Below are 72089 nucleotides of genomic sequence, written 5' to 3'. Positions count from 1 at the left end.
AGTGCATTCACGGGATGTTGAGTGTAGGCAACGTTTAACCTTTTCGTGAGGATGTGACGTTCTGTGTGCCGTTGCTGCGACGTGGGTTTTCTGTCCTTATGAATCGAATGTTTATAGCCTTCATTTATTCGTCGCGTCCTGTCCGACCTATACAGCACGTCAGCGATGGAAAGATTCAGTTCAACAATGCAGGGCAAGGCACCATACACTGGCAGCCAATGCAGTGATCCCAACGCCTAGACTGCGGCCCATTATTGCCTTAAGTAAGACACTGGCAAGTAGCTGTAGGCAGTGGGCTGGTTTTAAAATAACTTTGATACTAGTATAGGATGATACGAATAAATAAGTAGTCGATAGCGAATATTCTGGATCATTATTTATAGCAAAGACGAGAAAGAACTAAACGAGGAGAAGAGATGGAAAAAGACACTGTCCAGAGCTAACGACAACTCTGTACAAAATTCCTACAGTTCCAGTCATTACGCAGGGACCAAACATCTGAATTTCATTCGACGAACTGAAGAGAAAGTCCCACTCACCCCCAACCAAAGTTCGGCTGATTTATTACAACCGGCCGTGAGGCTCAGATGTATGTATTATAACTGTCTGTTAACATCGTGCCTCAGTCTCAGCCGATGATGAAGCCAAAGCAGAATCATCTGTTGCTAGCGAAAATGACGAGAAAGGCCAGCAGTCAGAAGAGAAAAGTACATTTATCCTGGGGATCTCCACCAAAAAATGAACACCTAAACCCTGAAGCGAAGGCCACAACAATGGCAGTCCGGAGTCAGGATCATCACCCAATACTAACAAGAAGTTAGTGAACATCACCCCTAACCAGCCTGCTTGAGGCAGCAGAGCAGCTGGCTGAACTGTTTGGTTATATACAGACAAGAAGAGGTTCGCTCTAAAAATAAGAAAAACTATCCCTTTTAGGGCTCAAACCAAATTCCTATTAACACAGGGATTCCATTTTGGCTTGGAAACCCGTTTCGATTAATTCTAGAAACTAAATTTGATCCTTTCGTCACCATTCGGCAATGAAAATTTTGTTTTCTAACATGGCTGATCAAAATGTATCACAAGGGTAGTGTCCAATCACACCCGACGTCTGATATTGCAAGAAAATACAGAGCTGCAACGATTGTGTGCTGGTACGATTCCCACTCGTAACCAGTAAGAATACATATGCAGTTTCGTGTGTGGATATTATGATTACCTTGACGATTTTAAATAAATTACTGTGTAGACTTGTAACACGTCTTCAGTTGGGGAGCTGATGATTATTGTATAGCGGTACGTATCACTTGAACCTGCGCTATTGCGTTATTGCATTTTTTAAAAACATTTTTAATATCTCAAATAGTTAATGTAACCTATCGTATTAGAAGTTTAATTACAAGGCCTAGATACTAGTTTACAGTATTACTTAAACTAGTATTTTATTTGTGTGAAATGTAGCAGCAGAGAGACTGGGCCCACCAACTTTTTCGTCCAACAGGACCATCTATAAAAACTCTTCTGATAGAAGTTCTTATTTCACAAAATAAACCCTTCTAGCCAGAAACTATGATGACTAAATCCTCTTTTCTGGCCAACGGGGTTATTTCGACAGCGATAACCAGCCGCTATCGATAATAGTTTCTTCACCGGGGGGGGGGGGCACGACGACGACGTTGGTGGCGTAGTCTCTCTGCTGCTAATTATTTTAGGATTTGGAAACGCTAGCGTTTCTAGTTAAAAACTGTATCTAACCCAACTCGGTATCGTGTCCGAGGATCATGTAAATTTATCGTCACAAACCCGTGTGGTTTTCGTTGAGCATGACTAAAGAAATTTTTTAATTTATTGAGGTCCATGTCTCCGCTGCACCAAGTCTGATGAATATTTCTCAGCGTGTGTGCGTCAACTCCGTTAAACACTGCAAGAACGTTACAATTATCTCTGATCACTTTTGGAATTTGTGTATACCGTTGAGTCACATAAATGACATCAGTGTTTTTGTGTCGACCACGGGAGAATATTCTGGCTGGATTTTTTTGTTTATCCAGCATCACATCGTCGTACACAACTAGGTTGTTAATTGATCCATCAATGTCGTCGACGGATGGAGCTTCTTCGATGTCAGTTATAAAATCAATAACATCTTCGTGAAAATCACTTTGATTTTCCATTATCGATTTTGCACTTTCGTTAAAATCTTTTAGCACTTGATAACACCGCTGATCGTCCACAGACGGGGCAATCAAATATAATTTATCCCACTTCATCCACTTCATTATCAAATTCATCAACAACTGTGTCTTACCCGACCCAGATGGACCTATGATAATCATTCGAACAGAATTTGGTAGCACTGAGTTATGCTTGATTGGCTCTCGTCGCTTTGTCGCGGAAAAGTCAGTGATTTCCATTAGATATATCATAGAATAATATGGATTTATATTGTGTGAAATGCCGAGCACGTACCCCAACTACGGATACAACAACAATTACAACAAAAAATAATCGACAAGCGCTCACGGGTAAGTGTAAACGATGTGGCACAAAAAAATTTAGATTTATTAAAAAAAAAGCGGAGGTGATATCGCAGCCAAGTTAACAGCGCTGCCAGGAGCTCCGTGGGCTAAATATCCAGGAGAAAAACATCTTCCAGGATATAATTACTGTGGTCCAGGAACCCGACTTGATATCAGACTTGATGCTCAGGATCAACCAAAACCCGGTGAGTACCCGATAAACGCTATCGATGCAGCGTGCCATGCTCATGATGTAGCTTACCGAAGCAAGGATTTGCAACAGCGCCATCTCGCGGACGTGAAATTAATTCACGCGTTAAATGCCATCCCTGATAAATCTTTCAAAGAAAGGTTAGCGTCCTGGTTGATAAAAACTGCAATGAAGGGTAAATTAGCGTTAGGTACTGGTATATAATGGAGTCGATTTATTATTCCCCAAGCGGATACTGGAGAGGTAACGCGGCAATTGATAAACTTGCCAGCGCGGCATCAGTAACACGCGCGGTTGCCAAAAATTGGTTATCCCGACAGGCAATATGGCAAATTTATCTACCGCGCCCTAAACAAATTCACTTCGCGCATTTTGATGTTAGTGTACCAAATGAGGTTCATCAAGCTGATATATTATTTCTGCCACATGATACTATCCGAAGACGCACATACAAGTACGCGTTAACCATAGTTGATGTTGCCAGTAGATACAAAGATGCGGAACCGTTAACAACTAAAACAGCATCTGAGGTTGCTTCTGCGTTTGAAAGAATTTATCGGCGAGGACCTCTACGATGGCCAAAATTATTACAAGTTGATCCTGGCAAAGAATTTCAAGGTGCGGTATCATCGTTGATGAAACAACATAACGTCACCATACGACGAGGACACACTGAAATTCACCGTGATCAGGCAATTGTTGAGCGATTCAATCGAACACTTGCTGAGCGGTTATTTGGATATCAATACGCGAAGAAATTCATTCAGGATACGAGATCGCGCGAATGGGTTGCAAGATTACCAAGCGTGATAACTGCACTAAATAATGAAATAACTCGAACCACCAACATGAAACCTGCCATCGCGATCACAAAAAAATATATACAAATACAATGAAATAATATTTCAACACAGCCAGTGTTGGGTAATGTCACAGTTAGATATTTATACGAACCAGGCGAACTTGAAGGTGGTAAACGAAGAGCGACTGATCCCATCTGGAGTGTTACCACACATAGCATATCCACCGTGACAAGATCCACTGGCAGACCAGCAATCTACAGGTTGGATTCAACTGCTCCTCACCGCGGATTCACCCGTGAGCAACTTCAGGTAATTCCCGAGGACACACAATTGCCGCCAAAATCACTGAAGTGACTTAACTAGCGCTGGCACCCCGACGTCGATTACACTCAAGACAGGTCAACATGACATTATCACGTGTATGACCGCGACTGTTATCTTTTCTATCTACGGTAAATTGTCTTGAATTTTTATTCGAATACTGCCATAGCATTATACAATTACAGCTCGCGCAATGATTATTCTGTTGTTGTTTCAGCGCAACAACGAAGTCAACATCAAGATCAAAATCGCGATTATTTTTTTTTGTCACTCTGTTTGTAACCGGCGAGTTTTTTTCTTATTACATCACCATCGGTGATACTGTTGTTTTCATTGTTTGATTTAAAATCCGAAGGATTTTCCAAGACAATTCTTAACAGTTGAGATATTCTTCTGACTCTGGACACCGCCAAGTAGACTAAGTTGGACCATTCGATTCGATCATCAATGATCCAGAGAGTTGTATCAGAGATAGTCAGTCCTTGAGAACAATGAATTGTCATTGCGTATCCTAGTGTCCACGGGGATTTATTCATCGCTAGTGCATCCTCAACAGCATCGATGTCAACTAACACAATATCATTCAATACTAAATTCTGTTTCTCTGTCTTTCCTGGAATATCAACATCTATATTTTGTAGCCGTGTATCAGTTGGTCTATAACATAACGGTGTTGGCAGCATTGGAAACTTTTTTTTTTTTGTAACTGAAATAGCTGTTGTTGAAGTGTGTCTCTGACTATCTTTCTACTCGCCACTATCAAATCGTCTGGTTTCCACACTCGTAAAAAGTCACTCATCGAAGTTTCAGGAATCATCTCGCGCATGATTTCACATTGAATTTTATTCGGTTGTAGCCTGATTAGTGTTTTAAATTCTTTCAGCGTTGCATCAAGTGCTCGTTAATCATCAGTTACTTCTTCGTGATAATCAACAAAATTTCTCAGCCAATCATGCGGAGATGCGTCGACAAACGGAGGTGGTTGACCGTGATCGCCGCACATAATCACTGCGGTATTTTTCGTTAGCAGCCAATCAAGAAATGTTTTTAACGTTTCCAGCGGCACCGTACATATCTCATCCCAAATTATTATATCATTGATATATTTTGTACCCATTCGATCTGGCGTCCACGTACCGCCGCTGTATTTGAAAAAGCTGTGATAAGTACAAGAATTGACTCCTCGCTGTTTCATCTCTCTGGCAAGTCTGTGTGTAGGTGTTAGCACAATCATATCCGAATTTCGAAATAATTCAATCGCTCGAGTTGTTTTACCAGACCCTCCCGACCCGTTCAAATAAACAGTTTTATGTCTGGTGATTGGATCATCCACAGACGGTGCGGAAGATATTTCTGGCATTGTTGATTTATAATAATTATCCTTTGTTGCAACATCAGCGAATTCACAATACTCGTGTAACATCTCGGCTTTTATTCTCCACGAACCCCATTCATCTCCGTCGCAGAATTTCATTATATCGGTCAGTGATTCTGAATATTTCTTGTCGATGTAAAATGAATCCGTGGCAACTCTGACTGCGGTGTCAGGAAATCGATTTACCATCGATAACAAATGTATAGAAACATAAGCCAGCATTGAAGATCTCAAATGTGTGTATTGAGGCGATTCTCCGTCGATATAACTTACAATTGTGCCCAACTTTTTCCCGTCCGACAGGAACACATCCTCCCTGTTACAAAATATGTCTCTGGCAACCGCGTCGGCGATTATAAAATCCAATTCAGCTTCATCGATAATCAACCGCGAGTGATGCATTTTATGATCAAATGCTGCACCCTGAGTAAATTTACCGATTATTCTTCGTCCAAGATCTTTCGCTGTGATTTCACTGTTTTTGAGTTTGATCTTGATAATTTTAGGAGCCTCACTGACAATGACATCCATTGGGGTATTTGGACACTCTCGTGCATACTCGCCGATAACTTCTTCGAGAGTTACACGTTCTGGTGTTGGTAACCAAACTGATGTCTGCGGTCGATAACATATGATTGCTTCGCTGACAGTCAACGATACCAGTATGCCGCTGTCAAGCATGTATCGCAATAACACTATTGGTACCCAGCGCTTTTCGACGAAGTGTCTGCCAAACCAAACATAACAGCACGGATGAAGTCCCGCAGCAAATTCAAACGAAGTCACACGAGCAAATCCTGTCAGGTCAGCGTCGGGTAAACTGCCGTTTACGGCGACTCGTGTCATCGAGTTCGTGGGATGTCCAAACCGCGTAAAGTATTCGCGGCACTCGCCGTTCCCGAGAAAGCTTCCTGGGTAGCAGGCAATCATATCCACGGAAATCATATCCCGGTAGTCATACCGGGTATTCCACAACCCGCCATGACCAAACACGACACAACTTAATTGTATATCCGAAAGAAACTGACTTCGGGTTGGTCTCCACGAATTTCTTTCTCTGGCGGCGTGAGCGGCAACACTTGGAACTGTAAAACAATTAACCAATAATTGCTCATCGCTAGCATCTCTCATATACATTTTTGCGAGTTTTTTCATTTGTTGGTGCAACGATTCTGTTCTGTATAATTCTCCGTTGGGTCTCACAAATTGATCATACTCGGAATCTTCGGAGCTCCTAAATAACCACACCGACACAGGGTCGGTTTTACTCAGCGCTTAAATAACCTCGTATATGTTTCCACGATAAAACTTGACAACACGGTCTCGTGGAAATATTGTAACCGCATCAGTCCACGCGTGCGAATTATGATCAATAATTTCAATCGGTGTTCCTGACTTTTTATAATGCTTCGAACTGTATAATATTTCCCCGGTTAGTGTTTTTACTGTTATTGAGTATTTTAATTTACTTGATAGCGCAGCAACATCATTTATTGTTGCCCCGGTATTCTTAACCGATTCACCCCATGATGTTATTTTTTCACGTCGCAGGTCGGTTAAACCGTTTCCTCGTTTTGTGTTTTTAAAATGTTCCATTACTCGCTCGGCTACACAATTCAACGCGAATGACGTAGTCATTGATGACGTAGTCGTCGATCAATCCCGGTCAGCATTCCTGGTTTACAATTGCTGCTTAACAGAGCGGTCTTTCCGTTAGCAAGAACAGGGTCGAGTTTGTCACGGATAATCCACGTATCGTCTTCAACGTTGACAATAAATTTTATTCTGAAAAAATATTTCTTGTGGCGTTGATGAAAATTAATATAATCAATAATTGTTTTTGCTCGGGCATCAGTCATTGTAGCATCGATGATGTCCTTGACTTCGTCAGCGTCGCGGATAATTTTAAATGTCGACCATACATGAAATGCGCCGTCGTCGCGGAATTCTTTCTTACCCTCGTTGATAATATCGAACAGATCAGTTAGATGCCGTCGTCGTGGATCCGGGTTTAGCCTGTCAAGATCGAATCTCCCGCCGCCAACTGCGGATAACCTCGAAAACTCCTCCATTGTTATATTTAAGACAAATATTTAAATAAGAAAATATTATATATATACAATGAACAACTGCAGATGGTTAAAAGTTGGATATGTAACAGTCTGTGGTAAGCCCTGTAGGAGGGAATTCTGCGGTGAACATATACAGAGCATCAAACGAGGAAGCACAGGACCTATTCGTTGCCTGCGATGTGGCATTGGTGTCAGGGGTAAAACACAATTATGTGCGGGGTGCGGGGGGAATTGATACCGTGAACTCAAGCGATATTACAATAAAAAAAATAACGGAGACGCGCTAAAATCCGAAAGTGATTATATAACTAGGTTTTCAGACAAATTATAAATTAGGCAAATATATTATAGTATAAATGAGCCAAGAATTTGTCCCACATCCCACAATCAAGAATTACGAAGCATCACGACAGGGAATAGTGAGACACTGTAGATTGAAAAAAACCAGTTGGTGTTGTTAATAATGCTGGTTATCTCCAATTTGTTGCTGGAAGGAAACATTATTATAATCACAGGGTCGTGTTCGAGTGTTTCCGCGGAGAGATCAAAAAAGGTCTTGTAATTGATCATATTGATAGACAGAAACTTAATAATAATTTATCCAATTTGAGAGCTGTGACGCAGAGCGAAAATTGCAGGGCTGGTAATACTGGGGGGAAAAGAGAGTCTAGGGCAGTTGTTTCAATAAATTTAAATACAAATGAAGAAATAATATTTTGCTCAATGACCTCAGCTGGCAAGTATTTCGGTATTTGTGTGGCTTCAGTAGGAAAAGTTGCAGAAAATATTACCAAATCCGCGTTGGCAAAAAAGTATAAAAATCAGAAAATTATATTTCGTTATCACGAGAATTTTCCAAACGGAGATAACTCTGCAGTGACTGCGTGAAAATCCGAAGGATTTTTCAAGTCAATGATACAATTATTTCCCCCTTGACAAGTCAAGGTCACAGGTACAAGCAGACGATTTTCTGCACAAGGAAGTAAATAACTACCTCTATAAATTTCACAGGTAGATCAGTATATGATCATTTTTAAACCCTGTATTATCAGAGTGGAAAGTGGCACAATGGTAACGCGTTTGACTTTCGTCCCGGCGCTATCAAACGCCATTGTTCGAATCCTCGTTACGGACATATTGTTCGACGGGCCCGATTTATAGGGTTTTTATAATAGTTGGGGGCTCCAGCAGGGGCCTTGTGTGCATTATCCTCCTCCACGTCGAATCGTGGGGGGTACGTTTTACCCCTGGGATTTGATTTGGGGGGGGGGTATATGCACAATGGAGCTCCCAAAAATAAACAGCAGTCATTGGATGTATAAGCTCTACGGTCAAAAACAAAATGGCTAAAAGAACCGATCACGAGGATGCCGAGAAGCTATAAGAAAAGCTCTGTAAGACTGAGACAAAAAAAAATCTGAAAAAAAATCACCTAAAACACAAAGTGTTTCAAAACACAAAGTGACAAAATCTAGTCTGAAAGGACCTCGTGGAGACCCATAAGCCAGTATAAGACTAACCGCTCATCAATGACTGCTGTTTATTTTTTTTATTTTAAATATTTAAAAATATATATAAATATGAATCAAGAAAATATCAATAATGTGATTGATGCTATTCAAAAATTAGAAAAACAAGGATTTAAAATATTACTAAATGTTGAAACTATTCTGTCAGATTTTGAATCATTATACGAAGCTAAACGCGCAGGGCGTTATATTCGTCCTGCTCAATATCGATTCATAAAGATGATCCAAAATAATTTGTATAAATCGCTAGCCAGCGTAGCGGACACACAAATAAATGAATTTGTTCCACTGTCTCGTGCAGTCGAAAAGATCAGGCTGGCACTGGCAGCCGAGTATGAAACTAAAAAAATAATTAACAATCGGGTCCGGAAATTAAAGCATTGTATGTCCGTTGACGAGGTCAAGGATGAAGTCAATGATAGCTTTGTCACCGATGACGAAGTCATTCACGTTGACGAAGTCAACGGGAAGTAAAAATACCTCACCTTGATTGCATTTTACCTGGAAGTGAAATCGGGTACCTAGAAGTGAAATCGAAAGTAAAAAAAAAGTAATATTTTTTTTACTGTGTAAATTATGCAACTGTCCGATTTCGTTGGTTTTCATAGCAAAACCTCTATCAAATCGAGGAAAATGGACAATTTCTTTGATTTTTACTAGCAAATACCGTTATGAATCTGTGACTTTGGACTGTTTCTCTGGTTTTTACTAGCAATTACCCCATCAAATCCACGACGCTGGTCTGTTTTGTTAATTTTTACTAGCAAATACCCCCATGAATCCGTGACTTTGGTCTGTTGCAGAAAAATACTATAATAAAAATTAAAATCCCGCAGGAAAAATAATTATTATAGTATTTTTTTTGCAACTGTCTGATGTCACTGATTTTTACTAGCAAATACCCTATCAAATCGAGGAAAATGGACAATTTCGCTGGTTTTTACTAGCAAATACCGTTATGAATCCGTGACTTTGGACGATTTCTCTGATTTTTACTAGCAAATACCCCATCAAATCCACGACGCTGGTCTGTTTGTTAATTTTTACTAGCAAATACCGTTATGAAACCAGTGAAATGGACGATTTCGTTGATTTTCATAGCAAAATACCGTTATGAAATCGGGAAAATGGTCAGTGGTAAAAAAATATATATAAAGTAAAATATTTTTAAAGAATTTTCACTGAAGTATCTTATCGAGATGATCCCGTGAAATGCACGAGTGAGCAACATTGAGGATTTGGTCTGCATCACAAGTAATCATCGTGATATTGTTTTCGCGGAGTTGCTTCAGCTGAAAATCTGTCAGTAAAAAGTCATCATTGCCGTGTTTATCGATGATTATTTTAACAACGCCCGGGGAATGATTTCCGGTAAATATTTTTCGGATGAATTCTTCGAGCGCACGCTTGTCAACGATGGAACATTTCACGTGTTGATACATTTGCTATGTTATTCGCGTTCATTTAATATAATTTATTGTGACAGTGCTGTCATTGATGATGATGCCGTTGGAAACGCTAGCGTTTCCCACAGTGCTATCATCGTCATCGTCGTCGTTGTCAGCGAAATCACTGTCAGTGGAAACACTTTGTGTTTCATCATCTTCATCACTGACAACAAAATCACTGTCAGAGACATCCTCGTCATCATCATACTGTTGGTAATTCGAAGATTTTTTGGACATTATTATGATATGATATTATTAATTGAAAGTCCTTGAAAAATACTTTGTATTTTTAAGATGGAAATCGTTTCACGATGAAAGTCTTAAAATGGAAGTCGTTTCACGATGAAAGTCCTTAGGACGAAAATCGTTTCACGATGAAAATCTTAAGATTTTACCAGCAGATTAATACTAACAGTCTCCCCACGCAGGTCCAACAGTCTATGCTGTTGGTCAGTGACTTTAAAATTCATCCTTGTCAGCGTCGGATTATGACACCGAAGAAATACTGGATTGATTGGCTCCTGCACAATCAAAAATCCAGGCGGTTGTGTAGGAGTAAACGAATACAGTATAAACCCTTGCTGGGCTTGATTTGATATTGTTGTGTCTATGTTGTAACTGCCATCGATGACATCACATACAAGATTGACCGCGACGACATCAGTGATTGCTACGATGCCCGGAGAAATATGCCGGCCATCACCGCTGGTGGAATTGTCAACGCTGAGGATACTAGGTTCCGGGAATGATTGCTTGTGCGCTGTCATGATATCCTCGAAGGATTGATCCAACAACGTGGATAACGACGTTAACTTCTCAGGGATAACATAACCGGGAAATCTAAAAAATTTTAATTCAGCTTCGGTTATTTTATAAAACTCCAGAAAATTTTTCTTCTCGGAAGCATCAATTACCATCTGAACCAGTCGCCGGTTATAATATTTCATGTCGTCGATTATTTGATTTATTATCTCAATATATTTAATGATTTTGTTACGTGGACTGTATAAATCAGAAATATGTTCCTGAAGGGATTGTTGTAGAATTTTAAGTTGTGTTTTAAATAACTGGTTAAATTGATTAAAATCCTCTTCGATATCCTGAGGAGTGATGTTCTTCGCGTTGGTAAATACCCAAGGGACGAATTCCCAACCTGGCACCGTTTTCCCGCGACTTTCTAAACGATCGATATAAGTTTCTCTATGTAATGGGTTCCTCATAATTGTTAACAAACTCGCGTAACGCGGTAGAATTTCATGATATGATATGGTATCTGTGTAATAATCGGATTTTACAGGTTCTGGTAGACGCGGTTTTACATCAGGTTTTTCCGTTGGCCACCCTAGCACGGTTTTGATTGAACTGTTATAAATGTCTACGTGGTAACCCGGTGTTGAGATTTCGATGACCGTTGACAGCGTTGGCTCGTGTGCTGTTATGCTGATCTTTGCTTCCTTTCCGGTGATACGTTTTATTTGACGCTGTATTTCTTTGTTGATTTCCTCTATCTGATAACTCCCAGTGGGTAACGCAATAACGTTCCAATCTGGGGTTCCATCAGCGTTATTCTGATATGAAAATACAAATGAGTTATTCGGCGATTGTCCGTGAAATGATGTCGACCTGATATTGGGCCAACTGTGATATACTCGTAATTGTGCCAACGCGATTTCGGTAACTGGAATTGCAGTTGGAAAATTAATGCTGAACTCTGGTTGCGTCGAGGACACTGATATCATTGTGGTCCTTGTCGGAGTTGTATTCGCGGCTATGTCGAGCAACGCTTGGCGCTGAATTATTTCCATCGTTATTGTTATTGTTGGTTTTCAAATGAAAACCGACTCCGCGTTCGTAGTCGTTATATATACCGGATATCAGCGTGAATTCAGAATCTGATATGTTGTTGTCGTCTACGCTGGATGATATCAACGAGGACAATTTCGAGTAGGCGCTGTTGGCCGCGTTGGCTAGTTGCTGATACTCGTGTAATTTTGTTATCGCACATGAGGATATTTTTTTTGCGATGATGTTGGCGACTCCTGCAATCGTCGTTGAGGCAGAAATCGCGATGGGGATAGCGATTTCAGCAGTTACTGGTGTCAGCGCAGACAATAGCACACCAGTGGATGCAACTTCCGCGGATACCGAGTACACTGTTATGTCCAGCACGGTCACGCGGCGTTTGTATTTTTTTATTTTTGTTGCGCATCTGTCAATGGTGTTTTTCAACGTTGATTGCCATTCGCGTACCTGATCATACCGGTATTGTTGAGCATCTGGTGTCGTTGACATTATTCAATTACGCGGTAACCAATTGAGGCGTTGTTGCGACAAATCCAAACACCACCAGTAGGATGTTGCGGTTAATTTCTTGTCTGCGGCTTCAAGTATAAATATTTCTTCGGTTCCGCTGTTTAGTATTACGGTTACAACCCCGGAATACCTATCGGTGGAATGTCTCCAGGGGAACGTTGTGAAGATTTCAAATTTAGCGGCGGAAAACACAGACAACCTGTACACGCCAGTGACCGTTGCTGTGTATTTGATAGTGTTATTTTGTCGGGACCATGTTGCGAATCCCGATGATACCGTGAATACGATGTTGGTGATATGCCCGGGGGTAACTGTAACGGGGACTTTAATCAAACTGGTTTTGTTAACGATCTCAGGAATTCCCGATACGATATCCTGCTGTGTTTGTTTGATCGTGCTGATGTCGGTCTTGATATCAACGAGTTTCACGTCGACGACTGGAGGAGTTCCAAAGAACCTATCCACGGCCCCTCCAGTTTGTTGAGCGTTTCTTCGAAATCTTGCAAACGCGCCCACGTGAACATCATACTCTGCCCGCAACGTAGTTAGTTTACCGTCGACGGTGTCTACGTATTGTTTGTTTGCGGCATCTTCGGGACCTTCCGGATTTTTTAGAACGGTTATTTTGTTGCCGTTCATGCTGAGTTCGCCTGTCATTGTATCACCGGTCTTCGCTACACGCTCCGTTGCGACTTTTCGGGCATCATCTCGCAGCATCGCAATTGATATCGACGAATCTCTGATTCTGCCGCTGTCAGTGAATACAACAATGTTGTCCGCGACAGCTCCAATAACCCTGCGAATTATGTCATTCCACCTAATATTACTGGTTTTTAGCTTGCCGTGCCTGTCCTGAAAAATAACAACCTCATCTGGGTCTATCCCGGTTAGATTTAAAAGATCATCAATTTCATCTTTGGTCGCATACTTCGATAAATCGATATCTTTTTTTTCTTCCTTGGTTCTGCTTGATCTTCCGTAAATATCAACCATTATCTGTTATGGGGGTGTTTAAATTTGGAAATCATTGATGATTTTTTAACGTGTATTCATGCACGATTTTATGAGGAGGGATTGCTGGGTTTCTTGATATTGCATCGAGAACATTTAGCACCTGCTGCCCACAGATAGGTGGATCAGTTAGTGTTTGTGTTGGCAGCGTTGACTGCCAAACTGGAATTGAAAATCTTTGGACGTACCTGAGAAACTCAACTGGCGGTGCTAGCCCGTACGAATCGAAATAGATAATTCCACGCGGATCGATCGCGTAAGCAACCCAATGAGTCCCAGGGCCTTCTTTGTTGTCAAGATTAATAATTCCTGTTTCTGGATTATTCGGTCGTGCTGGTAATTCATCTCGCATAAATACACCTCTGAAGGATTTTACACGTAATTGTTTAGCAGCATTAAGTAAATCAAAATTACTCGCTGAAAGCTTCAATGCTGGAAGTGTTTTCAAAACCTTTTTGGGTACCATGACGCCGGAGTTCCCGGTAGTCTTAGACCGGATCCCTTTTTTTTGTATCCTTTCCCGGTGGCTTTCTTTAGTGCCATTCCAGCTGCGGTTCCAACTGCTCCTAACGCGGCTGCCTTTGCCGCGGCGGCTGCTGCTGGTGCTAACGCGGCGGCAATTATTGGGAGAAATGGAAGTATTCCGCCGGTCTTTTTGACTATATCTTTGACCGCGGCCGGAGAGAGATAAAGTCGAACTCCAGTCTTACCCTGCTTCGCGCTGCTGAAATGTTTTAGCTGAGTTTTGGTCAGCGACAGCTTGTTTGGACCGCCCGCTAGCTGATCGTGCTTTAACGTTATTGATGTCCCACATGTGCTCGCGTTTTTCGATTGTAATTTCTTCACCTGACCAGGAGTCAGTGACACATTAACGTAACTGTATGACATTTTATTTAATACGATATTGATCTAATTGTTTACAAGTGGAAACCTAAAAGGTTTTGGAGCACCTACAGGTTTTCTACTGGCGCATCAACGACTATCATTCGGCCGCCAGTACCTTCAAGCAACATTGCCTTATCGGAAGGTATGACCGCGATGGCTCTGTAATTTGCTATAGAATCTGCTGCTAGTAGGTCTCTATTTACAGTAGCCTTGAAGTGAATATCAACGACAGACTGTCTGGCTAAATCAAGATGCTCCAGCGAGAAGTAATAGATTGGATAATGAGATATAAAATCCAATTGTGATATTTGCAAACCAGTGTCGATATTCAGATCACGCGCTAGATACTTTGTCAATCGATGATATGCACGTGCGACATGATTGTTAGCGAAATTTAATTGTATATTTTCAGCTGGTTCTTGATGCCTGTTTATTTTCAGAGAAACGTCAGTGACACCAAGTTGATCAAATATCATATGCGAACGTGTTTGATCACCTACTCGTCTAACATCCTGAAAAGCAATGAAAATATGTCGCGGCGCTGAAACTCCCTGCTGTGTTGCTATATTCCACGTGAATAAACCATTGACGGCACTTTGAATACTATCTGTGGTTGTTGTAAGCCACGATAGCAGCATTTTACCGCCCTGATCCATGAAAGAAAGCCGATGCTGTTCTTGGGTAATTGCAGGAGACATCACTGGCATCCACAGTGATAGTTTTGTTATTCTTACTTGACCAGGATCACCTACAGGTCGCCATAGCGCATCGTTGTCATCAGGTTTTCTAACAAGCACGACTGTATGTTTTGCTCCAAAAATTACCTTTCTGACATCCCGGCAAAATCCAAAGATATGGGACAACGGAATCGCACATGAAAAATTTCTGCTATTACCCTTTAGCATTTGTCTGCGTGTAGTGAAACCTAAATTAAAGTTATCATTAATGCCACGAACCACCGGCCACACATCAGCGTCAGCGTTATCGGCAAAGTTTCTTGGTCGTCTAATCTCGTACTGATCACTTTCGGGACTATTAGAATTGTCCTTGGCAAACATCATTGTCGGACCAGATGATCTTGTATAATCGTCGGAATATCTCGCTAAACCAATTATTGTTGTGGCAACATCGACATCATTCTGAATCGCTTCGATATTTTTTCCATCAATCATATAAATAGCGCTACTAAACAACGCCATAATTCCGTTGTTAACAAAACCGACTTTAACACCGGCTCCGTAGTTTGTGCCATCGGTTCTTACAATTTCACCTTCTACCTCAATAAATGCTTCAGCGGGCAGGAAATATCTACTGGTATCCTGAACCTGAAGTTCAATTCGCCCCCGTCTGTTTGGTTCTCGTGCGTCATAAGAATAATACTGATAATCACGCACTGATACATTTTTAGAGGCCGGCTCGGTTATGGCGAATGCTGGATCGGATTCATATTTGTACATTTTATTGTAAAAGTTATCGTCTAAAACGAAGACCACTTCCCGCGACCAAACTCGTATTTATTTGTTCAGGAATTTCGTTGACTAGCGCGGCTAGCCTTTGATTTGCAGCCTCATTTATTACGCTGCTGACATTCGCTGGCATATCAGCGGTGGCTGGTAACGATACCCGCGGAGGTTTTTTTCTGCGCACCAGTCGTGATAGTTTGTCCTTGATCGCCGTGAATGCTTTACCGGCAGCGCTACCAGCAGCACCAATAGCGCGATCTTTAACAACATCAAAAGCTTTCATACCTAATTGTTTTACGATCGGTATTGCTTTAGGTGCCACTCCCGTAAATAAACCCGTAACAACATCGCCAAATCCATCTCCGTAAGTCATTCTGTATACGGGAAGTCTTGAATTTATCACTCTGACCATAGCTGGTCTGCGTTGAGAGTTATGTACTATCATTTATTTATTATTGTTATTTCTCTAATCGTCGATTAACTCATCAATAAGTTCTCTGTAGACGTGAACATCCATGATACCGCCGCGAAATAGTCGCTGACAGATATCAGCAGCTTCATTTATAATTTCGGGAGAGTTGTTTCCGGCACGTTTTCCTCCGATGAGAACTTCCAACCGAGATACGTCGTTGATGACGCTATCAGGACAAGTAATGTGACCACCAAGACCACTACCTGTAGTCTCAAGGAGGCCAAGATCTTCGAGAACCTCATCGCCTTCATCTGGACGCTTCTCTGGTGGCGGTGAATAAGGAGGCGGAGGTCCTTGTCGTCTACTTTTGCTAAGTTTATTTATTGCATCTACAAGTTTTTGGTATCCCCGATCGACCCTTTTTTTGTCGTAGTATACACGATACGCCCATTTAGCAAAATTTTCATCAGTCGTGGTCTTATACTTCTCGGCTAAAAATTTCTTTTTGTTGCGTAAACCTTCTAACATCACTTCAGGTAATTTTTCTTCTGGTGTGTTTTTAAGGATTTTAATAAAACCCGGATCAAATCTCGCAGTTAGTTCAGCAATTTCCTTTGCTGGTTTGGGTGCAGCAGCTTCGAAGACTTCAGCGACTTCAGCGACTTCAGCGACGGGCGGAAGTTGAGCTTTGACTATTTCAGCTGGAAGATCTTTTAAAGACTTTTTTGTTTGTTTGGCCCGCTTTGCAATCTTTTCAGTCCGCTCAGCAGTTTGTTTAAGCACTAGAAGAATACCCTTTCTTCGTTCCTCTTCTTGTTCCTTTCTTCTCCGCTCCCGCTCCTCCACATCCACCACCTCTTCATAAGTCTTAGGCTCTCCCAGTAAAGCTCTTTCAGTAACCATCGCAGCTTTTTCTGCAGCTTTTTCAGTAGCTGTTGTAACGGGTTTAAATAATTCTTCTGCACCTGTCGCAAATTCAACTTGTGCTAGCTGCCGTGCTTGTAATTTTTCTCTGACACTATCACGAACAGGAAGAAATTTTTTTATTGCTTCTAGTCGCTCTAGAGCTAATCTAGCAGAATGTGCTTCTCCAATGTTGGCCATTATTGTTAACTTAAATTTTTAATTCACAACAGAAATCCTAAAATAATTAGCAGCGGAGGGACTACGCCACCAACGTCGTCGTCGTGCCCCCCCCCCCCCCCCCGGTGAAGAAACTATTATCGATAGCGGCTGGTTATCGCTGTCGAAATAACCCCGTTGGCCAGAAAAGAGGATTTAGCCATCATAGTTTCTGGCTAGAAGGGTTTATTTTGTGAAATAAGAACTTCTATCAGAAGAGTTTTTATAGATGGTCCTGTTGGACGAAAAAGTTGGTGGGCCCAGTCTCTCTGCTGCTAATGTCAATAACATATAACAGTGAAATGAAGAAATAATCATAATTATAACTATGAAAATTTTATCTTGTGTCTTCCGACCAATACTTGTGCAATTATAAAAATGTGTGCTGAGACAAACACTCACGTATATACAGATAAATAAACAATGTTCAAGTGCGTAAAAGTAAAACAAAATGCAATGACAAAGAGAATAATTAAATAAAACATTACTTATACATGGATTATTTGGTGTTGTTATAGGGTTTAACGCCATTTTTTTTTTCCGGCACAAGATCGCCAGATAATGGCGGCCAGTATATATGGTCAAGTATTCCTAACAGTGTACACGGTTGTCTATTCTGATCAAGTATTAATTGACATAACAAATGGTGATTGTATATTACATGGTCGTCTATTCTAGTCAAGTAGTCCTTACAGTGTACATGGTTGTCTATTCTGATCAAGTAGTCATTTGACATAACAAAACTCTATCTACCGTGTGAATGGTTGTCTATTCTGGTCAAATTGTCATTTAACACAACAAAAGCAAGTTACAGTGTACACGTCAGCTGAACGCAGCTAAGAGCATATCCTGAACTTATTAAGAGATCGTTGCCTGCATTATTTTGTACATAAATATAATACAATGCATATGAAAAAAGTACAACAATAAGGCTACTTTTATTTATACATTTACAAGTTTTCTACATAACGTAACTCTTCCGTACAGTCTTTCGATACAGACGAAGGAAACTAACATCCGAAGATATATAAGCTGTAACTATTTGTATGACATTAAGTTTAGCTATACACTGTATGGTGTTTGACAGATGTCCTCTGCCACCGAGGAACATTCCGTTAATATATCATGTCATATTGATTAACGTAGAATGTACTGAATGATTGATTACTCAGCTGCAATCGTGCCCAAACAAATAATGGCGCGTTTGTATTGTAAATTTTGAAAGTTTAGTCAGTCCAAATTTTATGAGTCCTAATTCCAGAATAATGTCGACAAATGTCTGCAATTACAGTAGAGCATTAACGTGAATGTAATGCACTTCATTTGTGAAAGATGATTAGCGGCAATAGGTTGTTTCAATTTGCCCACCACCACCCCGCGGTTGCGCATGTCTCGCCAAGTGTCACGAGTGTAAGGTAAGATTGTCCATTAAAAACAATTCTATTTAGCGACGATGTTCACAGTATTATATTATCGAATGTTTTGAGTGATGATCTTAAACTGTTTCAGTGTCATTGAAAACTTCATCTAAAATATTTTGATTGTGCATTCAATTTACGCTCAATACGGCAGGACTTCTACCATCAGGTTCCTCAGCGGATTGGAACTGTTTCCAAAACTGTCGAGTATTCGAAAAGAAAGGTTTTGAATACTCTTGGAAGACAAAGTATTAACTGAAGAAAGTCTAAGTATATAAAAAAAAAACGGATGAGACACAGAATTGCAGTATTACTTAATAAGCTATATTTTAAGTATTCTAAATATTTTATATTCTGTATGCAATACTTAAAAATGTTTGCTTAAAATAGAAATCGTGTATAGAATCGTGCCAAGAATCATCATAATTAATAACTTCACATAATTATAAAATCTAGGTGACACTATTTCTAGTGTAAATAATCACAGTACTGCAAAGAGCTTCGTTAAGACGCACCCTTGCCTATATTAATATATCCTTGTTGTTGTTGTTGTCGGGTTTATCGCCATTTTTCAGCACACGATAGGCTGTACATGGCGGCCAGCATTAATGGTGGAGGAAGAACCCGGGAAAACCCCGGAAAGAACCACCGACTAACGTGAAGCTACCAGCAAACTTTCTCACATACCCACATTATCCGAATCCGAGATTCGAACCTACGCAGACAGAGGTGAGATGGCAGTGATCCGTAATGGAGAGCGCTTTAGACCACACGGCCACTCGAGGCCCCTAATATATGCTTGCATTGAAACGTGTCTTGAATGTGACGCAACAACTCCATTACCAAGCAAACAAACTTTCACTTTCTAACGTTATTGGCCCAGATTTGCTTGTCCGTTCGTTCGTACGTCATGCCATTCTCTGTTCACCTATATATATATATATATATATATATATATATATATATATATATATATATATATATATATATATATATATATATATATATATATCTGCCGAATAACAAACAACGTCTGTAAATGCAAGAAGTGCTAAAGCAAAATTAAAAATAACAAATAATATTTAGAAAATATTAATAATTTGTCCTAATAATTTTGGTCATAAATATGCATACGGATGGCTGTACTCACGATTTGAAATTTGGTGTCAGAATAGATTCTTTGTTCATGAATAGTATGATAATGTATTTTAAATTCAGGGGAGAGGATAAAATAAAGAGATGAGAAAAAAATCGTATTATTACAATGATAATAACAACAGATACAGTTATAACTACCGCACAATAACTCAGCAAGAACAACAACAACAACAACAACAACATAATTATAATAATAATAATAATAATAATAATAATAATAGCAATAATAATAACACCAACAATACTACTACTACTATTACTACTGCTACTACTACTACTACTACTACTAATAATAATAATAATACTATCAGACTTATCCTTCTTAATCAGCATCAGGTTAGAACCATATCTTATTTTATATTCAGTGGCATTTTGCATTTTTAATCTATTTAGATTTCATTTTAATTTCCCCAAGCACACCCAGACCCTCTTAAACCGCACATACATAGAAGCTAAATCCTGTGTTATCTGATCCTTATGTACAATATCTAGTTCTAATAAAGCTCAACAGAAAATAAGAACAAAATAAAAAGAGCATAACATGTAACTTTTATGTTCAGGGATCAAAAGGGACATAACTCCCAAAGTTACGGAAGTTTACGGTATTATTCGGAGCTTATCGAAGACGATACACGACATAACTCCAGTTAACTAAAAATATGGACTCGACCATGCAAATATGACCACCATGTTATTAACGAAACCCTCGTTTAGTTAAAGCGCAGACTAAACGTAAGCATTATGGAACCTCTGTCTATAGTCAGATTAGAAAAATATATATTATTGAATAAAATGACTTAGTTTCGTGCATTATGATTTTCATTTCTAAAATCGGTGAGTGGTTACAAATTGTAGTAATCCTGATTATAAACAACAGTGATAAATTTCTATAAATATTAAGGATAGTGGTATTATTAAAAAGTCATTACACAATGATGGTCCGATACAGGTCTTTCAACATAGTATTTTTTATTTATTTATTTTTGTTCTAAACTTTATGTGGTTTTTACCATCGAACTTACCAGACGAAATATCAAACGTCCAATCCGCATGGGCCAAAGACAAGGTCGCTTGAGAGTCAATTATATTTTCATTATTATCCAAGTCTTGTGAGTTTCTTCTAAAATGTGTGCACTGTCTTAATAGTTTATACAAATGATCTGTTTTTATTTTTATTTTATTTTATTTGCGGCTTTTTTGTTGTTCTTTAAATTTAAAAAAAAAATAAGTAGAGATGACAGGTCTTTTCAACAAGAAACATCCCCGTGTTGCGTTTGTTGCAACATACAGATATATTAGTATGTGTATGTTTTATGTGTCTGTTGATGTATATATAGAAATATAGAATGACAAACAAACAGAAAGACAGATAATGTGAGGTAGATAAACATGATATACCGCTTGCTACAGATTATGCACACACCATATTCAGGAAGAAATGTAACCGTGTTCGACTTAATTGTTAAGCAGAGGCACAAATAATTATATACGAACATAAACAAAAGTTCAAAGGTCAGTCTTTTTGTAAATATAAGTTTGTGTGTGGTAGCTCTAGTCTATAGGATTGGGTAATTCTTATTTATTACCTTTAAAAACTTGGCACTCAAAATTGCTCTTTACGTTTTACTTTATCATGGCATTATACACGTATGTTTACCGTCGACATAGATAAATGCTGCTCTTAATCGTATTCATCGTTATAATAGGGCTCGCTAAGGTCGAACTGAACACTTGTGTTTATCAAAACGTTTTCAACATGTTTATAAATCATGCCGTAATGTTTCTCGCCTACAAGCAATACTTTTGATGAGAGTGGAAAAAAGTTGTATTTTGAGGCGTTAACCTCCTAACCATTATTTAACGGACATTGATATTACGTATATATGTGGTACCAAAAGGGAACTCGCTGCCTAGTAAAACAAGTACTCTCAGCGTCATATAGCCAGGCCTACATAACTAGGCAAATACATATGAAATCTCATGATTATAATCAGCAGACGGTATCACGGTACCAATTGTTTTTTCCATATACATCAATGTTAATGATTTCTTTCTAACCTACCTCAGCATGCATGTCACACACTGTCATAGAGAACAATGTTAATGATTACTTTCTAACCTACCTCAGCATGCATGTCACACACTGTCATAGAGAACAATGTTAGATTGTCAATTTGACAAGGACATAATCAGGTACTCCATTGCATTTAAGAGATATAACTCTACTGGAACTAGACAGGATGAAGAGTTATCTAGTCACAACATACACATTTTCAGCCATGTGTACCATATTTAAATTTTTTTTAAATAAAAAATACAAAATATGATCTTGATATGAATTAACATGATCTCACATGTTGGCAAGTGGCTTTTTAAGCCTAACAGAAAGTACAACTCTTACATATTGCTCCAACCACAGCTAGTGTTGTTGTTTATTTCTGAATGCAATGTACCTACAACTTAAGCTCCGCCAACCTGGGATTGTGAAATTGGTACCATAATACCTATAGCCAGCCTTATCTTTTTTCAATAATCTGTGGTATAGCTCGGGACTGTACAAGTAACAAGTGTACTTAGTCTCGCTTGTCAAAACCAATTTTATGAGGTACCAAGCTGTTTCTTATATTTATTTGTATGTAATGGTCCTTGAACTATTTCAGCTGCTGTTGCGATAATTGTGCTTTACTACCAAACCGCATTTTGGGAATAAAATGAATTGTTTTAACTATGAGTTGTGTTTTAATCATATCAGCACTTACTGAACTTTACATGGGTGATATGGGATAAATCACATTATGTCATATTATGTAATAACTAGGTCAAAAAAGTCAAAGTACCATATGGGTTGTTTTCACAGACGTCACGATTAAGTACGCAAATACCCACAATGCAACGTGCGCGCACCTTGCGCCTCCATCTTGCGTCCCTAACAAACATCTGTCAACATTAATCATCATGTATATTCAAGATAATAATCCGATTTAACTGTTCAAACGAAACAATTGCCTAATGGAACATGACTTTGTGTCGAATGTCAAAACGAAGTATTCATGAAATGCTTTTAGAAATATGAAATTATATATTAACAATTATCTTTTTAACTTGAACGATAACCAAATGTATCCATTTGTCTATGCGTTTGTTTATTGATCGATCTATTTGTTTATGAAAGAATAACAAAGATGATTGAAATTTAAATGAATTTAAATTGAACTTGAAGAAATAAAGTAGAAAAATCACGCATTAGACCTCATGCGTGTGACAGGCACAACAGAATGTGAGGTATTATTATATTCTTACGCACAAAATGAGACGCGCCCTCGTAATTATGTGGGAAGACCAATGTTATTAGGTGCCCGTTTGCGGGGCTAGGGACTCAAAATGGCGGATATGGAAGTACACACGTTTTGTGACGTCACGTGAAAACAACGGTTAGTATGCACTTCTCCTACTTCAAAAAGTACAATTCACCTAAAATAAATGACTTCATATTTGTTTGGTAGATGCAGACCTTAACACCAGAGGCAGTGGACATGACCCAATCATATTTTAAAGTATAAGCTATGAACACTTTACACTGTCCTCAGATACATGAGGTCACTAACCTTGAGTCCTCACACAAAGGTCTACGTACCCGACCGCGTTGTAACACAAATAGAAAGCTTCCCTTCTTTGTGTTGTGAATAAAATTGATGCAGCAAGCCAGTCAGTCACTAAATATAGTAGATCACAGCTTATAAGTTATGTTGGATTGGGGGTGAAATTTGGGGAGTAAAATACAGAAAAATGCCAAATTTATACAATAAGTATAGCGAGTCAAATGGAGTTAAAAACAGGAGGAAAAAGTATATCCAAAAGGGAGATGTAGCTTATGATAAAGGAATTAAAGGAGACAAAAGGAGCAATGAGAAAAATGAGAAGTGAAAATTTGATGACCTTAACTTGGACAAATATATGGGGGCAGCGCCCCATAGGACCAAGGACAGTTCGAAGGCAACTGTGCTATAACATCCCTTACAGGTACCCAGATTTCAGGTGAAGTGGTGTTAATTTCCACCTAATATAAAATGGTGGATAATTTAGATAATATAGATACATATAATGTACTACATTTCTCCTACGTAAGAAACTAACAATAATGGCAGAAATTTACCTAAACCAAACAAAACATACATTATCAGTTTTTAAACTTGTCAACTTTACTGTGAGAAATTATTAAGTTGCTTCTACTTACATTTGCATCATGATTGAGGACTAATATAAGACTTCACAAATCTTATCTTTATATTCATAATCAATCACTGAAAATGTGAGTTTTTATTCCTTGAAATGTTATGTCTGGTGTAAGGGACATAACTGAATGATATACATAAGGTGTGGTATTTTTTTCCATCTAATATATTACCCATGTAATATAGATGAGTTCATTAACAACATGTTCCAACTTCAATGTAATTAAATTATCAAAAAATACATTACTGATAAAGTGAGAACCTAATATTCAGACATCCATATGTAATGGAGACCTCAGTGATGTAATTTAGGTTTATTACTATGAGGCGGCTGTGTTATATGGCATAGTTCATGTTCTGTACAATACCGCCATGTGGAGCGCATCCTTCCATAGCCATGTAGAAATGATCCCATGCCAATTTGGATTCTTGCGATGGTTTGCAAAGTTTGAATTAAACTGTGGACTTGAATGGAATGAATTGTAAGGTTGACTAAAAAGGTTATCACTCAGTAATTTTGGACCTAATATGGAAATACCACAAGAACAGCTGGACAGAAATAAAAAAAAATTAATTGAAAGTCAATAGCAGATTAAAACTGGGTTTATACAGCTGCTCTTGTCTGTTGGTATTCCCTGCTACTTCAACAAAAGGGAATGCAAGAGAACTTAACTATATAAAAATCATGAACAATTTCAAGGCAGGAAAGTGTACAAAAATGGACAATTAGAGCAGGCAATTAACATCAAGGTGGGAGAGAATACCATATCTTTAAACAATTACATAAAATGACTCATACCAGAATATTCTATATGGTACAAGTGACCTATCTACAAGAGTGTTCTCTCTCCTGGTTTATGACATGCCTTACAAGAACAAGATAGTTGTTTTTGTACATGTGAATTTTCATCTTTTGCATGTAAAATTGTCAATATTTGGTCAAAATCAACTATATTATGTTTACATATCTTATTATGTTGCATGTATTCCAATCTAGGAGCTGACAACACTGACATAAAGGCATCAAGCAACACAATGCTATATATGTTACAGCTCTAGTTATCAGAAGTCCCTATTCAAAGCCAACTTGTGATATTGTCTGAAGAATTCATGCCTTTTATTCTTAATAGACTTTCATTATATGACCAAAACTGTTCAGCATCTATTTGTTTTCATACATCAAACTAGTACGCCACATGTATGTGTTTCTATGGATACACTCTGAGGCTGTTCTTCCCTTTAGGTATCACGCAACCAATTGTTTTTGCATATACATGAATGCTAATGTTTTGTGAAATAAATATACTTTCTATCCTACCTCAGCAGGCATGTCACGCACTGTCATAGAGAACACTGTTTGATTGACAATTTCACAAGGACAAAACCAGGTACTCCTTTGTATTTCAGAGAGATAACACTACTGGAACTAGAGAGGGGTAAGAATTATCTAGTCACAACATATAAATTTTCAACCATGTGTACCACATTTAAAAAAAAATAATCATAAAAGTACATAATATGATCCAGATATAAATTAACATAATCTCACATTTTGGCAAGAGGCTCAATTTTTGTTTAAGCCTAAGAGAAAGTACAACTCTTACATAATACACCAATCACAGCTAGTGTTGTTTTTTATTTTTGAATGCAGTGTTCCTACACCTTAAACTCCGCAGACCTGGGATTGTACAAGTGGTCCCGTTATACCAGAAGAGGCAAACACCCAAGAGCAAACTGTACACCTGAAAGCCTTGTAACACTATTATATATACCACTGATCTATAGACTCTAAAAAGTTACACTCTACGAAAACAGATTAAAAAAAAGAAGTACAATACTCAAATGGTTGCTTCTTTCTCTCCACTAAAATGGAATTAATGTCTTTGCATCTGACGGGTTGTAGTCAGCATATGGAAGGAAATGCCCTTATTAATTGCGAAGGCACAAAACGGGTCAACCATATTCTTGGTTCCATAGTATTATCAAATTACCATGGGTAAGTCGGTGAAATATACATTATTACGTTTCATAGTATTATCAAATTACCATGGATAAGTCGGTGAAATGTCTCTTTACCTCCTTAGATGGCCCATAGTCCAATATTTGTTTAACTTACTTTAGCACAGCAGTATTGTTACACATCCAGGCCTTTAAACATATTTCATTCAATCAAATGAATTTGCGGAAGTGACGCTTTTGTGTTGACATATCTGCGGTTATTACTTTCATCATTATTGTCAATTAATTTTCCTCTTTAAAATATTATCAAAATGGAAAAAGGTGTAATATATTTGAGCAGAAATACCTCCCTTACAATTCTGTACAATTTTACATTTTTAAAAGAATCGTTGAAATTGTATTTAAGTTTGCACTGCCTTGTATGGCATTGTACCCGCAACCAATATCTAAACTCAAAACGTAAACTTCAGTATCCCCGATATTTTTGTGCTGGAAAATGTGACATAAAATTTACAACACCAAATGTGTACGCTTACTGTATTCAAAGTGAGATTTATTATCCTGAGTTACAGCTCACCATAGCTTGCACACTTTGAAGTCATTCATATCTCACGTACATCTTTCCCTCGAGTGAAATAGTGTCATTTTTTTCGCACATGAACTGCACAGATAATTGTTATCTAATCAGCAAATACGTAATGCGAACAAATCCATCTGTAACTTGGCTTTCGGCCTCTTCAGTATGTATAGAAGTAACAACAAATCCTTACATGCCAGCTGACACGAAACCTCGGACAGACTTTTACTTGAAGACTGCATTTTAAACTTGGATTGTAAAACAAGAGGACATTTACCTGAAACAGTGAGATCTTGTTGATTAATAAGGCCAAATTCAACATTTAGTTACGTCTTCTTTATAGTTAAGTTTCAAAGACGTCATTTCAGTGATACGTGTCAAGACACGTATTATAGGCTGGGACATACATCATATCCTCATATATTGCACACCTTCCTTTATTATTTACAAATATGACATTCAGTTACTAGCTGTGGCAAAACATTGAGCAACTAGTCATAAGATTGATTGGAAAAGTAAGTTTCGGACTTCTAAAGTACCTCTAAATTGAAAGCTGATGATGGATGAGGGAAAAGAGGTTGGGCTTGCAAAGAAAAAAAGCAAACGACCGCTTCTGCTTGCCCTGTTTTTAACTTTATGTCTCGGAACTTCCGCTTCCAGAACGGAGGGCCTTGTAGGCTGTCAGCCGGATCCACACCCGAACAGAACGGATGCCCCTGTACACTGTCAGCCGGTTCCAGACCCGACCCGAACGGAGGCACTTGTAGACTGTCACCCGGATCCAGAACCGACCAAAGAAAAATGTGAAAGAAGAAAGTAATATCTCTCTCTCTCTCTCTCTCTCTCTCTCTCGTGGTATGTTAGTATGGTAATGCTTATAACACTGACTGCTAGTTTTTGGTTCTCTCAATGTGTAATTCAACAACATAAAAAGTCGTTAACAGTAGGTATCAAAATTTCCTTTAATTTCAACACCTAGTGATTTCATTGTAATATATATATATATATATATATATATATATATATATATATATATATATATATATATATATATATATATATATATATATAAGTTTCTTCACAAATCGCATTCGCTGTATCGCCAGTTCATTCCGACGGGCATTAATTTGTCCTCTTTGTATTTTTATTAAACCTTTAATACGCATTAGAGAACGAGTGATGACGTCTTTGTGGAAAAGTCGCATGCTGCTTGATTCTAGTACAAGGTGTTTGCCTCACCATCGGTCAGATACATTCATGATTTCAGCCTAGACTGAACCTACATAGACAAGATTGTTTAAGCATATTATTAACAGTCAATTTGAATATCAGGCTACAAATCAGACATTTATAAATACAGGTTGAACAATTTATACAATATTACTTTATTTTTCTTTCGATAACATTGTATTTATGTCACGATAGTTATTCCTTTCACCCAATGAGGCCATAAATTCCCACCAAACATGCTTCATGTTTTATCGGGAGAAGGCCGCAGGATTAAATCTTGTGATTTCTCGCTACGCAACTGACCTTGCAATATCTCGTCATTTCATTGCACCATTTTGTTCAAATATTATATCGCGGACATTTGTATGATATTTTAAATAAACTTTATGCTCGATATTTCTCGCGCATTGCACAAAAATACTGAAATTAGGATCCAACAGTGTATTTAAGCACATATATGTATACATTTTAGATGCCTATGGCGAGAATTCGACGACCAAAGAACTCCGAACTGCACGTTTACGCCTGATACAATCGGATATAATATCACCGGAAGTCCACAAACTACAAAAGATGGTGGGATGAAGTTCCGTCTTAAACGTCATGGCGCAATAAACACAATCTTCGAGCAGTCAGTCTATGAGAACATGAATGTTGAAATCCAGCAATACACAGAAACAGCAATCAGGATAAAAGTAGACATTTCTTTTTAGATAATGTTTCCTTTAAAATGAATGTTTTGAGCTGCTTCCCAAACCTTAAAGGCCCCGAGTGGCCGAGTGGCCGAGTGGTCTAAAGCGCTCTCCGTTACAGATCACTGCCATCTCACCTATGTCTGCGTGGGTTCGAGTCTCGGATTGAGCCAATGTGGGTATGTGAGAAAGCTTGCCAGTAGCTTCTCGTGGGTCGGTAGTTCTTTCCAGGGTTTTCTCGGGTTCTTCCTCCACCATTAATACTGGCCGCCATGTATTGCCTATCGTGTACTGAAAAACAACAACAACAACAGCAAGAATCCCAAACCTTGATAAGATATTTGAGTATTACGTTAGGCACTGGTACATAGAAAACGTTGTTGGAAGAGCGTGTATCAACTGTATGGGTAGATCCACAATAATTACATCAAAGTTTTCTAAACGGAACTTAAATTGATTCCTTAGAAAAATAATGTAATGTTTCGTCTGAATTTGTTTTGCATCTGTCTGTCTTTTGGAACACACTCACATATTACAATTTGCATGGCTTATTAAGTGTTGGTATAAAACAATTTTATATACAAACAGTATTGGTTTATCAAATTGGGGTCCAGCCGTGGAGCATGAATACCCATATATAAACATTGTTTCAACTTTATTGTATCCATTCTATAGATCAGTGACTAACTTCCACTAATTAGTCATTAGCGACGTAAGAAATAACGATACAAATATTAATAATCCTCGTGTTATAAATGAATTTGACATGGTACACAATCTTATTGCAAACATGTTTGCTTTCCTTTTTTCTTCCCCGCCAATTCATAACAACCAATATACACAAGAATTTGGGCTTGATGAAACAATTGAAACTGAACCTACACCAAACAATCTCCAAGAAACTGGTTCGTCGCAACAGTATGTGTACACTTTCCTTGGGATTTATCTACAGTGTTCATAATGTCAATGCCACCAAGTTGCACTAACCTGTTTACATTATGACGTTTATATTCGTGTTTACGTGGCACACATACAGTAATATATTCAATGTTTTTTTTTTTCTTCTTAAATCCATAATAATATTCTCAGACCAGATTATTTTTAAATATGAAAATATACGACACAACCTACCCTCCACTTGCTTTCAAAGTGTTGGTTGTTCAGGCAGCAGACTAATCGACCAACCGAGAATCATAAGGATTAACAATAATAAAAGTGCCTTTTTTTGGTAACTCTCCAAACAACATCTCTCTCTCTCTCTCTCTCTCTCTCTCTCTCTCTCTCTCTCATCTTAGTAAGATAGTTTGTCGGCTATGCCTCACTATGTCTCTACACCTATGAATGATTGTCAAAGAGACAGGTAAACAGAACAACGGAAAGAAGAAAGAGAGACAGAGATGTAAGATAAACGCAATTCTATGGCTGGTGGTAATGTTAATTAAAGCAAATTAATGTCTTCGATCAAGTGTAAATAATATAACATCTTTGAATTCCTTCTCGTTGGTTCCACGCTTCTTTCCATACATTCGCCGGTACGTGAATGGCTGAACGTTCAGTGTTCAAGAAGCTAATCATGTCTAATATCTTCATTAAAACAATCTTCAGGTTTAAATGGTAAGAGTGTATATTATTTATTTAGTCAATATGAATGAAAATAAAAGTTCAAAAAAGAAAACTAGCAAAATTATTAATTTGCAAAGGGACACAGATCTACATTATGCAGCGGACACACTGGACTGTGATTGTGAAAGGTTCATTCACTGTACTCAAACTTAACTCCGTTGAAAGGCAAACGCACGCACGCACGCACACATACATACATACATATACAATTTTTTATTTCAGTTCTATCCGGATAGCGTATACTATGAGATTTCAAACGAAGCGTTATCTATGTCTTCACCCGAGCCTGTCGTCAACCCTCAGTATACCTACAACTTTACAGGTGGACCTCAGTTTGGAATTGTTGTAACACGAATTGGGAATGGGACAACAGTGTAAGAAAGTTAACCTGTTATTGTCAACCCCAAATGAATGCAAGAAGAGACCAGAAATAAATGTCATGACTAAGAGTGGACTTTTAGTGGTTAACAGATTAAATAATTCATTCACCTCAAAGTTTCCCACCTGTATTACTGTTTCTACCCCCCCCCACTACCAATAATTATACTAATAGTCCATACCAGAATCATTTATTCTTGATTTTAGATACTGATACGATGTATATCAAACATTAAAGACCACCCTTAGTTTGTTTACTTTTAGATTCATAATTCATTAATTATTAATAATAATTAGCTATAATTAAATTATTAGTAAACTTTATCTAATTCCTAGTTATGGGCTTATCTCTTATATAGTTTTTGTCCAGCAAAAGACAAATTATATAAAACTTATTTTCTTAAGAAACCACCCTCTTTCCAAAGTTATTTCTCTCAAACACTGACTTATTTCAAAACCAAGTAGTAACTAACGTAAACATGGTCGTCCTCGGGGAGGACAAGGGGCACTTGCCTAATTCCGAGAAAACTTATCTAAATTCCATTGTGCAGTATATAAATGTACCTTTATGATTTTAACTTTACCCACCCCCAGCCCCGAATATGGCTTACTCACCCACCCAGTCCCCGGAAAAAGTCCTGCCTACACGCATAAATATAAATGTGCTTTCACAAATATAAAACAAAGCTACTTGAGACAAAATCATCTCTAATATTATTAATAACGACGTCCAGACTATGTGGTCGGAAGCAAACTACTTTTAAAGCTCTTCTACCTTTTCAAATTCCGTAACCCTGTCGATATGTAATTAAAATTATCTTGCTTCATTTAAAACATCATGAAGCATATTCATCTATTAGCAGCTAGATTGATATAATATTATTTTCCTGTGCAGAATTTGACATAAAGAACGTGTTTTATTCCAGGTATGCCAGGTATACCTGTATGACTTCCAGTATGTTTAACTGTCTATAACTTCGCATAGTTTATTTCCACTTTAAGAGATATATATATATATATATATATATATATATATATATATATATATATATATATATATATATATATATATATATATATATATATATATGTGTGTGTGTGTGTGTGTGTGTGTGTGTTTTCCCTTTGTCGATGCTTCCCTTTTATCGATGATCGTAGATTGTGCTTTAAAATAATGTTAATTTTAGAGAACATGTTTACATAGCTATTGTTTGTCCATGTTTGTGAGCTGCAAATAACATGTTGACATAGCTTTTGAGGTTATTATATTTGAGAAAGAGATTTGGACAAAATAAACAATCAATTCTTTTCCATCTTAGTTAAAGCTCTGAGATATATTTGTTATCAGATTTTATTGTTGTCTTTCAGGTATAATTCGAGAAAAATTATTTATTCAAATTATACATTCGAATTACTAAGTGCTCATTGGCATTGGATGAACGCCTTATTTTGGAATTATTGAGAGCTCATTCAAAGGCATTTTGAAGTGATCATTGTGGTACATCACGACATTGCTGACTACAGGAATTTATTCGGAACATTCTATACTTTTGAACTTGGGATAAGACATTAAAGACTATATGGGATTTTCACCCTTTAACTTAAGGAAATATATTATTTGTTAATTCTATTTAAATTCTTTTAAATTCTTTATTTTACTTAATTTAAATGTTACAGTCGTAACATATATTTGGGCCTGTTCAGTGATTTGAATTTCGTTCGAACATTTCAGTGATATGAAAAATTGCCTTTACAATTAAAATTGACTTTATGTCGGAATGTTCATTGTCCTTGGTAGTGATTTTATTTTCATACATTTGAGAAATCTTTAGTGAAACCAACAAGAATTTACAATGTCATCAAATATCATAAACTCACAATCCTACCTAAATTGGATAGAGTCTATGAAAACGTACAAGTTACTCGAGCTTGCCAGTCGTTATGATCTTTCTGAAGAGAACGCATCTTTAATAAAGGAAGAAATAAAGAATATTTTGATTCAGTATTTGGTGGGAAATGAAATTGTGATTATAGGCGCTTTGGGTTTGACTAGTACGTCTGTCTCCGTTTTTGATAGAAAATTAAAGGCATTGCAGTTGAAACAAAAATTTCAGAGCGAATTGGAGTCGAGAAAGCTTCAGTTCAGCTTCAGAAAGAAATGTTGGAAATGCAATTTCAAAAAAAAAGCGAAAAAAGAGGGAAATACCCGTGCAAATTCAGAGAAAGATAGATAGAGGATGCCAAGAGAGCAACTTTATATTACAATGTGTACTTACTAGCAAAGCTTCTGAAACCCACATTTCACTGTCAGTACAAAAAAGTATCGATTATGATGTTGTTAAGGAATATATCTGGAAAAGGTTCGAGTTGGTACCTGAGGCACATCAACAAAGGTTTACGAAATGTAAACGACAAAATGGAATTACTAATGTCGAATTTGCAAGGGGAAACGAAAAACTATTTGATTGATTTTGCTCAACCAAGAGAGTTGATAAAGATTACGATAATCTCAGACATATCGTATTAACAGAAGAGGTCAAGAATTGCATGCAAAGTGCTGTCATTATATATATATATATATATATATATATATATATATATATATATATATATATATATATATATATATATATATATATTTCCGGTATCCGATTTTACTGAGTTCAGTATAAATAGTTTTAGGAGTCATGTGACAGAAATGAATCTGTACAATTAATTTTACAACTATTGTAATTAATGTTAAGATTATGTGATCTAAACCCGTTTAATAACGATTAGATGAAGATCATATAGCATATTTACTCTTCCTTCTATCGTACCAGATATGTGAACGACAGAAAAATTATGAGACGTGAATTTTATCTTGTTACTGTCATTTTTCAAGTGAAGCACAATAATGGAGCACCTTTAGATCATTTCTTTTAAATTTATTCATGTCATTTATTTCTACACAGCTTCAATACAACGCTTCCAGGACTGGTATTTTCTGAACAATTTATGCAGCTAACAACAAAGCTACCAACCGACGTTATTTACGGCTTTGGAGAACACCGACATAATCAGCTGAAACATGACATGAACTGGACAACGTGGTCTATATTTACTCGAGACGTGGCGCCAGTTGTACGTAGACGTCCCCCCCCCCATCTCTTTCTTACCAACATACATACAGATGGATATACAGACAGGCACACAAACCAACAATCATTTATCATTTTTGTCCCGAACTATAAACAAACTGTGTAAATCCTTTTTTGTGTGAAAGATACAAGCAGATTTAGGAGCACCAGGTGGCAGATTGGCACTCACACCTTTCACCTCTGTTCGCGTGAATTCTGTTAAAAATTCAATCATTTTGGTTATGTCAGAAAACTTGCCAGGAGTTTTTCGTGGGTGGATGGCTCTTCACGGGACCTTTCTCCACCAAACATACAAGTCAGAATGTAAAATCTTTCATGTTTCTGTGATGTTCTGTGATGTGATGTGATGTGATTTGGATTTTGAACGTAGCTTTAACAATTTTTAGTCATATCGCTACGATGTCTGCAATGTGGCAGTTTATAGTGATGTCTAGCACTGGGACATCATGCCGCAGACATGTAGCATGATGTCCCACCCAGTCACATCATCCTGACACCGGGCCGACCAGTCCTAACACTAACCTCTTAATGCTGAGCGCCAAACGAGGCAGCTGTTAGTACCGTGTTTGTAATTCTTTGGTATGACTCGGCCGGGGATCGAACCCACGACCTCCCGCATCCGAGGCGGACGCTCTAACCACTGGGCTACCGGAGCGGTTCATTCATGTTTCTGAAAAATGGCGTTAAAACCCACGCACAAAAAAAACGTATTGTGTTCCCCTATAAGAACCTCAGTGGTTTAATACCTGATTGTTAAGCCACTAGTTAAATTATATCATTTTGTGTATCATAAGATAAAATCTATCCAGTATTTACGCATGAAAAGTATTATACACCAAAATTCCCAAATTAATCGAATTTTCCTATGACTAAATTCACTATTCAGCACATAATCTTCATCATCCTCTTGACAACTTTACCTCAATTTTAACCGTATTCATAGACAGACAATCGATTTAAGAATGCAGTAAGCTTGGGATGAATGATCTTAACAATGTTGATATAAAATACATTTGTTACTTTTTGCAAACCAGATCTGATCAGAAAGCAAGTCTGATTCAGCACACGGATCACGACGAGTTATTTAAAAAAAATATCAGGGAAGATAACTTCGTATAGACGTGAATGGCGTCGAGGTAAATTTATCCCGCAAAAAGATACTTTCCATGTGTGAAAAGTAATTTTGTTACCGCTTATTTGTTCTAGCTTACAAAGTGGTAATTATTCTTGCTGCAAGTATCACTTCTCAATGCACATACAAGCCATCATAGCATGGCATGATGAGCATCTTGTATTTCCTTGTGTGAAAATATAACGATATAAAAATTCAAGACTGAAAAAATTTAAAATATTTTGCCAGTAATATCTATTTATCACACTTAAGTTTATGAAAAAAGCGACATATTTACTCTTTTCAGAACGATTGGAATTTATACGGTGCTCAGCCTATGTACATGAACTTAGAAAAAGACGGCAAGGCAAATGTTGTGTTCTTGAAAAACAGCAATGCAATGGGTAACGTTATGCCATTTGATAAGATGTAGACATGTATATTAATTAAGGATCTTGAATCGTAATGAACAAATTATGTCATAATACGAACAAATTATGTTTATTTATTAACAAAACTTGCAGTTCATTACTCAACGCCTCGTTCTGTCGATTAATCACAATGAATTAGTACTTTTTCGTTATTATTGCCTGTTTTGCTTCTTAAAATGTACCTATTTATTCTTAAATATTTGTGACTGAAATGCGTTAACCAAAAGGGTCACAAGTTTTCACTATCTGCGTCTGATTATATGCCTTAATCATGTTCCAGCGCAACAATATATATATATATATATATATATATATATATATATATATATATATATATATATATATATATATATATATATATATATATATATAAACACACACGCGCATACCGCCTGAAACATTAAAGTAGTTTTAAAGAGCAGGTGTTTCTTTGCGCTTTCTTCTGTTTATGTCTATGGGAACCTAACAAATTATCGAATGGAGATTTATGATTCGTATATATACGTTCACAAATGTCAAACCTATTGGACAGTTCTAGATCATTTGCTTTTAAATTTGTTCACTTTCTTAAGTTATCAAAGACTTGAATGACATCCGGATTTTTAATGGAAAAATGCATGATTGAATTTTCAGAAGTGACGCTGCAGCCATCGCCCTACCCTGCTATCACCTATCGAGTTATAGGAGGGATTCTTGACTTTTATATTTTTCTGGGTTCATCGCCTGCTGACGCCCTACAGCAATACACAAAGGTATGTAAATGTAACACTTCTTAAATAAGCGGGCTACCTAGAAAACATCCGTACCAATATATAACACGGTGTACCGCAGTATACCGGTAATACGGCTCGTCTCTGCTTCTTATTGTATATCTGATACTTCTGAAGAAAATTTACTTTCTAAGGCGGGAGTCTTGACTTCTGCATCGTTTTTGCCTTTTGTATCTGCAAACGCCGTGAAGCAATATAATAAGGTGTATACATCTCAATGACATTGTAATAGTTCTTAGCGCGGTGTCACCTACCCAATCACATCAGAAATGATAATTGTTTGTTTGCGTGCAGGCTTACATTAGTAACCAGATAAATGTAGTGACTGTTTTTTTTTCTAAGTGTAGCCAAGCCATAAGCTAGATATTTTAGTAACTCTTTTATATGCGTGTAGACAAAAGTTAGAAATACGGTTTTTATTCTAAAGTCGAATTTCAATCTGATATCGAGAACGCTGATATAATGTAGCTATGATAGCGTCTAAACAAATCGTGTGGTATTTGGAATGTTTGTCGATTTAGTTTTAGGAGACTATCAGATAAAGCATTGCATTTCGTGTCAGGGTAAGCTATCGTTAGGAGCAATTTGTTCCGAAAGACCTTTCTATTTTCATCAGTATTAAAGCTGTAAATCGGCTTGCAAATCAAAAGAACAATATAGTACGTAACATTGTAACGATGCCTGTCAGATCTACTTTTTTGCGTTTAAATCATGATTTTACACAGGTTGGCTCTAGCACACACTCGATTCAAATTTCTGAAGTCTGATTGGACATTGATTTATCATTGGCCAATCAAATATAAGAATATTTAGCGTGTCTGAAAATAACGTTTAAAGCCTCGTTTTTAAAACTTCGCAAAAGTCGCACATCTTCAAGCGAGAAAGGTCAAATATCTGTAAATAGAATAATGTTAAAGTAGATCGCTATAGATTTCTTTCGTTATTCCAAGACATGTCACCTAAGCTTTATTTTTGCGGAATATTTATAATTTTTAACGATGATTGTCTCTGTACACGAATTTCACTTTTATGTTTAAATAATGCTGACCGGTTCTTAATACTCTTTGTTCCCTTGTAAACATTTATAAACCTTAAAGTACAAATACTTTGGGACAGCAACATATATTTATAATTCAGGCCATTGGACGTTCCATGATGCCGCCATATTGGTCCCTAGGATTCCAGCTGTGTCGATGGCACTATGGCAACTTGAGTCACATGCGAGAAGTGTGGGATAGAACTAGGCGGGCTAATATACCTCAGGTGACTATCTTCGTCAAACGTTTTAAGCTGACCTTATGATGTTATGCTTATTGGTGATTAAGGATAAAAAGCAATTATTATGTGAAGAAAAATGTGCAGGAAATGATATTTGGAATTAAGATAAAAATTTAAAACCTCTGAGCAGAATCGTACACATGGAATCAATATCATCATCAGTAACACAAACACACACACACACAGACTCATATATATATATATATATATATATATATATATATATATATAGAGAGAGAGAGAGAGAGAGAGAGAGAGAGAGAGAGAGAGAAAATATATACACCAAACAGAGTACAAAGTGCTTTCCCTCGATTGTACAGGAGAATGCTTCATAATACAATGTATAATTATTATTTAATACAAATAATAATATCATACAGGTTAGATAATTTTTTGTTTTGTACCATATGTTGATACGATCGAACTCGGGTCCGCGGGTAAACGGCACCCATCGGCTTGCCTCTCACTATATGCCAGTCCATATACCATCACAAATAAGCACACGTTCATATATATATATATATATATATATATATATATATATATATATATATATATATATATATATATATATATATATATATATATATATATATATATATCATAATCACATTTTCAGTATAGTACTACAAAATAAAAATTAAACCTGCTAGTTATAAAACTAATTATGTACGTACCTATTTTGCACAGCCCTCACGAGTTGTGAAAATAAAAAAAAATAACAAGACCTGTAGTGCTATTTTGGTTCTGAATTCCGTTTCCCCTATTGTCATCGCTGCATTCACTAGTTAACAAACCCATGGTGGGCAGCAATGAAATATAATTTGCTATTTATTTGGCAGGATGTACAGTGGGGAGATATCGACACCATGTACGATAAATTGATCTTCACTGTCGACAAGCAACAGTACAAGGGTTTGCCGCAATTTGTAAATGAGCTTCACGAGCATGGTCAAAAATTTATAGTTATTGTGGCGAGTATATTTTTCTTTCTTTTTTAATAATAAATGAAATACCAGAATGTGATTCCATTTCTTTGACCAGACAAAAGTAATTGTGGTCCTTATGCAATATATTTAGAAGCTCATCGAGAGACTCGAATCGTAAGTCTTTTGCCATGCTGGAAGTTGAACAAAGAGAAATGCACAGCGTACAGTTTTATAAATGTTAAAGATTATACATATCTCAGATAACATGATAAACGTTACACTATGATATAATCACGATAAAATCCTAACACATTTAAACTAAATTCATGAATTTATTAATTGGTTACTGATGTTGAACATAAACATCTAAATTTGAATTGCTCAATATGGATTCAAATGTAAGGATTCAAATGTACACAAAAGACCATGCGTTTCCAAAATTGTTTCTTTTACTTTAAATAACATGCTCCAACTTCTCCGACTTTTGGTTTCTCGTCACATTCTAGGTCGGACATGATTGTTTCTACTCACAATTATTTTAGCTTTAACGTCCATTAAATTCATGGAGATCAAAATATTTGCACGTTATACACAACGCTCACAATAAATACATCCTTAAGAAAGATATAAAAAAACCAACTCCCAAATATGCTTCGTAAAATTCAAATTAAATTCATTATTTCTTCAGTGCGGCGTTGTTTTTTCTGTAGGATCCAGGTATAGGTAAAGAAACAGAAAAACTGCATAATGCGAGTATCACGAATCCAGGATACAATATGTATGAAGATGGTGAGAAGCAGGACGTATACGTAAAGGACGCAAACGGAAGTATATTAATCGGAAAGGTATTTTGTTTTTTCTACTTTTTATCTTTATTAGTATTTGCATTAATTGCATATGGAGACGATATTAAACTTAAAATGGCATAAATAACTTGATCATCAATAGCATGAGGGGAAAAAAGCAATGAATTTAAATCCAAAATATAGCTAAATTTCATTTCAGTCTATAACAAAACGTGACATAAAATTTCCTTGATTAACGACCCAAGAATGCGTAAAGCAACTTTATACGAGCTGCCAGGGAAGAGTATCATATCCGACAGGGGAATATGTCGTGCTCCTAGGAGTAGTATGTCTGCTTTAGCGTCCGACAAGGGAATATGTCGTGCTTCTCGGAGTAGTTTGTCTGCTTTAGCCGCCGCCTGACACTTAGCTCCTACATGTGGTTACCAGCAGAAGAGGTGATTGCAGGCCCCGGGATCACGTGTTTCTTGCAATTTTAACCATTAGTCACGCAAATTCTTAAAACTTTTAGGAGAAAGGTCATGTAGATTATTTGCGGTTCCCGCAATTTCTTGGATTCAATATGCGCTTAACTTATGTTTGTTTCGATCTCTTTCCAGAATTATAAAAATAAATTAAGTATTGTTCGCCTATTATGCTCATTATCTCAATCAAGCTTTCGTCTATTATGCCGATTATCTCAATCAATCAAACTTTACTAAGGCATATTTAACGTATGACTGCGATCGACTGCAGTTTTGCAGAAACTTTCATGAAGTTCCGATTTAAATGTCTCCTAGAGGGCTGTAAAAAATTGGCCAATTGATCTGTCATAACACAATGGTATAGAGAGTAACAAGCAACGCGTTTTAGGAACGTCGAAACAGAAGATAACTGATTTTTTTATGGTAAGAGTTTGCTACGGTTGCTACTATGGAGCAAAAAGAAGCACCAATGTTCCGACACGAACTGAAGATGTCGCACAGCCCGATGACACGGAAATAGTCGGCAACTTGTCCACAGTACGTGCAAACGGAAGCTGAGAAAAAGATAAGATAAGAAACCGAAATTCCAAGACACGTTGTTGGATATCTACAACCGCTGAAGGCAAGAACCGACAAGTAAGGATGTGACGTATTCTCTGACGAGAATATAGAAAGAGTATTCATTTACTAATGAAAATATATGAACAGGATATCCAATGTGCTTCGAATGTTGCAACTTTGACTGAATTATGCCTTGCAAAAATACAATCCTACAACATAGTTATCCTAGGGACAATATGATCGACTTGTAGAAATGTATGTTCGAATATAACGTACCCAGTTTCCTAATTTGTTTAAATATACCAAAATTGCATTAGTTATCCCACTACAAACAGCAGACTGTCAGACGGGATTTAGTTCATAAAACAGAATTCACCTTGCTCTTAACATCAGAAACAGCGAATAAAACGGATGGCTATTTATATACAGAGAGGCCATATAAACCATTTCCCGTTTTCAGAAGCTTTGAAGAAGCGGAATGATAAGAAGAAGAGGAGAAGATTTGCCAGCTAAGCAAATAAAATTGAATATACATATGTTTTACATATTTGTTGAAAACGACGACATATAAAGTCAAAATATCCTTCTTAAAGTATGTACGCATATACGGTATAATAATGGTGTTACTCATGAGCTGAAAGACAATAGCTATAAAATAAACAAAATTCCAAATTGGGCTACATCAAGAATGTTCCCCTAATATCCCCTTCTGACGTCCGAAGGTAATTGTGTTGGAGCTTCTCCTCTTATCAAAATGCATGGCAGTATGTCTTCAGCAGTTGTATGCATCCGATAGGAGCCACACCAAGGCACGCCACTTCGATAGGCGGCATAAAACAAGTGAGAGCAGCCGATGGGTCTCAAAGCATGTTGATTTGGGGACTTGCCAACCCTACCAGGCGAAGACAGCTCTGGGCCAATGAGATCACCAGGTAGATACAACGATCGGAAGGGATGATCTGTAACGTTTTTGTGAAGAACGCTGGTCATGGCCGTCCATTGGAGCCAAGGAGATCTAAAGCAGTTACGATTCATCGTACTATGGTTCTTAGGCCGAGAAAGTTGAACTGCTCCTGTGCAACGACTTGTACACTTTAAAATCTTTTTCAAGCACGGGTTATCTATACAGTCTTTCTTTCCTTCCGCAAGCCATGTGGCGATGTCATCATGATTAAGCGATAGGTGGAGATGACCACTGGCAGTCATAGTCACAATCCTGCAAGCAGGTAACACTTTAACTAGTGGTCGCTCGTCTTCGTATTCTGGGTAACAGGCGTTTGGCAGTATCCATGACAATTGAGCAGCCTTTTTAGCACAACACTGATCATTCTTATATGATAGCGTGGGCTAGAAAAGGCGACCCGAAATAGTGCCTGCCGTACTATATCTGCCTAGCATACCGCGGTTGGTAGATCATCCCAAAGTAAGTCCAAAAAGAAGCTACAAAGATAAACAAAAATAGATTATTCTCGGAACCTGGAATATCCGAAACCTTTTGGACTGGGACGCCACCACAATACCTGAGAGAAGGACAGGCTCTATCTCAAAGGAACTGGTTTCGCTATCGCTTTGACATTACAGCTGTAAGAGAAACAAGGCTGGCAGATGAGGGTCTACTGAAAGAAGCCAGAGGTGAATACGCTTTATCTGGGAGGAAAAGCTAGAGCCGAGACAAGGCTACACAGAGTGGGGCTTGGTATCAGAACTAGTCTGATGAAGGACATCCTTACCCTCCCAGTTGGCATCAATTAGCGCCTCATGAATGTGCGCTTCCATCAGAACAGGCTACCAGGAAGAAGGAAAGAAGCAACTCTATGAGGACTTAGACTAGTTTATTAAGTTACACCCTCCAGTGACACTCTGATTCTCCTGAAACATTTCAGTGCCAGAGTTGGAAACGCCAACAGCGACTGGACGAGAGTTCTTGGCCCACACGTGTGAGGAAGCTTATCAACAACGGTTTGCTGCTCCTGATCAAATGTGCTTAGCACATGTGCATCACCAAAACGGTGTTCTGGCACGCTGACATGTACAAAATGACCTGGATGTATACTAGGTTCAGAAAGTTGCAACTGACATACTGTCATTGTCAGACAGAAGGGCTACAGGACGTCAGAATCACATGTTTATGTTGTGTGCAGAGTGCGAGACAGACCATAGTCTGGTAAAATAAATGCTTAACATAAGCGTTGTTCCCACTCAGTGCAAGCGTCCGAAGACCGCCAAGGCACCGTTTAACACAGAGAGGATGGAACATGCATAAAATCGAAACCAATGTTTTAAACAAAAAACACTCGAAGAGAATCTAAAGAATCGAGTACCATTGGTTTATGTCAGCTTTGAGAAGTGGTGCCGGAGGCATGCATGCATCAGGACTGGTTTTATTAAAATAATAAACATATCACTCAGTTCATCTAGGATAAGAACAAAGCATGTGCGGAATGGCTAAATGACCCACTTTCCATCACCAAGGCTGACTAGTTCAAACTCCTCAAGGGACAGGCCCAGAAAGAACTGAAAGAGATGGAAGAAAAGTGATGGGTCAAGAAGGCTAAAGAAGTACCGCACTATGCTGATACGTACAGCTCTAAAGTTTTCATTTCATTGAAAACTGTTGACAGCCTTTCAAGAATAGAATCCATCCCTTACTCTCAGCCGATGGATCGATGTTGATCAAAGATCAAAATGCTGTGATATTGCTGGGCTGAGTACTTCAGCGGACTGCTAAATATTTCATCATCTGACAAACCCACAGCTCTCGAACAGATCCGCCACGAGTCAGTCAGAGAGAAATTCGATCTGCCACCTTCGACTGACACCAGATGAACTCAGACAGAGCTCCAAGAAAGGATGGGATCTCTGCGGAAGTTTACAAAGCAGCAGGACTCGTGATATACTCCAGAGCCTGTGTGAACATGAAACGATGCAAGAATATTTACTTGATGTCGTGATATTTTCCTTCTTCGAGAATAATGGTAGCAAAGCTGACCGCAACTACAGCGGCATATCGATCCTCTACAATACTAGTAAGATGTTTGCCCGAGTCCTTTTAAACCGACTAATGACTGTGTCAGAAGCTAACCTTCCTGAGGCTTAGTACGGTTGCAGTCCAGGACGCAGTACGATTGGCTTGGTCTTTGCTTTTAGGCTGGTCCAGGAGAAACGCTCTGATCAAAACTTGGACCTATACTCTATCATCATTAACCTTACCGAGACCATTGATACAGTCAGCAGAGTGGTCTTCTGTTCTGTACAAGCAAGGAAAGACTGCCTGCGTAAATGTGTCCAGATCATCCGATTCTCCCATGATGGCATGAAAGGACATGTCCCCGCAGATCCATCCAAACCCTTCGAGATATCGAAGGGAGTGAAACAGGGTTGTGTACTGGCAACGATCCTCTTCAACCTCTTCTTTACCTGTGTCCACAACTACATCGTCCATGATCTTCAAGAACGAGTGTATATCATATACAGGCTTAATGGTTCACTCTTCGACCGTCGGCGATTCACAGCACCGAAGAAGACGCTAAAATATCTCATATTAGAAGCTCAGTTTACTGCTGACTGTGACCTCATGGCACACAAGACAAGAGACATTCAGACAATGCTCAACAAGTTTTCCGAAGAAAAGAACCTATTCGGCCTCATATTTAACCTTGGCAAGACTAATGTTAATTTTCCAGCCAGCCACAAACACCAGTGCGCTACAACCAATCATTGCCATTTACGTTACTCAGCTGAAAATTGTGGACAGCTTCAAATACATAGGTAGTGTTATCTCTAACTATGGTTCGCTTGATAAGATCTCTGCAAAGATTAATAAAGTCAGTCAATCGAAAAGCTTTGCAAGAGATTACTTGAACCATCACAATGTTACCCTATCCACAAACCTGAAGGGGTATAACGTAGTGGTCCTTGCCTCCATGCTCTACTGCTGTGATACCTGGACCGCATACCACAGACATGTCAAGCAGTTGAGAAATTCCATATGCGTGCTCTTTGCTGTATCCTCGGGATCCGATGGCAAGATAAGTTTACCAACATCGCACTCATGGATAAAGCCAAGATAACAACTATCGAGGCAATGTTGTTCAAGGCTTAACTTCTACACTCAGGACATGTCATCAGAATGGATGGCAATCACTTGCCGAAGTAGATCTTCTTTGGGGACTGATACATAGACGAATAAACCAAAGCCAACAAAGCAAGCGGTCTCAAACCATTGGAGATATATAAGAAAACCACAGGACGGAAGAGGCTGGCGTGCCCTCACCTGTAAATCGTCAAATGACCCTCAAAATGAACGCCGGGGCAAAACGGAGGCAGCCCGAGATATTCTCCACATGCCAAAGTCAGTCCCAATAACTAATACGAACGTCCAGTGTTCTACCTGTCATCAGCTATGCAAGTAAAAACTGGGACTGCAAAGCCTTCTCCATGCCCATGGACAGTTGCACAGAATGTGTCCTCTTTGGACTGTAAGGACTACCAACATTCTTCTTCTTCTTCTTCTTCTTCTTATTATTATTATTATTATTATTATTATTATTATTACTATTATTATTATTATTAATTTTTATTATTATATATGTTCTCTGGTATCGAGGTATTTGTATGCATAGCGCCACCTACCGTGTACTTATCTACAACACATGATGATAAGTTACTAGGTCTGCATTACTGGTTGATTTCCAAAAAAGCTCGCAATTGGTGGCGAGCACACTATTTTAACAATGCACCCGTGAATATCACTTTTTGCAAAAAATGGCCGTACCCCATGTTATCAAATAGACTCTGTCTTCTTAAAATCCATATCACTGTAACAAATAGTTTAACCAGTTTGTCTTCCGATAATGTGCAAAGCTGTGAAGCAACAGTCAGCTCGCATACCTACCATGTTGGTCAGGAACCAAGAGATTGAATGCATGCTAACATTTAACTGTCAGTATGAGACTTTGTTACCTTACTCGCCGATCAATAAATTTAAGACTCGTGATCCTGTAGTACTCCGGTGTGTGTGTGTGTGTGTGTGTGTGTGTCTTTATACGCTACAATACTAGGCTCATATTATTCCTTTCTCCCCATTCTTTGACAAATTTCTCTATCCCAGGATATTGAATCCCTTTTTTGCAAACTACAGAATACTGTTTATATTTACAGGTCTGGCCTGGTTTAGTCGGATACCCGGATTTTACTAACAATAATACACTTCACTGGTGGGAAAAATGGATACGTTACTACCGGGAAAATGAGAGCGTGTCTGTTGATGGGTTATGGATAGTAAGTTTAAACAGTCAATGACAATAGATTATTTTATAAACATCAATTTTACGAGTTATGTATTTATTGAGAAAACAAATTCGTTTAAAATCTGTTTGATAATTCAGTGACTCAGTCGTTTCGTTTAAGTGTTACCCTTTCATGCTTATGATATAAATTCTACAAAATTAAACCGTAAGTTTATCGACACTAAACAACTGCAACAGTTATATTGGAAGTCATGTCCGAAAAACATCTGATTCGTTTTCTGATGTTCTAGCCAATCAAAATTTCCATTTCAAACCTTGGGGAGAGATGTGTTAGATCACGCGACTTCCTTGATATTTTCCTTCCAATAAATAGAGTAAAATCTATTCACAGTTGGAAATCTGACAGCAACCTATTTTGTTAAAGGTTCATTCAGACCCAACCTTCAGTGCGAGTGTTAGGTTCTTACAGGATACACATACGCAGAGCAAGGACAAGAATGTACTGGAATTTCAGCTCAGATTTATCACTGAGGCAATATTTTTGTATGAATGCAGCCTATAACATGTATTATTTTCCATAAAGCTGATGAAAAGGTCAGACTTTAGCTATAGTTTCTATATTTGTTTTAAACTTTCTATTTGGCAAATTTGCATACATACATACACAAATACGGACAGACAGACAGATACAACAATTGATAGACAGATATATCGAAAGAGATGTAATCTTTCTTTAACAGGACATGAATGAAGTGTCCAATTTCATTTACGGACAACTTTTTGAGAATGGAACTGAAGGATGTGATAGGAACAGATGGAACTATCCACCATACGTACCTAGTAAGTAAAGATGTATTGTCACACAATAGATATACTAGCCAAATTCTTATACTTCTGGTAAGATAGGTCTTTCCCAAGGTGAACGTAATTAACACCTTGAGAGGTAGTTCATTGGAAACTGAAAGCAATTTTTTCACTATTGACGGATTTTCCTTGCCGATCAAAGTAAAAATGCCAAATTACCTCGTGAGAATTATTTCATGGAATAATAGGAAGAATTAAATAATTATAAAGAAATGTTCTATTTTTGTTAATTCATATAGATAAGGGAAGAGGTGTTTGAGATATCTAACTTTTTCACCAAATCTCTCTGAAATTGTAAAAGTTTGCATTCTCCGAATGTTTTATAGTGCCTGCTAATCAGTAGCGAAGTAACCACCTAAGCAACCCCGACAACTGTAATAATAATAATAATAATAATAATAAAAGAACACTCATATCTTTTTTAACGAGGAAAACATATTTGGTCATGAAAGAATAGTCCGCCATATGGTCGCCAATATGTTTTGACAGTTTATGGTGCATGGAGTGGACGGCATGCAGGCCTAGTATGGGCCCAAAATGTCCAGCAAATGGCTTTTTATTGGGCTGGGGGGGGGGGCATACTTAAGTTTTTCGAAGGGTGGGGGCAGAATTTCTAGCTACGACACTGCTGCTAATACATAAAAAAAGAAACAGTAAAATAAAAAAGAAACAGTAAGATGTTTCAGTGTTTAAACATACATTTTCTAACTATGTAAGAAAGCATTACGAAAGATCGGTAATAACCATACAAGACACTAAGACTAAAGAGAATAGATAAAAAAAACTTTGGAAGTCTTATTGAATTTGTGTGGAAGCTTTAGGTACATTGATTAGAGTGGCGGTGTTGTGATCAAACATTTGAATCTTGCACTGTTGGCTATGTACAAACCTTTGGCGGGAAGTGAGGAGCAGTTTCAATACTCAAATTTTAAATTCTTTCCCCAAGCACTCTGGCAACCATTTGCACATAGTAAACCATGCACAAGCAGTGATCTTGCATGATCAGTCGCTGGTGTCATAAGTTATATATAAAATGCAATAACAGAAATGTATTATAGAGGACGCAGAAAACAACAAATACCAGGCTCAATTGTGAAATTTGGCTAAGATGGGCAGTACAAATTCATTTCTCAAACCAGCTAAAACCAGGCAGTTCCGATCATGTAAGAATGAGCTATCACATGCATATCATAATTTTACGGCTAATTACAGAATTTCAATGGCTTTTCTAATTTGTGCGAAAATGGGACTTTTGTGTGCTTCTCAACAAATGCTAAAATATTTTACCATATTATTAACTTTCTTTTCATATGTACACTAAAATATTTTATTATATCACCATCGATGCGTTTCGTATCGGTCTTATTAAACAAGTAATTCTTCATTTAGAACTAGACTCGAGTTCATAAAATCTTAAAAACAGAGAATACAAACTTTAATTTAAATCCAAATCTTTGGACGAAACTTTCGTTCTTTGTGTACTGTTCTTGGCTTCTTTTTTGCGGGGTGGGGGTGGGGTTGGGAACGTAAAGCTACAAATTCTGAAAACTTGGTCTTATGTGATGGTGTGATTTGGTGTTCCGAGTAAAGTTAGATCATTCACTTCAAATATTTTATGAAATCCCAGCAAGAAATAACAATCGGTACATGTCCATACCTCTCTCTCTCTCTCTCTCTCTCTCTCATAGTTTTTCACGGACGTAGCTTTTTCTAAGTATGTTTTTCGCTGTGTATCGATTTTTCTGAGAAAATTAAATCTGTATTGATATTTTCTTCTCAATTCATCCTATTTAATATTTCAGATATTTTAGATAGAAAGTTATTTGCAAAGACAATCTGTATGGATGCCAAACAAAAGTGGGGACGCCATTACGACGTCCACAATCTCTATGCACACAGTATGGCCATCACAACCTATCGGTATGTATTAAAATTTGTTTGATCAAGGAACGACCGTTTAAATGTATATTGATTTCGGCAATTCAGGTGATATTGGCATAAAAAAGGGACTGAAGATATAGTATATTTTGGACATCGAAAACTACTCATGGAAGGACATTTACATATTAGCAATCGAACCCTTGAACTGGGAAATGCTAATCTATTGGCTAGCCATTGCAATAGCAACGTCCATTCTACCTTAACTTCAGTGGTTACAGCATTTTCTAAAAGGAAATTAGCTCCATATCCAGTTTATATTTTGTAGCCACCTGAGATTGGTCTTTGGTTGCCACCTGAGATTGGTCTTTAGTTGCGCCCTGAGATTGAGCTTTGGTTGCCACCTGAAGTTGTGCTTTGGTAGACGCCTGAGATTGTCCTTTAGTTGCCACCTGAGATTGAGCTTTGGTCGCCACCTGAGATTGATCTCTGGTTGCCAACTGAGATTTGGGTGCCACCTGAGAATGGTCTTTGCTAGCAATTTGATATTGATCATCGAAAGATACAGCTTCTCACATTTAGTAACTCCCTGTCATTATCAGTTCATAGTTCTGGACAATTATTTTAGGCGCTAGGATTTTAACCGATTATTTAATCTCTTTAAAACACACGCTCCGCTCTAATGGCCCATCACAGCCAAAGCATAATGGAATCCCTCGTATGTAGAAAAGGAACGTCTGATCTCGATAGTGGCATTTTCCTATCCAATACCGATGCATAATAAAACATTTGTGTCTCGCATTCATGAACGAAAATTCTAGCATCGATGTAAAACTCTTGTGAGTCCTCATGCAGCTTCTAAAACACAAAAACACCCATTTAAAGGTTAGGTTTTTAATAAATTATTTGGTGAAAACTTTAAATGAAATTTAAACACGCCAGTGTTCAACGTTGAGACCACTTAGATAATGGCAACACACGGTGTTCAGACTGTCCACTGCAACCATGCGCAATGATATAAATGTGAATAGATCCCAAATAAGTCCACTCTTGCCCGAAAGATTAATCGGGACACACGACAATAAAGGTTATATAGTCTTTGTGTCACCTTTAATTTAAAATTAAGTTACGCTTCTTAAATAATAATGGCAATATAAATTTAAGACAAAGTGTCAAAATAACAGCTACAACAGTGTCTTCTCTACTTTAAATCGGACTGCAGATAGTTTTGCAGAATACAAAACCTCGACCACTGCTCGTTTTAGTAAGTAAACACGTTGCACTGAATGTTTATCTCGACTATTATGAAAGATAGATTTAGTAATGAAGGAAATCGGAAAGACTTTGCAAGTTTGTGTAACCTTTCAGGGCTCTCGTAAATATTTTACCTGGAAAACGTCCGATGGTCGTGACTCGGTCAAATTTCGCAGGAACCAACAAATGGTCTTTCCATTGGACTGGAGACAACCAAAGCCAGTGGCCAAACTTAGCCTGGTCAATTACTGGTGAGTGTCTAAATTTGTAATTGTGCGTGTCTGTAAACACAGACACACACACACTCTCTCTCTCTCTCTCTCTCTCTCTCTCTCTCTCTCTCTCTCTCTCTATATATATATATATATATATATATATATATATATATATATATATATATATGTATGTATGTATATATATAGTGACAGACGGAAAAACGGTCGGGTGGATGGATGGTCAGTGCATTTGCATCCTATAGGACCCCGGAAACAAACTCTCAATGTTAAAAACGGGACCCACCACCCAGTAGTTATATCATTTCAATAGACATTCTTCAGCCATAATACATAGGCTGTAACATTCGCGCTGAAAACTAATATATATCTGTCCAAGTATTACCCAGAAATGATCGTATAGTCTACGTTAGAAAAACAGTATTGTTCCATGTACGTTCTCTTTACAGGTATACTTGACTACAGTCTCTTCGGATTCCCTTTGGTGAGTTCGTTTAATATTTATCATAAACTAGAGTAATGCCCTCGTTCATAAACTTGAAAATTCTAGAGATATGGATGTATGATTTAGATATATTTCTTGTTGCGGGTGTTTAGACAAGACTATGTGTACACGTGCTAACCAAGCTTTGACAAAAACGTAACAGAAGGTTTCAGTATTCGTGAAAGGGATGTAGCATTTAGTTGTCCAGTGTCATTTTCTGTTTCAAGGTTTAAAAAGTCTGTGTGATTTAACTAGAACATCGTTTTTCTTTTGCTACCCACATGTACCTGAATGTATACATCTGAAGATTTGGTTATGCTGTTTCTCGCAAAGCAAAGTCTGATAGAGTATATAAGAGGGTCGAGGTATGCCGAGATATGCTACAGACTGGTCATGAAGAAAGGTATATTATAAGCATGTCATAAACCAAAGTATATTATAAACGTGTCACCAGTCGAGTTATATTACAAACGGGTCATGAGAAGAAGTAAATTACAAACATGTCATGAGTCGAGGTATATTACAAACATGTCATGAGTCGAGGTAAATTACAAACATGTCATGAGTCGAGGTATATTACAAACATGTCATGAGTCGAGGTAAATTACAAACATGTCATGAGTCGAGGTATATTACAAACATGTCATGAGTCGAGGTATATTACAAACATGTCATGAGTAGAGGTATATTATACACATGTCATGAGTCTAGGTATATAACAAGCATGTAAAGGGTCAATGTACATTATAAATGTGTTGAACCAAGCTATATTAAAAACGTCAGGAATCCATGTATATTGCAAACATGTTATGAGTCGATGTTTATTATAAATGTCATGAATCAAGGTATATTATAAACTTTTAATGAGTCGCGGAATATTCTAAACATGTCACTAGTCGAGGTATATTATAAACGTTTCATGAGTCGAGGTATATTCTAAACATGTCACTGGTCTTGGTATAGTATCAACTTTCATGAGTCGAGGTATATTCTAAATAGGTCACTAAGCGAGGTATATTATAAACATATCATGAGTCTAGGTATATTATAAACATGCATGTTAATAAACATGTCATCAGTTTAGATATATTATAAATATGTCACTAGTCGAGGTATATTATAAACGTTTCATGAGTCGATGTATATTCTAAACATGTCACTAGTCGAGGTATATTATATACTGTTCATGAGTCGAGGTATATTCTAAACATGTCACTAGTCTTGGCATACTATCAACTTTTCAGGAGTCGAGGTATATTCTAAATATGTCACTAAGCGAGGTATATTATAAACATGTCCTGAGTCTAGGTATATTATAAACATGTATGTTAATAAACATGTCATCAATTTAGATATATTATAAACATGCCACTAGTCGATGTATATTCTAAACATACCACTAGTCTTGGTATACTATCAACTTTTCATGAGTCGAGGTATATTCTAAATATGTCACTAGTCGAGGTATATTATAGCCATGCCATGAGTCGAAGTATATTATAAACATCTTTATTAATAAACATGTCATGAGTCGATGCATATTATAAACTAGTCATGAATAAAGGTACGTTCTAAGCATGCCATAAACCAGAGTATATTATAAACGTGTCATGAGTGGAGGTATAATACAAACGTGTCATGAATCGAGGTATATTATAAACGTGTCATGAGTCGAGGTATATTACAGACTGGTCATGAATAAAGGTACATTATAAGCATGTCATAAACCAAAGTATATGATAAACGTGCCATTAGTTGAGGTAAATTATAAACATGTCATGAGTCGAGATATATTATAAACATGTCACTAGTCGAGGTTTATTATAAACATGTCATGAGTCGCGATATATTATAAACATGATACTAGTCGAGGAATATTATAAACATGTCATGAGTAGAGGTATAGTATAAACATGTCACTAATCGAGGTTTATTATAAACATGTCATGAGTCGCGATATATTATAAACATGATACTAGTCGAGGTATATTATAAACATATCACGAGACAAAGTTAACAGTTCATGTACCTTTTGAGCACTAAAAAGCTTTAAACGTTTGGTTTCAAACCCATCCCTCATTTTCAAGACAAACTTTCTCGCATAATGGTTTTTTCTTCCTATACGATACAGAAGATTTTGTTACGAGCATCTGTTTTTAAGTTGGCCATTTCTGCCTTACGAAATCCGAGGCAACAGTTTTACCAACGACTATCGTGCAAAACATTTCAACTGGATATGTGAAATCTGTACCGCTGTATTCGAATTTTTAATAGCGCTGTTATTATCTCATTTATTTTCCTCCTATGTGGTCCCTAATTCGATTCTCGGTTCCTCACATGCACGATCACTAAAGTTTGCTGGTTTCTGCATTGTAAAGACCGCCTCACGTTGTGGTATCTAGATTTGTTACTTTAAATTGCAAAACCTCAACCACAAACCATTAACCATCATTTCATTTTTGTGGCGCTAGATGGCGCTAGGATTCAATACGATTTCTAGAATGATCTTAAGGACGTTAAATAACACTGGACAACAAATTTTTACAAAAGTCATGTTACTGAAATAAAATTAGTCAATTCTTATCAATTTTTATGTGCTGAACACGAATATGACAGTCAAATTGCAAAATTGGCTCTAGTTTTTTTGTAATCTGCAAAAAATTAATGTTTACATAACGAAATGCATTCCAATAGTAAAAGGTCAACTGTAATAGCCTACCTATAAAAAATCAAGTCATTGACTACATCTTAGATTTCTTCGCCTGTCTCTTGTACAGCTGTTCGGGAGCATCTCTGAGGAGTGTCCAGCAGTAGTCAGCCAGCATTGTAGTGGACCATTTTCCCTGGTATCTTTGTTCCATTGTTGCGATATCTTGATGAAAACGTTCGCCGTGTTCATCACTAACAATACCACAGTTGCTAGGAAAGAAATCCAAATGGGAATGAAGGAAGTGAATCTTTAGAGACATATTGCAGCCAAGTTTCTTATACTTCATCGACATGTCTTCTACTAGTTCCTTATAGTTTTCTGCCCTAACATTTCCGAGGAAGTTTGTAGAAACTAGGCGAAAAGCATTCCATGCTTGTTTCGCGTCACCTTCCAGCAAGTTGTTGAACCGGTCATCTTTGAAAAGCTCTCGAATCTGAGGACCCACAAAAACTCCCTCTTTAATCTTTGCTTCGCTGAGTCGAGGGAATTTTTCATGCAGGTATCGGAATGCTGGCAAAGTCCGGTCAATGGCTTTCACGAAGTTCTTCATCAAACCTAGTTTGATGTGAAGGGGTGGTAGCAAGATTTTCTGAGCCTCAACCAGAGCTGGGTGTTGGATATTCTTCTCTCCAATGGCTACATTCTGCCTGTGAGTCCATTCCTTCCTCATGTAGTGCATTTCCCTTGCTCGGCTATCCCACTCGCATAAGAAACACATGTATTTTGTATATCCTTGCTGCAGTCCCATTAAAAGGGCAACTACCTTCAAATCACCACAGAGGTGCCAGCTGTACTTGTTATACTCAATGGAATTCAGTAGCTGCCTTAAGTTATCGTATGTCTCTTTCATGTGGACAGCATACGCTACTGGAATAGATGGAAGAATGTTTCCATTGTGCAAAAGCACAGCCTTGAGACTCAGTTTCGAAGAGTCCACAAATAGTCTCCATTCTTGTGGGTCATGAGTGATTTTTAAAGCATTCATGAGGCCCTCAATATCGGAACAGAATATCAGATTACTTTCCTTTCTGAAGAAAGGCTCCAATTGCTGGTGGCGCTTTTGATATGCAGTAATTGTGACATCTTCTTCTAGAAGATTCCATTGTTGGAGTCTTGATCCTAGCAATTCTGCCTTGTTCTTTGATAAGTCCAAATCACGAATCAGGTCATTTAGTTCTTCCTGTGTTATTCTGTGTGGGGTTGATGATGCACCACAGTGAAAATCTGGATCACTGCATGCTGATGGACCAGGAGAAGAACAGGTCGACTCACCTTTGTCTTCGTCAGATGAATCAAGAGAATATTCTGCTGGAGGTTCTGGAATAGGAAGTCCCTCACCATGTGGAACTGGTCTCAATGCAGACGGAATGTTTGGGTAGACTATTCTCGACTTCTTTCGCTTCGTTATTCCGCCGGAAAGAGGAGGAACCAAGCAGAAGTAACAGTCATTTAGGTGGTTGCTTGGCTCTCTCCACACCATTGGGACTGCAAACGGCATTGATGACCTTTTGCAATTCAACCACTGTGAAAGCTGTGTTGTACATGTAGCACAGCATATATGCGGAGCCCAAGGCTTGTCTTGGTCACCAACCTTGCATCCGAAGTAAAGATGATATGCCTTCTTCACTTGAGAATTGATACTTTTCTTCTGGTTGGCAAATGTCACTTCCCCACAAATATAGCAAAAATTGTCCGCGGTATTAACACACTTTCGAGGCATTACTGTTCTTTATTGTACGTAAATGGATAAAATAATAAGTTTTATGTAACAGTAGCTTGAACTGTCTCGCACAACGTCTAAAATATTTTAAATGCTGAACCTATCTGATTGGGCTTTATATAGTACACTGCTTACGTCAGCTTCAGCAGCCGCCTGGCATTAGTATAATAGGCCTACACATGTATAGTACACTGCTGACGTCAACTTACTTCAGCAGCCGCATGGCATTAGTATTGCATTGCATCAGAAAATGATGCAATCAACTGTGGATGATGTGAGCATGATGGTATTATGCAATGTTACATCATTATTCCGGATGTTGCTGCAGTCCTAGTGGAGAAATTTACACAGTGAAACATAGAAAATGAGGTATATGAATATCTTCAAAACGAGAGCCAATACAAATTTTTCACGGTTATATTCGTGTTCGGCACACCAAAATACTACAGATTAGGGCCTTTTCAAGTCAGTAATGATTTCACTGTTGACCAGTGTAATCATATCAAGTCGAATGGTCATGACAACTAATTGACTCCAGTAACGTAATTAAAAGTAGCCATCTTAAATTTACTTCAGGTCGGTGCAGACATCTGTGGATTTTGGTTCGAGGCCGAGCGGGAGATGTGCTTGAGGTGGCAACAGCTGGGTGCTTTCTATCCCTTCTCCAGAAATCACAATGCTCACAACGATGAAGGGAAGCCAGAATTTAGAGTAAGCAGCCGCAGACACACTTTAAAAGACACAGTAAACCTGATTATTTTCCTTTGTCTCCTATCATAATGATCTTTTTAATTCCTAATATTATAGCCAAATGTGTATGCAGCGATATGATCCTTGCAATATAGCTGTCGCAAGAGCACAGAAGGCTCGTCTACTCACATCACGTGGCCAAGAAAAAGTTTTTCACATCTCGTAGAAATAAAATAGTTTCGCGTGGCCACGTAGTGTATTCTTTTTTATGCTGATGTACAGCAATACAAAATATAATGCAGCAAAAGTGTATTTTGATACAGGTTGAATTTATCCAATTCGATACGCAAAATATGGACATTGAAGTTTGTCACGAAAACGTCGTCGACAGTTAATAAATTATATATCTCTTTCTTATTGCTCAATGATCTATAGCCTTAAATAGCACTACGTGTTGTTTTAGGATCAAGATCCGGCATCGTGGGATGATGAGTTCACCAGAATTGCACGTGCGGCGCTCCTAACTCGCTACAAGCTCCTCCCGTACTTGTATACGCTGATGCATTATGCTCACACAGTGGGCGCTACTGTTGCCAGACCTTTCGTGTTAGAGTAAGCATTATGACTGGCATTCGTTTAGATTCAGAGTGACCCATCGGTCTGTACGATGAGCTAAGTGCTTTCAATCGTTCACAATCAGTTTTTAAATTATATTTGATAATGTCAATACATATATACATAGACCCTGATCTACCGTCGCATAATTCGCTGGCATACAGGAGTCTATGGTGTATGTTCTATTCATTAGTCTCGATAATCTACACTGACCCAAATATGGGCATTATGCGACGACAGATCAGGTTCTATATTGTTTTCGGTTGGGTCTAACTTATACCAAGTGCATACGGAACTGCATATATTTGCATCTTTCTCTATATGATTTCAGATCTTACTTTAATAGGAGCTTATGTTTAACACGATAATTGATGACAAAACAAAATTTAGGACATGCGTATTCAACCTTCAAGCTGTATTAATCCTCCAGGTCGCTACCCAAGCTGTCACTATTAATGTTTTAATTTTCACTAATATCCTTCGTACATACTAAGTTTAATTGGTAGTATTCTGTTCTGCATCATCCAATCGCAACGGCATGCAGCGGGACACTATAATTTTACTGTTTCAGACTCGTAACTCTTTCTTTGATCATAAGGCTATAAAATGCATGGTAATCAATATATTAATGATATGTTTCATAGGTTTCCAAAAGATGAGGTTGCTATGACAATAGATAAACAGTTTCTATGGGGATCAGGACTGATGATCACACCCGTTTTGGACAAGGTAAACTAATAGTGGCATCAAGCCAATAATAATAATAATAATAATAATAAATAAATAAATAAATAAATAATAAAAATACGATTGTTATTGGTTTCTGGGGATAACATTCTGCGAAAAGAAACAATTTCCTTCCATATTGTATCCTTGGGTCGTACGTGACGGAGAATTCAATGAATATTGAATAAGAGACGTTATCCCATATGCATACAGAGTTATCCCATGTGCATACAGAGTTATCCCATATGCATACAGAGTTATCCCATATGCATACAGAGTTATCCTATGTGCATACTGTTGAAAATAGCAAAATAATTGCAACATGTAAGCAACTTTCTAACGACATGAATAATTTATTTTGTATCTAACAAGCTTCACTGTGCATAAATCTGTATATAAAAAATGAATGAACCAACTTTCTCCACTACGTAAATTTTGTATTTTGCATTTTATATCAATAGTGATTGTGTTTTAGATTTATTCAAATTTGAGAAGGGGTGGTACGTTGTTTGTTAAAAAGTGCGTAGAGATAGTAGAAGAGGTTATTTATAAAGTACGATGTGTTTAATTAAAGTTAGTACACACTCGTAATTCCTACAAAATTGATTCGAATTTGCAGCAGACCACAATTTATAAAGATGTCTAGCACTGGGGCATCTTGCCATAGACATGTTGCATCATGTCGCACCTAGTCACACCATCCTGACACCAGGCCGCCCAATCCGAACATTAACCTATGAGTGCTAGTACCATTTTTACAAGTTTTTGGTAGCATCACTTGCCACACAGTCACATTATCCTAACACCAGGCCAATCAGTCCTTAGACTATCCTCTTAATGTAAGCGCCATGCAAGGCAGCAGATAGTACCAATTTTATAAGCCTTCTGTATGACTCGGCCGGGATTGGAACCCGAGACCTCTCGTATCTGCGGCGGACGTTCTAACAACTTAGGCCACAGGAGTGATCATCTCAGTGTACGAATCGTATGATGGGTACGTTTTGCTACTATCGCATCATTCAAATTTTCTATCAATGCATTCCATTTTACATTTTATTACCTTCGTTTCTTCTCACTAGTAAAAAAAAAAAAAAGAAAAAACGCTTAACCTCGTAATTTTGTATTGAAATATAAATATTGAGCTTGAACCTTTTTACTTGCAGGGAATGACAAACGTCGATGGCTATTTTCCAGAAGGACGGTGGTTTGATTATTACACGGTATTGATTCAAGCATCCCTGAAAAAGATTATTCTACAAAATTTTATAAGAACCTTAAATTCATGTTATGGGCATATGATTTTCTATGTCTTGCTCGTGGTAAAATTGGATGAGGTGTCTTGACTACAGATTAGCAGGGTTCGAATCCTACTGTTTCTCTAATTGCTAAACGCAACATTATAACCAGAAGAAAAAAAATATACAAATACAAGATCCAAGAAGCAAACACTCACAATCTACTAGCGAATAGACTGTCTGTCCGTCTGTCTGTCGGTCTGTCTGTCTGTATGTCTGTATGTATGTATGTACGAACTTATTTATTATTTCATTTATATCAACCCGTTTAATAACCTATAGATATGCAACATTGTGCTGATGTGCCGTTAACTCTATACTTTCCTATCTACGTACATTCGTATGAGTATACAATATGTACGCATAATTCTACAGGGTTTACGTAATATAAAAGTTTCCCACAGATAAAATACATTTTATGTATGGTGGGAGATAATATCCTAATCGATAAAATTTGTGTTGTTCAGAAAATAAAATCTATACAGCTATTGACAATTAAAATATCTAAACAAATAAATTTATATGAGACAAAAAGAAATATTTTCAGCCTGGTGCATACTCTGTTGGGCTCTTAAGTGTTTAAGATGTTGTGCTTATAGCCATTCGGCTACTGGTACACGAGTGGTATGTTAATATTATATTAAAGAGGGACTTGTTATCGATCCCGGTTGGCAGAGTGGCCTTGGGCGCTTGCCGTTACCGATTACTGCCATATCACCCTTGTCCGCGTCGGTTCGAGTCTCGCGGTTCGGCCATTGTGGGTATGTGACAAAGCTTGCCAATAGTCTCCCGTGGATAGGTGGTTGTTCACCGAGGGTTACTGGGTTCTTCCTCCGCCAGTTATGCCGTCTGTCGTGTATACACTATCCAGTGCTGAAAAATTGTGTTAAACCCATAAAAACCAAGCCAAATAAACTGTTATGCAAGTCAGTTACCGACCTCGTTGAATGGTCTCTAAGGTACAAGACAGAGGTGGCACGTGCACATGAAAATCTTTCTCACATTTGTGTACACAACTGAAGACGAGAGTCTTGGGCATTAACTGTTACCTATCGACGATGTGTTCAAATTGAAAGTCTCATTGCCACCATTTCGCCAAAGTTTGGAATGAAGGATATGATTTGATGTTGTTGTTCTAGGGTTTAACGCCATTTTTCAGCACAAGATAGGCTATACATGGCGGCCAGTATAACTGGTGGAGGAAGAACCCTGGAAAACCGAGGGAAGAACCACCGACACACGAGAAGCTACTGGCAGGCTTTCCCACGTACCCACGCTAGCCGAGCCTTGGACTCGAACACACGCAGACAGAGGTGAGATGGCAGTGATCCGGAACGGTGAGCGCTTTAGACCACTCGGCCACTCGGGGCCCCGATATGATTTGATAAAAATAGCTATCTGATATTAACCGTTCTTTAAAATAATAAAGATGGTAAGTTGAAACGACGTTAAGAGGTCCCACCTCTTAATTCTGTTGCCGAAGTCGTTAATAATTCCGTTTTTGTTGGGAGTGTTTCAAAAGTAGTGACGTCATGCATTCGATAAACTAAGTTGGTGACTAACACAACAACATTCGCACATGGCGATCAAATTGATTCGAGAGAAGTAGGATTTGTAGGTCTGCATTTTTAAAATGATCTGATAAGATTAATATTCAATAAATTTGTAATCATATAATGAACAATATGTTTGACAATTTTCGTTCATTTCCTATACAATTTATTTATATCTGGAACAAATAATCTAGAACAATATCATATAAGGATTACCTACCATTCCTTACAACGGTGACATGATCAAATCAGGAATTCCTGCCATCATCTGAAAGGTAAGATCCGAACAAACTCGAGTGTGTATAAAATATTGAACACAATTTTACAATTAGATAATTAGCAGTATCTACGCTACTAATCTAATTTTATAATGGCACAATAAAATTATACATTTCTTTCTTTGCTATCGTCTGCTCGTATTTAGCGCTCAACTGCGCACTCGAGTTTGTTCGGATCTTACATTTCGGTCAATGGTGAAATCCAAGACTGTCCGAATGCAAAATTCCACTTCTACATGGGTTGTTATCCATAGGTCAAGATCGGCGAACCATTGTTGCATTTTCTCCATTATATCACAAATTGAACGAAGTGTGTCGAGATGTTTTGAAAATTTAATTATTCTTAATTACGACTGGCCTAAGCTGGAAATAGCAGACGCAATTAGGATAAACTAGCAGTGTTGGCATTGCAGAGGGGTGAGGACCGGTGTCTTCCCTTGTGTTATATTATTACAGGTTAGAACACCCATCCCTTGTTTTTCTTTGTAACAAGCCCATGTGGGTTGACGTACGGATGTCACTGACCAACATCGCATTAATTCGCACGCATTTCAAAATCTGCCACGTTTCTCAGGTCGAAGGAGAAATTAAATAGTACATAATGTGATGAATCGTTGATATTATCTAATTGTAAGGCCACCCAACGATCTGTTGGACCAATATCTTTCAAGATTCAACATTATTCAGGTGTTTTGGCATCTAATAGTTTTTGCAGGCAAAGACGGCATTCCGGCGTTAGGTGTGCAAATGACAAACTGTTATATTGATTGAAACTCAGAAACTCATCTCTCTTTTTTCCTGTCGCTAGACGACGTGGGTGTACTTTGGGAGTTCTAGACTGGTTCTCTGTTTGAAAAGGCTGTTCCCACAAGCTCAGCTTTTAATACATTGAAACCAAAATATCCGTAGTACACAAACTCAGATGAATTAATAATTTGTTTATGAATTCAATTAGTAATGCTTTCCGAACAAACGAGTATCAAATTATTCCCAAATACTAATGTTTCTACGAATATAGATTTGAATAAAATTTCTCGCAGGGCGAAGGGATTAGACCAACAAAGGCATGGCACAATTTAGACGCCCCCATGGACAAGATAAACCTGCACGTGAGGGGAGGGGTCATCATACCTTGGCAGGAACCTGCCAACAACACTTTCTATAGGTACAGTGGATACATAATAATTCCTAAAAACGTCTAAAAATGCATCCCGTTTAACTCGTGCAACACTTGTTACTCATCTATCACAGAGAGGATTAACTCGTGCAACACATGTTGCTAATTGAGATTAATTGGACACGAGTGTAAGGTATATACTTCCCTTTGATAGTGTCTTGAGATGGAAATAATTATGAATAAAATACTCATACTTTTTTACAAAATGTAGTTATATGACAATTAAAATCATAAATAGATGTTGCACATTCGTATCTTACACATGACAGTTGCTTTTAAGATTTGCTGAAATACAACGATGTAAATGTTGACCATTCCGTCGTCTAATTAGGGCGTCATAATGGACTTGCCAAAAATTACGAATCTCTTTCATTTTCTCAGCCAAAGAGTACTTGCGGCGCATGTGCAGATGAAATGCACATTATATCAGTTTTAATTTTCAAACGAACTCTTAGAGGCGATGATATATTGGACAGTGAGTATCCCAAACAAACTTATCTAAAAAGCGGAATATCGGGAAATTGCGAAAAAATTTCAAAAGTAGACATTTATATGTAAACTATACAATTCGAAATTATATATTTGTTAGCGATTACTTTTAAGACAGTTCATCATCTACCATGACACCTTTATCGGTAAAATGCTAATCAATTACATATACACAAACATGCATATTTTATAGTAGCTGGTTGATAATTTCCTTGGAAAGAAGCCAAAGTATGTTCGCGACATAGATTATTTTTGTTTACCTATTTAACAAAATATTAAAATATCATCATGCCATATTAAAGTACTGTGCAAGGACATATATTACTGATCATGATGGTTTCAAAGGCTGAATCCATTACCTATCTACATATTTCGTTAAAGTCTTGTGTATGTCCGTGTAATGATTATAAGACGTGTATAAACAGAGAGAGAGAAAGAGAGCGAGTTTAGAGGTGTACCCAAGTGTCAAAATATTTGTTCTAATAAGGATCGTCTTCTTCACAGCCGTAAGAACCCCATGGGACTGGTCGTAGCTTTAAACGACTCGAATGAAGCAGAAGGAAGTCTTTACTGGGACGATGGGGAGTCATTAGGTAATATTGACGTAATATTTTACTTGGCGTTGACATTAAATGGAACATCGCTCGGCCATTTCGGTCTAGTCGAGATATAATCAAAATGTAGTTGCAAGAATGCACATTAATTTGCTGGATTTAGTGATTCGCTTCTGATCGTGTGCACCACATGTGTTGCGACCAAAACAGCGACATTGTTGCGACTATGATTCGTGTCGGCGCCATATTGTGCAAAAGTATTTCGAATATAGCTCGCAATGACTGACGTAACATATATCACGTATCTAGCACATATATCGAGATAATAATCGGAGATCTCAAATTAAGAACCCTGGGTGGCCAGATGGTATAAGGTGCTCGCCTTGACAGATCATTGATATCTCACCTCTGTTCACGTGGGTTCGAGTCTCGGCTTGTTCAGCGTGGGTATATGAGAATACTTGCCAGTAACGTCTCGTGGGTCGGAGGTTCTTCTCAGAGATTTTCCAGGACTTTCCTCCACTATTTATATTGGCCGCCACTTATAGCCTATCATGTGCTGAAAATGACGTTAAATCCACAAAACCATAAACAAGCAGATATCAAATTACCAATTCTAAATCTCGTTGGCTAAAATGAAAACTCCACATACTTATTCGAGATCTTAACTAAACCAATATTTCTTACAGCAAACCAAACCAGAAACACAAGCGTGGAATGTGTACTTTGAGGACTTCTGAATACAAGAAGTATCAGCGACGAGGTTTAATTTCTAACGTTTCATACAATTTCACAAAGTTCCATCATGTTGAAAGTATGATATTTTTTTTAAATCCTTACGTAACAGTATCGTGAACAAATGTTGTGAAAAGTGATATGCATTTATCCAACATTATCTTTTATCAACAGGTAAAGATTTCCCAGCATTACGAGATCATACTTTGCATTCTAGAATTTCGCATGATGCTTATTCCACGGAGAAGGATTAAATATCCGTTGAACGAATGTCCAGGTGGCTTTACCTTACAACAAAGATTCTCACGACATCATATCATGGAAATCTAACGAATGGAGAAACATGAACATATATGGTAGATTGAGTCTTCCTGTTTTTCTAGGTTAAATAAAAATGGTTACGCGTAACAATGATCCATACATCAAATGTTGAATTAGCTTCTGCAGTTGAATAGATATATCTCCAAGCAGGTATTAACTCAACAGGGTATAGCCCCTGTCAGAGGAATTCCGGTCTGAGTTTATAAATGGATGTGTCGTTATTTAGATCTGTTGGAATATCGTTACCACTTTCATTTGAAAGTGACAACGATGTTTTTCGTGAAAATCGAACAAAGCAAGAGTCTTTCGACTAGAGTTGCATGTAGCCTTTAACTAATTCTTTGCCGGAAGTACCATGAACCCTGTTTTCTCTTATTTTGCAGACACTTTTAAAAGTGGACAGTATTCACTGCTAAATTTTTCACTTAGCAAGGTAAGCTGAATTAATAATTGTATCACTTGTAGAATAACTTTACGATTTAGTCTTGCATATATGGTGAATTAAAAATAAGGAATATAAATCATTTTAATATATCTGATAAATTATAATATGTTTGCATTTGGGTTTTATTTTATTTTGTTTTCAGGACATTCCTATTATCATTATATTTTGCATAATAAAAGAAATTTTGGCAGTTGTAGATGGTGGATGATGAGTTACACTAGAGTCGAATAAGAAGTAGTAGTAGCATCAGCAACAAAAGTAATAGTAGTAGTTGTTGTTGTTGTTGTTGTAGGGTTTAACGCCATTTTTCAGCACAAGATAGGCTATACGTGACGGCCAGTATTAATGGTGGAGGAAGAACCCGGGAAAACCCCAGAAAGAACCACCGACCCTCGAGAAGCTACTGGCATGCTTTCTCACATATCCACACTGACCGAATCCGAGACTCGAACCTACGCAGACAGAGGTGAGATGGCAGTGATCCGTAACGGAAAGTAATAGTAGTAGTAGTAGTAGTAATATTCATGGTAGTGGTAAAAGAAGAAGAGTTACTAATATTAGTAACAATAGTTGTAGCAGAAGTAATGGTAGAAATAGCTGTGGTAATACAGTCAAACTTCGGTAATTCAAATGTCAAGCACTCGAATACTTCCTTTCACTAAACTAAGTTCTGGTGTAATTCATTCTCTTGTCTATGACCTATCTTAGCTCGAAACTACTAGAAATATAGATGACTCCCCCCCCCCCAATAAAGTCACTAGCAGAGGATATTCTGCCCATTTTACCTGGACGATGGGCAACTTGGCAGTTTCTCCTATATGCGATCACCAAACGTTTCCATTTTTATGAAGGCATAATGATGCAGAGTCAACTTATAAATCACAAATATAAATATTAACAGAAATCTTCATTTGCGTTCTGTTTATGTATGCAATTCTCGTAAAGGTTTCTTGAGATTCAATGAATTTATTTCAACTTCCAAACACCATATCAAGTCAACGGTCAAATCTGACCGCTGACCAGAGCTATGGCGGCTGATGACGTCATTGAAGAACTATCTATATATCTTGGGACTCAGCGCTTCGAATTTTAAAAGTTCGACTGTAGTCGTTGCAAAAACAGAAGTATAAAAACAAGTATGGATAGTGGTTGTTTAGTAACACTAAGAACTAGTTGAAGATACAGCTGCGCAACAGTAACAGTAATAATGCTAGAAGTAGTTGTTTTTGTTTTTACTTGAAGTTATCACAACCCATTTAAAATCGTTCAACGAAAATAGCTAGATACATACTTTACATCTGGTCTTTTCAGTGATGATCTTCAACATCCAGTTTTGCAATATATATTATAGCAATTTATTTCGTTGCGGAAAACATATAAGAGGATAATAAATATTTTAGAAGTGTATGTGCTTCATGGGAAGGAACCGTTAGCGATCGCGTTAACGAACGCACTAGGAGCTGAAGTTCCTTAGACTGAGTCAGGTAAAGACCATTTAAGGTTCAAGGTGTTACGGCACTTAAAGGATTCAGTATCACAGACTGAAAAAAACAGTAAATGTTAAACGGGAATTAAAATACATATAGAACAGTAAGTTGCAAACAAATATTGAAAAGCTTTTGCTAATTAAACCAATTAAGTTCTTTGATGTTCGTAGCATATACGATATAAAGAACGTGATTGCATCCAGGAAGAGTAAAGTTGCATTGACTATGGACGGTTTTATGGACTATATTCCCACTTGATGGCAGATGCATTACAACTACGCAGACGTTAATTACTTTATTATTCCCATCACAGTGGAACCTGCCTTGAAAGACCAACCCTTCTGCAAAAAACATAATGGTGTCTCATGACAGGTGGTCTCTCATAACAGGTCATAGTAGTTTATAGTCAATAAATATGTACATAGAGAACTTGTTCTACCAAGATTGGTGGTCTCTCATAGAAGTGGTCTCTCAAGACAGGTTTTACTGTATTGTATTACTGACTACGAACAGCACTGCGCTGGCTGGATTTGCAGATCATGCCTGAATATTGCTTGAACATATAAATTAAATGTATCATCAGCCACGTATTGTGCGCATACTATACGTTCTGGGGGCCCCGAGTGGCCGAGTGGTCTAAAGCGCTCTCCGTTACGGATCACTGCCATCTCACCTCTGTCTGCGTGTGTTCGAGTCTAAGATTCAGCCAATGTGGGCATGTGAGAAAGCTTGCCAGTAGCTTCTTGTGGGTCGGTGGTTCTTCCCGGGGTTTTCCCGGGTTCTTCCTCCACCATTAATACTGGCCGCCATGCATAGCCTATCGTGTGCTGAAATATGGCGTTAAACCCAACAACAACAACAACTATACGTTCTGCCTTAGACATACAGTATAAATATATATATATATATATATATATATATATATATATATATATATATATATAGCATAAATATTATCCGGTATATTAGTTACTGATTTATTTAAACTTTTGAATGTCAGACAGGACAGCTGACTATAACGTTTGCACATCAAGGCTACGCACTAAATGTTGACCTAGATACACTGGAGATATACGGTCTCGAACGGCGGCCCAGTCAGCTCAAGGTCAACGGAAGCCTGGTGGATAACATCAAAATACAGATAACGGATAAAGTTAGTACCTTTTTTTCTTTAGACATCTATCCTGTACCACCAAACTGTTTGGTGAAAACAAACACACGCACACACCTGCACACACAAATAATACACGAAGACTATAAGCTCTACCTTTTTCATCGCTACATTTTCACATGTTTCTATGTCTGTATTGATAAGCGGATAGATAAGAACGGATATATACACATTTTCAGGTTTTACATTGCATGTGATGTATCAATGATGTATTTACATCAATAAAAAGTTATAATTTTCAAGCAATTTGTCAATGTTTTTGGTTTGTGCGGAAGCATGGGCATTTTTTTACCCATACTCTCGACATAATCTGATTGTCATGCCGGCATATGTTCAATCACAGGTGTTTTCTAAAATCCCAGCTGTCATGTATTAGATTTCAAATGTCAATTAATAATCCCAACTCTCATTTATAGTCTCAACTGTCATTATTACGTTCCGGCTGACATGTAATAAATCTCAGCTCATATGTATTAAATCTCGTATGTTGTGTATTCAATCCCACCTATCATATATTATAGGTTACTGCATTTGTATGAGAAAATATGAACGAGTTTTGGGATGGAATACTGCACGACCTTGGGAGTGCAGTATATCCTTCCGACAAAACGAGTTCATATTTTCCCATACAAATACAGTAACCTTTCTATTATATGCTCATTTTGTTTAAATTCTACCTAAGGTTTAATTATATAAACAAAATACACGACAAGAAACAACGTAAATGAATGGATGCCGTATTCTAAACCAAATACACAAGTGCAGATTTGTCATTACACAATGACATCATTATTAATGCGCATATAACTCCGCCCAAATAAATTTGAACTTAGTGGCACACTCGACATAACTTTCGAAAGAAAATGGCGTGTCTAGTTAAAATTGAAATTTGCAACAACTTTTCCATTTCATCTGGAATGAATATATTTTGGTATTTTGTTTCGATTCGACGAAAGTTTGTGATTTTGGACTGGATTCATCTGTGCAAATTATACATGAAATACGTCGGGTTGAAGTGGCGCGGGAGAAGCGTGTTTACGTCTGCAAATTTGTTTCTGTTTCTGTCGTTAAATGTTTGAAATCATAATGTGGGAAAAATATGAAGTCTTTCAGTTGCAATTATCAAAAAGACGCTATTGAATTTAATGCTTATTTCATTTTGAGTGCAATAAGGAGGATGCAGTTGCACTTATCGAAATTACAGAATAATTTTTAAATGTGTACTCCAGATTGAAAACGTATGACATGGCTCATGTAATTGGAATTTGCAGAATTAAGCAAATACATTTTGAGGAAATTCAGGATGTAAAACTGTAAGTATATTTTATTTTGCCATTCTTATCACCAGCTAAAGAAGATAGTATATGCCTTGTCACTTGTATGTTATTTGTAAGGACCTTATCTTCCGTCTTTTATATAATGTAGCTAACCTAAATCCGTGACATTGTATCAACGCGGAATGTACCAAAACAGCTGGGGTTTTTTTGGCAGTCCACGAAACATGCTTTAGTTCATTCAGAAACAAATTTAAACAACCACAATGTAAAGAGCCTCTTACGCGAGTGTACATGATTTGTGTTCAAATCAAAATTGCTGGCGTCTGCGTCCATTGTTTGTTTACAATAGAAAGTAGTTTCTTTATGCACGTGAATGTTATATGTGTATTGTCGCGCGCGTTCAGTATCGGGGAATACTGAAAGATTCTGACAATGTAAAGTTAACGGGGGAAAAAATGAGCATATAATAATATATCAAAGCTGTCGTATGTTAAATCCTGACCGTTTTTTATAATAAAAGTATCTCACCTGTAGCTCACTGAATCTCGGCTGTTATTAATTAAATCCGAGCAATGTTTTATTATGGTTACTCTGCAGACATTTAATTAGGTTCAACATGCCGCGTTGACTCGCAATCCATCGAATGCGGGTTCGACACCCTCCAAAGCCAGCTCATGTCGGTTGCCTTTGTGTGTCCTTTCGGCAACCCACTTTTCTCCCATTTCCACATAATTATGTAGGCAATAATCTGTTAAAAGTGTTGTTGAATCTCAAACAGCAAATAAACAGAAAGCACTCTCTTATTATAAAAATTGTCCCTTTTTCGGTCGAAAGTTATTTTTCCTATCTTCTTCTCCATTGAAATTATGTTTACTCTCTCTATCTCTCCCTCTCCCTCTCTCTCTCTCTCTCTCTCTCTTTGTGGAGTTCTTTCTTTTTGTGCTTTAGATCTCCAGTTGAATCAGTTTTATTATTTATTTTTGTTGAATTTTGATTTATTTCCCTCTCCCAACATTTATTTATTTTTATTTTTGTTTTCATTTTCAGATTGTGCACGTTTTTGATCTGCATCTTCCGTTGAACACGTCTTATGTTATAGAGTGGTTCATATTCTAGTGTAAGAAGACACCGGCTCATATATGATGTGATTCATTTTTTTTTCTCTATAATAATCATTAAAAGCAGATTGTATGCATTTCTTTAATTACCTCGATTTGAAAAAGATATAACTGCTTGTTTTGATCTATCGGTTGTGATTGATTTTTCAAATGAAATTTGTACAAGGCTCAAGTAGCATATTATTCGTTATTAAAACAATCAGCTTTAGAAGTAGAGTATAGAGTGAAATAAATTAAACTTGAGATTTTATTTAAAAGTTAGTCTGTGCTTCTAAATACTTTATAATTTAGATAATTTCGTATCTCTGGTGCTTAATTTCGAACCTTTTACATTGTTTATTGTTAATTGTTAATGAAGCTGAAATCAAGTTTCTATTTTGAAATATTTGAACTTTCAGCTGAAAGAAAGTTCTAGATTACTTGTGAGAAAATGAATTTAATGACAAATGTGTGCATTCGTTCTTCAAACATTTATATCAAATATGACGAATAAATCCGAAATCGCCTATTGTTATAAAATACATCCATTGACGTCCCCCTTACTATGATTATTCAATGAAAACAATATCGTGTAATAGAGTAAATATGATTATTTTATACTTTGATACAGTAAAGCCCATGATATACGCTACTCTCTCTCTCTCGTTGCTGAAAATATAATGATTAACTTAGTGTACACTTACAAGTGTATTCTAATAACAAAATGAAAGGATTAAAACAAGACAAAATAGACGAGTTCACAATTCCCGATAATCATGATAACGCTTGTTGTCTTAACTCATTAATCGAGAGCGACGCTTGGGAGTTATGCCTCAAACATGTGAGTCAGACACATCAGTGCATTATCACAGCTGAATAAATTCGTTAAATCTGTTTTTGTGACATAACATTTAGTAAATCAAGAGGAATCCTATCGCAGTGAATGAAAAACTACTTGAAAAAGGGTCAGAGGATATGTGATTTTTAATTGCACGTTTTTTATGCTCTTGATTTCTTTCTGGAAGTGAGTAACTCCAGCCACTATGACATCCATCATCGAACATTTGTATGGACACCCTCCGCATTGATTAGTTTGTTTTACAGGTTCTGGTGTGGACTTACCCTTCACTGCGACTGGTTGTGTACTAACCCCGGTGTGCACACAGCCTCCGCTTTGATTTGTTGTTGCACAACGTAATCATATGCAGAAATGGAAAATGGCGGTACACTTACAAACTGCATTATTGCACTTTATTTTTAAAAATACATTCACTTGACAAAAATAAATAAAGCAGAAAATGCGATATAATGCAAGACTTGGGAGGTGGGACTGCATTGCACAACGCCTTTCATTTTAGACCGTTCCAGTGGCCTATGTGGCTAGAGCGCCCACCTCGGATGCGGGATGTCGCGGTTTCGAAAACTTCCGAGTCATATCCGAGACTTTTAAAAATGGTACTAGCAGCTGCCTCGCTTAGCGCTCAGCATTAAGAGGTTAGTGAAGATTGGTCGGCCTGGTGTCAGGATAATGTACTGGGTGAGACATAATGCTCCTGTGCTAGACATCACTATAAACTGTCACACTGCATACAATAAAGCGTTATTGACTCAAATTGTAGATATAGATCAGTACATTAATTTCCATTATGTACCAATAATTGGAAAAGAAATCAGATTTTAAAACTTCTGATCTTGTGACTAAATAATGTTACTGTAAACAATGTTTGCATGCAATATTTTAACTTGCTATGGAATCCTCAACGGCTGGCGGACAATATTAATAAAGTCTGGAATGGTTACCCTTGAAATACGGGGACGTACAAGACATGTTCACCGTCAATAATAGATATACAAAATGAAACATCCCTTTGTCCGATACAATCATTGTTGACGTGAAACGTTTAATCTCCTATGCTTTAGATACTATATTGTTCACTTTCTGGACTGCATCACTAGGTGCAATGGCCTGCTTATTTTCTTCTCTCATTCAAAGCGGTCTTCCCGCATTGCATTAAGTCCCTCTTGTTGAAGAATGACAAATTCCCTTTTCTACCAAAAGCCTTTCTTTCATTTCTTAAGTAGAACACCTAAACATCAATTTATACATCACTCATAATTGTAAACATTTTTTTTTTAGCTTGAAATTCATCAATCCCTTAAACAGAATAACAAATGTTATCATTTGCTCATTTTTTAACAGTTAACTTTACATTGTCAGAATCGTTCAGTATTTTGCGATACTGAACACCTTAATACTGCAAAACACATGCGTCGAAAATAGTATAGTGTATTAGGGACTACTTTCTAACAAACAATGTACAGTCATGTAGTAGACGATTTGGGTTTTAGTTTATTATGATTGTTTGTGGATGAACTAAAGAAGCTTTTTTGTCTGTATGAAAGTAGAGATGATAAACTGAATAACGTGGATAACTTTACCGAGTCACAAATGAAATTTTCAAAGAAGCAAACGAATGATATTCACAATGTTCATAACAAACGTGAGAGGTGTCATATTGAGAATATCAATCTGATCATATACAAATTTCTTTAGTAGGAATGTTCGTAACTTTCCGCAAATGTATTGTTTCCGACTATAACCAGTGCCCTCTATGAAAACAGCATAGAAAAACGTAATGAGGCTAATGGCTAGCGCATATCTATCAGAGACGTACCATTACATTACATCAATACGTCAAAATAGTAAATTTGATGGGCAAAAAATGGAACCGAAGTTTTTGTTATAAAAAAGTACCAGCCTCAGAGCCAATAAACCAAGATATCGAAGAATTCATCTTTCTGCTGGCTGAATGGGCTGTCACACGCCAGCTTATTTGCAATTTTCTGCTTTGACTTTTTAATACAATGTTTTATATTTAGGCTAGCGATAGACTCCATACATGTCATTCAACGACAGACCAGAAACACACGTGCAATTGAATCAAGGTGTGCTCCTGTCTGCTCAAATAGCATGTACTTCGTGTGGTATTGACATAGCTAATAAATCCAGTCCATAACCCCGCCTCAGATGCGGGAGGTCTTGGGTTCGATCCCCGGCTGAGTCATACGAAAGACTTACAAAAATAGTACTAACAGCTGCCTCGCTTGGCGCTCAGCATTATGATGTTAGTGTTAGGACTGGTCGGCCTGGTGTCAGGATAATGTGACTGGATGCGACATCATGCTACATGTCTGCAGCATGATGCCCCAGTGCTAGACATCACTATAAACTGCCACACTGCAGACATCGTAGCGATATGACTGAAAAATTGTTACAGTTACGTTAAAAATCCAAATCACACACACACACAGTCCATAACCAGCTGAATTCAGTGGAATCGACAAAAAGCCAGACCAACTGGAAATATAACTCAAAAATGTAGTTAAGTAGACCAAATGACGATTACTTTTAAGCTAATGTCGCGATCGCGATGACGTGCAAAGGTCACTGAGCGGTGCTATGTCTGCATTAATATTGTTATTGTCTAATGATGATACGTGATTCGCTTGTGTATTTAGTTAAGAATACTGCGTAAATTCCATTAC

General features: G+C 37.5%; 1 protein-coding gene across 1 annotated transcript; it reads left to right on the top strand.

Moving 5' to 3' along the window:
• The first annotated feature begins 26964 nt into the window (after positions 1 to 26964).
• LOC149799985 (sucrase-isomaltase, intestinal-like) lies at positions 26965 to 69070 on the top strand. The gene is made up of 23 exons (XM_089959515.1): positions 26965 to 27644; positions 28531 to 28753; positions 30596 to 30747; positions 33706 to 33874; positions 35310 to 35406; positions 36067 to 36185; positions 37341 to 37466; positions 38324 to 38455; positions 39121 to 39255; positions 45402 to 45521; positions 46231 to 46330; positions 48157 to 48274; positions 49601 to 49737; positions 50169 to 50203; positions 55210 to 55344; positions 55787 to 55935; positions 56583 to 56667; positions 57828 to 57884; positions 60831 to 60955; positions 61961 to 62049; positions 63450 to 63499; positions 65999 to 66151; positions 68494 to 69070. The coding sequence occupies exons 1-23, from the start codon at positions 27385 to 27387 to the stop codon at positions 68560 to 68562; spliced, it is 2835 nt and encodes a 944-aa protein (XP_089815641.1). The 5' UTR covers positions 26965 to 27384; the 3' UTR covers positions 68563 to 69070.
• The last annotated feature ends 3019 nt before the right edge of the window (positions 69071 to 72089 follow it).

Source organism: Sinohyriopsis cumingii, chromosome 5 (genome assembly GCF_028554795.1).
Source record: "Sinohyriopsis cumingii isolate HCF-2022 chromosome 5, ASM2855479v2, whole genome shotgun sequence".
NCBI lineage: Eukaryota > Metazoa > Mollusca > Bivalvia > Unionida > Unionidae > Sinohyriopsis > Sinohyriopsis cumingii.
Note: the sequence above shows the minus strand (reverse complement) of the source record. Positions and strands in the feature narration are given on the sequence as shown.

Excerpts from the sequence above, each read along its gene's own strand:
- LOC149799985 (XM_089959515.1), top strand. The coding sequence starts at position 27,385 with ATGATGGATGAGGGAAAAGAGGTTGGGCTTGCAAAGAAAAAAAGCAAA. Across the intron at positions 45,522-46,230 it reads CTGTTGATGGGTTATGGATA|GACATGAATGAAGTGTCCAA; the intron begins GTAAGTTTAAAC and ends TTTCTTTAACAG. Across the intron at positions 55,936-56,582 it reads GCCAGACCTTTCGTGTTAGA|GTTTCCAAAAGATGAGGTTG; the intron begins GTAAGCATTATG and ends TATGTTTCATAG.